Here is a 72,089-nt window from a genome sequence, read left to right as displayed (position 1 = left end):
TTCCATTTTTAGGCACAGGTAAATGAGGAGTTTGGACTTCGTAATTGCTAAGGTCCCTGCCCACTGTAATGCATTGTTTCTAAATAAAGATATTGAGTCAAATGAGTCCTGAACAAGAATAAAGGAACTCCTCTAACATGATCACTGACTCTGGCTAAATCATGTTAATGCTGAATATTTTTTATATGCTATATGTAGCTTTTCGCCACCCCACCTTAGTTCTGGGGGAACAGGTTGAGGTACCAGTCCCAACCCAGTTTCCTTTGAATCCACAGATAAAAGACACGCATGTGCACACACAAACACACAGTTGTTCCTTTTCAACTTGCCTTTGGACACAACCGCTGGGCACTACTATCTCCTGCCTGGAAAAGTGTGCCCTTAACAATGTTCTTATCTCTGATCCTCTTGCCCTACACTTTAGAGGCTTTGACTACCTGCCTGTAGGAGGGCCTGTGTTGACATTCCTCCCAAGACCTCACATGGCTGCTTGGTTCTCTCTCCAAACCATGATGGGGAACTCTCCTCTCCTCCCCTGCATCTGTCTGCTTTTCCTGCAGGAACCCAGAAGTCCTGCCTATTCCTTCTACCCAGTATTGGCCCATGGCTTTGTTACTGACAGATCAAGAACCAATTGGGGAACAGGACCTCAGCCTCAGACCAGGCCCCTACATTTATATATTAAAACAACCACAAAAAAATGAATAATGTTAAATTCTAGCCACAGGCAATTAGCTCATAGTCACTAGTAGTAACATGTAAGGAGAAATGCAAGATGGCATCATGGAGTTGCCACACAACTGGAAATCCAGTTATTATTTGTGTTTGCTTTTCTATTCTTACTGCTTTCTCTGCAAAAGAGACCTCTTCCTAACGCAGTCAGCATCTGAAGCTCCATCTGTTTGTAATTAAATTAACTAGCTGTTGAGTCCCTTTTGAATATCCTTCCTTTCCCTTGGGAACTTCTGACTTAGAAAACTGCAGATCCCCAACGTTGAGATTTAAATCTCAGGATCTCTTGCAGCTAGGGCACAGGCCTGCACGAAACCCAACACTGCTTATACTTGACACACTTGACCAAGAGTTTCAGGAAATCTTAGTGGCTGAATGCCCATTCAGTCCTGCTCTGAAGTAATTAAATGGAGGGCATTTAAATTTAATAAACTGTCATTTTTACTACCCCTTGCAACAGTAGAGTCAGGCTTAAAGTACAATTTATATATTAAGTTTATACTGTCAAAAAAAATTTGTAATTACAAGTGTTACAGGTCTGAGGGGAAAGGTATCCTGGCAGTCAGCAGCTAAGGAATTCCACAAAGTCACGTGACAGAGCAAACATCACACAAGAGACTTACTGAGGAAAACACTGGAGAGTGGTGGTTGTCTCTGCTCAGGAGAGAAACAGCAGAGAACTCGAATGGAGGAAAACTTTATTTATGTAGGATCCCTAGCAGACAGAACTTCCCAGGGTAGCCTGAGATTAGTGGGATTTTGTGGCCTGATCTTGACGGGAGCTCAGGAATTAGTGGGATTCAGTACCCTGACTTTAGGCTCTTTACTCTGTAGGGTGGAGCTTGGGTGGTTTGTTCTGTAGGTGGAGCCTGGCAGTTGGAGGTCCTCAAGGGTGGGGCCTGGCCACTTGCTTGCATCGAGGGGCTTACAGTGACAATAAAAAGACATAATATTACTTATATTCTCCCATGCATTGTTTTTATCCAGTATGTTTCAAAATGTTGGTTATTTTCTAAAGCCAACACCATGGTGTTGGTTTTAGCAATAGAATCTTGAGGTGAAAAAAGCCCTAGTAGTCACTAATTCATTAATTTTACAAATTATTAAATAGAATCATAGAGTGAATGTCTCAGGAACTTTACTAAGACTTGGGGCGACTAGTTACTATCTGAACTTAGAACATGAATTCCTGCTTACTTTAGCAACTGTTTTGCCAGAGATTAATAAAGAAGATATTCAGCCTATAGATGCTAACCTAAGTCTTAAACCACACAAGAATCCCAGTCATTTATCATGAAGACCCACCCCACAAAAGTAATGATATTCAGACATGGTCAGTGTATAGCTATATGTTTTACATGCTTAGGTATGGGTGGTAAAATTAAGTCCCTGAAATATCTCTTCTAGGATATCATCAAAAATGTCCACGTGCCTTGCTTTTCATAGATTGGTGAGCACTGTACGAGAGTTACTGATTCAGGTCCAGTCTGGGCATATGCATTTGAATGTCTAACAGATTAACTAATGTCTAGGACTGTCTTATTTCCAAGCTACTCATCTATCTCACCCCCCCAGCCCCGCCCAGGCTCTGTTTTCTGTTTTCATTGTTTTAATTTACTCATTTTCAATACTTTTGGAATTCCTATTTCCAATTTCTATTATTACTGGTAAATTTATAGCATTGAGCCCAAACATGACAAAGAGTTGAGACCTCACTGGAACAATGGAATTTAGGTGTAGTTTCTAGCTGCAAAAAGGATGAATCAGGGAGTCTGAAGTTTGACCACCAAACATCCCTTTTTTAGATAAAAAGAATCTGTATGATGCCTTATAAAATGAGAAGAAAAGATGTCAGTATGGGCATATGATTACATTTTAGAATTTCATGGCAATACATTAATGGGTAGAAGTCACATACAAATATGCTCAATACATTTCTCTAACAAATACCTAAAAAGGGTTATTTTGGTAAATGGTTTTGGAGTTGCTGTCCATGGTCTTTTTTGGCCCAGTTGGTATGGACCTGAATAGTAGAGACATTGAAGCAGGACCATATTACAAACAATGCTGTTCATCTTATGGTGACAGGAGGAAGTGGGGGATCCCTTCTAGTAATCTCCCTAGAATCCTTCTAATATGATACAAGGAAGAAACACAATACAGATGTTATAAGACCCAAGAAACGGCATCTGTCACAGAAAAGAAGCAAAGGAATCCCAGAGAAGAAGTAAGAATATCCACAGCAGCCATGCAAACACAGTTAGGATTGGTATGGGATGCTGGAGGACAAATGGAGTCTAGATATTAGTACTGAAAAATAATTTGGAAATGGATTTTTACTGCTTCAAAAATATGGAAATGAAAAAAGGAAATGTGAAAGTATGATGGGGGGACAACAAAATTTATTAGAATATAATCGCTGCAAGGCTTAAATTCTTTTTTTTTTTTTTTTTTTTTTTTTTGCTGGTTTTTTTTTTTCCATTTTTTATTAGGTATTTAGCTCATTTACATTTCCAATGCTATACCAAAAGTCCCCCTTACCCACCCACCCCCACTCCCCTACCCACCCACTCCCCCCCTTTGGCCCTGGCGTTCCCCTGTATCGGGGCACACAAAGTCTGCGTGTCCAATGGGCCTCTCTTTCCAGTGATGGCCGACTAGGCCATCTTTTGATACATATGCAGCTAGAGTCAAGAGCTCAGGGGTACTGGTTAGTTCATAATGTTGTTCCACCTATAGGGTTGCAGATCCCTTTAGCTCCTTGGCTACTTTCTCTAGCTCCTCCATTGGGAGCCCTGTGATCCATCCATTAGCTGACTGTGAGCATCCACTTCTGTGTTTGCTAGGCCCCGGCATAGTCTCACAAGAGACAGCTACATCTGGGTCCTTTCAGTAAAATCTTGCTAGTGTATGCAATGGTGTCAGCATTTGGAAGCTGATTATGGGGTGGATCCCTGGATATGGCAGACTCTACATGGTCCATCCTTTCATCTCAGCTCCATACTTTGTTTCTGTAACTCCTTCCATGGGTGTTTTGTTCCCACTTCTAAGGAGGGGCATAGTGTCCACACTTCAGTCTTCATTTTTCTTGAGTTTCATGTGTTTAGGAAATTGTATCTTATATCGTGGGTATCCTAGGTTTTGGGCTAGTATCCACTTATCAGTGAGTACATATTGTGTGAGTTCCTTTGTGATTGTGTTACCTCACTCAGGATGATGCTCTCCAGGTCCATCCATTTGGCTAGGAATTTCATAAATTCATTCTTTTTAATAGCTGAGTAGTACTCCATTGTGTAGATGTACCACATTTTCTGTATCCATTCCTCTGTTGAGGGGCATCTGGGTTCTTTCCAGTTTCTGGCTATTATAAATAAGGCTGCTATGAACATAGTGCATGTGTCCTTCTTACCAGTTGGGGCTTCTTCTGGATATATGCCCAGGAGAGGTATTGCTGGATCCTCCGGTAGTACTATGTCCAATTTTCTGAGGAACCGCCAGACTGATTTCCAGAGTGGTTGTACAAGCCTGCAATCCCACCAACAATGGAGGAGTGTTCCTCTTTCTCCACATCCTCGCCAGCATCTGCTGTCACCTGAATTTTTGATCTTAGCCATTCTCACTGGTGTGAGGTGGAATCTCAGGGTTGTTTTGATTTGCATTTCCCTGATGATTAAGGATGTTGAACATTTTTTCAGGTGCTTCTCTGCCATTCGGTATTCCTCAGGTGAGAATTCTTTGTTCAGTTCTGAGCCCCATTTTTTAAGGGGGTTATTTGATTTTCTGAGGTCCACCTTCTTGAGTTCTTTATATATGTTGGATATTAGTCCCCTATCTGATTTAGGATAGGTAAAGATCCTTTCCCAGTCTGTTGGTGGTCTTTTTGTCTTATAGACAGTGTCTTTTGCCTTGCAGAAACTTTGGAGTTTCATTAGGTCCCATTTGTCAATTCTCGATCTTACAGCACAAGCCATTGCTGTTCTGTTCAGGAATTTTTCCCCTGTGCCCATATCTTCAAGGCTTTTCCCCACTTTCTCCTCTATAAGTTTCAGTGTCTCTGGTTTTATGTGAAGTTCCTTGATCCACTTAGATTTGACCTTAGTACAAGGAGATAAGTATGGATCGATTCGCATTCTTCTACATGATAACAACCAGTTGTGCCAGCACCAATTGTTGAAAATGCTGTCTTTCTTCCACTGGATGGTTTTGGCTCCCTTGTCGAAGATCAAGTGACCATAGGTGTGTGGGTTCATTTCTGGGTCTTCAATTCTATTCCATTGGTCCACTTGTCTGTCTCTATACCAGTACCATGCAGTTTTTATCACAATTGCTCTGTAGTAAAGCTTTAGGTCAGGCATGGTGATTCCACCAGAGGTTCTTTTATCCTTGAGAAGAGTTTTTGCTATCCTCGGTTTTTTGTTATTCCAGATGAATTTGCAAATTGCTCCTTCTAATTCGTTGAAGAATTGAGTTGGAATTTTAATGGGGATTGCATTGAATCTGTAGATTGCTTTTGGCAAGATAGCCATTTTTACAATGTTGGTCCTGCCAATCCATGAGCATGGGAGATCTTTCCATCTTCTGAGATCTTCTTTAATTTCTTTCTTCAGGGACTTGAAGTTTTTATCATACAGATCTTTCACTTCCTTTGTTAGAGTCACGCCGAGATATTTTATATTATTTGTGGCTATTGAGAAGGGTGTTGTTTCCCTAATTTCTTTCTCAGCCTGTTTATTCTTTGTGTAGAGAAAGGCCATTGACTTGTTTGAGTTAATTTTATATCCAGCTACTTCACCGAAGCTGTTTATCAGGTTTAGGAGTTCTCTGTTGGAATTTTTAGGGTCACTTATATATACTATCATATCATCTGCAAAAAGTGATATTTTGACTTCCTCTTTTCCAATTTGTATCCCCTTGATCTCCTTTTGTTGTCGAATTGCTCTGGCTAATACTTCAAGTACTATGTTGAAAAGGTAGGGAGAAAGTGGGCAGCCTTGTCTAGTCCCTGATTTTAGTGGGATTGCTTCCAGCTTCTCTCCATTTACTTTGATGTTGGCTACTGGTTTGCTGTAGATTGCTTTTATCATGTTTAGGTATTGGCCTTGAATTCCTGATCTTTCCAGAACTTTTATCATGAATGGGTGTTGGATCTTGTCAAATGCTTTTTCTGCATCTAACGAGATGATCATGTGGTTTTTGTCTTTGAGTTTGTTTATATAATGGATTACATTGATGGATTTTCGTATATTAAACCATCCCTGCATCCCTGGAATAAAACCTACTTGGTCAGGATGGATGATTGCTTTAATGTGTTCTTGGATTCGGTTAGCGAGAATTTTATTAAGGATTTTTGCATCGATGTTCATAAGAGAAATTGGTCTGAAGTTCTCTATCTTTGTTGGATCTTTCTGTGGTTTAGGTATCAGAGTAATAGTGGCTTCATAAAATGAGTTGGGTAGAATACCTTCTACTTCTATCTTGTGAAAAAGTTTGTGCAGAACTGGAGTTAGATCTTCTTTGAAGGTCTGATAGAACTCTGCACTAAACCCGTCTGGTCCTGGGCTTTTTTTGGCTGGGAGACTATTAATAACTGCTTCTATTTCTTTAGGGGATATGGGACTGTTTAGAAGGTCAACTTGATCCTGATTCAACTTTGGTACCTGGTATCTGTCCAGAAATTTGTCCATTTCGTCCAGGTTTTCCAGTTTTGTTGAGTATAGCCTTTTGTAGAAGGATCTGATGGTGTTTTGGATTTCTTCAGGGTCTGTTGTTATGTCTCCCTTTTCATTTCTGATTTTGTTAATTAGGATTTTGTCCCTGTGCCCTTTAGTGAGTCTAGCTAAGGGTTTATCTATCTTGTTGATTTTCTCAAAGAACCAACTCCTCGTTTGGTTAATTCTTTGAATAGTTCTTCTTGTTTCCACTTGGTTGATTTCACCCCTGAGTTTGATTATTTCCTGCCGTCTACTCCTCTTGGGTGAATTTGCTTCCTTTTTTTCTAGAGCTTTTAGATGTGTTGTCAAGCTGCTAGTATGTGCTCTCTCCCGTTTTTTCTTGAAGGCACTCATAGCTATGAGTTTCCCTCTTAGAAATGCTTTCATTGTGTCCCAAAGGTTTGGGTACGTTGTGGCTTCATTTTCATTAAACTCTAAAAAGTCTTTAATTTCTTTCTTTATTCCTTCCTTGACCAAGGTATCATTGAGAAGAGTGTTGTTCAGTTTCCATGTGAATGTTGGCTTTCTGTTATTTATTTTGTTATTGAAGATCAGCCTTAGTGCATGGTGATCTGATAGGATACATGGGACAATTTCAATATTTTTGAATCTGTTGAGGCCTGATTTGTGACCTATTATGTGGTCAATTTTGGAGAAGGTACCATGAGGTGCTGAGAAGAAGGTATATCCTTTTGTTTTAGGATAAAATGTTCTGTAGATATCTGTCAGATCCATTTGTTTCATCACTTCTGTTAGTTTCAGTGTGTCCCTGTTTAGTTTCTGTTTCCATGATCTGTCCATTGGTGAAAGTGGTGTGTTGAAGTCTCCCACTATTATTGTGTGAGGCGCAATGTGTGCTTTGAGCTTTACTAAAGTTTCTTTAGTGAATGTGGCTGCTCTTGTATTTGGAGCATAGATATTCAGAATTGAGAGTTCCTCTTGGAGGATTTTACCTTTGATGAGAATGAAGTGTCCCTCCTTGTCTTTTTTGATGACTTTGGGTTGGAAGTCAATCTTATCAGATATTAGGATGGCTACTCCTGCTTGTTTCTTCATACCATTTGCTTGGAAAATTGTTTTCCAGCCTTTCATTCTGAGGTAGTGTCTATCTTTTTCTCTGAGATGAGTTTCCTGTAAGCAGCAAAATGTTGGGTCTTGTTTGTGTAGCCAGTTTGTTAGTCTATGTCTTTTTATTGGCGAGTTGAGACCATTGATGTTAAGAGATATTAAGGAAAAGTAATTGTTGCTTCCTGTTATTTTAGTTGTTAAAGGTGGCATTCTGTTCTTGTGGCTGTCTTCTTTTAGGTTTGTTGAGGGATTACCTTCTTGTTTTTTCTAGGGCGTTGTTCCCATTCTTGTATTGGTTTTTTTCTGTTATTATCCTTTGAAGGGCTGGATTCGTGGAGAGATAATGCGTGAATTTGGTTTTGTCGTGGAATACTTTGGTTTCTCCCTCTATGATAATTGAGAGTTTGGCTGGGTATAGTAGCCTGGGCTGCAGTTTGTGTTCTCTTAGTGTCTGTATAACATCTGTCCAGGCTCTTCTGGCTTTCATAGTCTCTGGTGAAAAATCTGGTGTAATTCTGATAGGCTTGCCTTTATATGTTACTTGACCTTTTTCCCTTACTGCTTTTAGTATTCTATCTTTATTTAGTGCATTTGATGTTCTGATTATTATGTGTCGGGAGGAATTTCTTTTCTGGTCCAGTCTATTTGGAGTTCTGTAGGCTTCTTGTATGTTCATATGCATCTCATTCTTTAGATTTGGGAAGTTTTCTTCAATAATTTTGTTGAAGATGTTTGCTGGACCTTTGAGTTGAAAATCTTCATTCTCATCCACTCCTATTATCCGTACGTTTGGTCTTCTTATTGTGTCCTGGATTTCCTGGATATTTTGAGTTAGGATCTTTTTGCATTTTCCATTTTCTTTGATTGTTGTGCCGATGTTCTCTATGGAATCTTCTGCACCTGAGATTCTCTCTTCCATCTCTTGTATTCTGTTGCTGATGCTCAAATCTATGGTTCCAGATTTCTTTCCTAGGGTTTCTATCTCTAGTGTTGCCTCGCTTTGAGTTTTCTTTATTGTGTCTACTTCCCTTTTTAGGTCTAGTATGGTTTTGTTCATTTCCATCACCTGTTTGTATGTTTTTTCCTCTTTTTCTGTAAGGACTTCTATCTGTTTGATTGTGTTTTCCTGTTTTTCTTTAAGGACTTGTAACTCTTTAGCAGTGTTCTCCTGTATTTCTTTAAGTGATTTATTAAAGTCCTTCTTGATGTCCTCTACCATCATCATGAGATATGCTTTTAAATCTAGGTCTAGGTTCTCAGGTGTGTTGGGGTTCCCTGGACTGGGCGAAGTGGGTGTGCTGGGTTCTGGTGATGGTGAGTGGTCTTGGTTCCTGTTAGTAAGATTCCTCCGTTTACCTTTCGCCATCTGGTAATCTCTGGAGTTAGTAGTTATAGTTGACTCTGTTTAGAGATTGTTCTTCTGGTGATTCTGTTACCGTCTATCAGCAGACCTGGGAGACAGATTCTCTCCTCTGAGTTTCAGTGCTCAGAGCACTCTCTGCTGGCAAGCTCTCTTACAGGGAAGGTGCGCAGATATCTTGTATTTGGACCTCCTCCTGGCCGAAGAAGAAGGCCCAAAACAGGACCTTTCTCAGACACTGTGTTGCTTTGGCAGTTCCCAGGTGGTACAGACTCTCACCTAAGCAGACTAAATTCCTAAGTTCCTTGGAGTCCCGGGACCAAGATGGCGACCGCTGCTGCTGTGGCTTAGGCCGCCTCCCCAGCCGGGTGGGCACCTGTCCTCCGGTCCGGAAGGTGGCAGGCTGTCCCCGGCCCACACAGGGTGCTGCCTCAGCGCCTCTGTGCTTCTGCCTGTTCCAGAAGCTGTCAGGTTCTCTGGCGCACCCTCTCACCTGTTCAGACTAATTTCCTAAGTTCGGCGGGTCCCGGACCAAGATGGCGACCGCTGCTGCTGTGGCTTAGGTCGCCTCCCCAGCCGGGCGGGCACCTGTCCTCCGGTCCGGAAGGTGGCAGGCTGTCCCCGGCCCACACAGGGTGCTGCCTCAGCCCCTCTGTGCTTCTGCCTGTTCCAGAGGCTGTCAGGTTCTCTGGCGCACCCTCTCACCTGTTCAGACTAATTTCCTAAGTTCGGCGGGTCCCGGACCAAGATGGCGACCAAGGCTTAAATTCTTAGAAAATAACATTATTCTCTGTGTTGATGCTTACAAACACAACTTCTAGCAAAACTCTAGTGGAAGAAAATAAATGGTGAAATTATAGTGTCTGGAAGGTAAAACCTCATCCTTTTTAATAGTAAGTTCATAGATAATTCTTTACATTGATTAATCAATGAACATCATGCTGAAATACTCTTAAGAATTGCATCTATCTATAAATAACAGCTGCATCACAAAGCTCAAAGCAGATGTCCCCGAGGACCATGCTGGGAATTGGGAAGGAAGCACAGGGTTTCTTTCGGGTTTCAAAGAAATATGTAAAATCTTAATTTACTGGCATTTACTGTTTATGGAAATAAAAATAGATTTTTTCAAAGGTCTTCAGTGTTATTTATCCCTCCTCACACCATAGCACTCCCTCCTCTACCCTGCCCTCAGGTCCCCTTATCCCAATATAACACTTTGTGTTCAATATTTGCTTTTAATACTTCATACAGGAGTCTTCCGTCTCCTCCCCCAGAATTCTTTCCCCGTGGTGGTTTCTTTTGTAACCTCTATTGGTAATTCATATGAAACGCACAGTATCTGTGGTGAAGATTCAAGGTTAACATCCAGAGAGTAGAGAAAACACGATGTATGTCTTTCTGTGTCTGGGCTACCTTGAAATGATTGTTTCCAACTTCATCTATTTGCCTAGTTGTTTAGTAATCTCATTTTTTAGTAGCCGACTCACACCTCATTGTGTAAATGTATACATTTTCATTAACCATTCATCCATTGATGTGCATCTAGGCTCTTTCCATTTCCTGGATACTGTGAATAGAGAAGCAGTATGTGCGGGTATTGCAGCCCATGAGTGCCATGGTTGGATCATGTGATGCTTTAGTGTTAGCTTTCAAGGAACCTCCACGTTGATTTCCATAGTGGCTGTACAAGTTTGCACTCCTACCAGCTGTAAGCGTTCTCCTTTCTCCACATCCATACCAGTATTTATTGCTTTGTTTTGTTTTCATTAGCCATTCTGACCAGGATAAGATGAAATCTCAAATTAGTTTTAATTTGCCCTACTGGCTAAGAATATTGATCATTAAAAAAAGTTTTGCAATCATTCCTCCTATATCTTTTGAGAATACTTTAATTCTGTGCCTCATTTTAAAAAAATACGTTTTTATGTTTATTTATTTTGGTTGTTTATATATTCCAGATACTAAGCTCTGTCAGATGGACAGCTGGCAAAATACTTTCCCCACTTTTTACTTGAATGATGATGTACAGAAAGATTTTAGTTTCATGAGGTCGGTTATTACTTGTTGATTTTACTGCCTATGATATCAGGTTCCTACTTAGAGTATACTTTCCTGTGCCAATGAGTTCAAATGTATTCTCTACCTATTCCTTTATTAGAGTCAGGTATAAAAATCTTATGATAAGGTCTTTGGCCTACTGGAGTTGTGTTTTGTGTAGAGAGATGCAGATCAAGATTCATTTTTCTACATGTACTTATCAAGTTTGACCAGCACAACCAGTCAAGATGTGTTATGCTTCAACTTGTTGAAGATGCTGTTCTTTCTCCAATGTGTATCGTTGGCTTCTTTGTCAAAAATCAGGTGACTCTAGGTGTGTGGATGTAGGTCTTCAATTCTAGTCCATTAATTAATGAGTCTGTTTTTATGCCAGCACCATGCTGTTTTTGTTTCTAGAGATCTGTAGTATTACTCGAAATCCTTGAGGGTGTATGGTGGTTTGAATATGCTTGGTCCATGCTGTGGCACTAATAGGCCTTGGTGGAGGAAGTGTTTCACTTTGGGCTGACCTTGGAGATCCTTGGAGATCCTCCTCCTAGATACCTGCAAGACAGTCTTCTCCTGGCTGCCTTCTGATCAAGATGTAGAACTCTCAGCTCCCTCTCCAGAACAATGCCTTCCTGGATGCTGCTATGTGCCAACCTTGATGATATTGGACTGAACCTCTGGACTTGTAAGCCAACCCTAATTAAATGTTGTCCTTCCTAAGACAACATTGCCTTGACCTGGGTGTCTCTTTATAGCATTAAAACCCTAATTAAGATAGAGTAGTACCTCTAGGTATTGCATTGCTGTTTAGGATTGCCTTTGTTATCCCAAGTCCTCTGAATTTCCACATGAAATTTATGATTGTTTCTTCAATTTCTGTAAAGAACTGCACTGGAATTTTGTTGGGGATAGTATTGAATCTGTAGATTGCTTTTGGTAGAATGGCCATTTTCATAGTATATATCCTGTCAACACGTGAGAATGGGAGTTCTTTTCATTCCCTAGTATCTTTGGTATCTTCTTCAATTGATTCTTCAGGGTCTTAAATTTTTTACTGTACATATCTTTCACTGTCTTTGTTAGATTTATTTCAAGATTTTCTTTTTTGAGGGTACTGTGAATGGTATTGTCTTAGACAGTGTTCTGTTGCTGTGAAGAGATTCCAGGACTAAGGCAAATCTGATAAACGAAAGCATTTAGTTGGGGATTGTTTACAATTTCAGAAGTTGGTCCATTATCATCATGGAAGGTAGCATGGCAGCATGCAAACAGACATGGTGCTGGAGAAGTAGCTGAGAGTTCTACTGCCAGATCTGTAGGCAGTAGGAAGAGGCAACACTGGGCCTGGCTTGGGCTTTTGAAACCTCAAAGCCTTCCCCCAGTGATATACTTTGTCCATAGAGGCCATACCTACTCCAAGAAGGCCACACCTCCTAACTCTTCTCAAGTAGTTCTACTCCCTGATGACTAAGTATCCAAATATATGAGCCTATGGGGGCCATTCTTACCCAAACAGCCACACCCTTATAACAGCAATAATGCCCCTTACAGACACCAGATAGTAGCAAAAAGTGCCAGGAAAACAGTTACTTCTTTTGAAATTGTTGGCCATTGTGATCCCACAGACACTCAACATTATGGGCTATTGACATTGTTCTTTGTTATTCTCTAGAACTTGACAGTAGGAGCCTGCTGCTGAAGATACCATATATTTGAGTAATAAGTCATGGAGAGATCAAGCTGTTACTGACCTGATTCATTACTACTGGTTAGCTTTCATAGCTCTATGCAAGCTACTACAGGAGAAAAATAAACAATACTCTCCAGGTGTCAATCTCGTGAGCTATAATGACTGGCTTGGCAAGAACTTCCCATTAGATAGTGTAATAATGGCACCAAATCATGGGAGTAACTAACCACTTTGTGACTGGATTTAAAGTCCACTACATGAGATGAATTCCATACCTGATACCTTCACTGGACCAGGAGCTTATAGCTACTACATAAGCCATAGGCATTAAGGGTAAATCTTCTATTATTATTATTTTGCTAGGTAGATATAATATTAGACAATTCCTAATGACTTATATTTACACTTAGATACTTTATCTCTCAACCCTCATTGGAGAAGCTTCTACTTATGGTAGATGGTGATTAACATGGAGATCTCCAACTTGTCAAAGTGCCAGAAATAAGAAACTCCAGAACACTCATCCCCCACCTCTTCTTAATGCTGGCATCACTATGCTAGAAGGGATGGGAGGAGTGTAATAGCCAGAGATAGCAGATGACAAGAAAGCTGTATATTTGGACAGCAGGACATCTGCATGTATGAACTTACAGCAGTTAATGCAGCACGCACAGAATCTATGTAAGCTTAAGCCATGCCAAATCCCAGCATGAAGCTGAGTGTTAGGCATAAAATCCTACTCCTAACCATTGAGCTGTCAGCAACTGTTAGCTGCTGGGAGAATTTAAGAATGTAGTTCTTGGTAAGTTGATTATGCATGGGTGGAAAAACCACACATCTAAGAATATTTGGGCAGCAAAATTTGGTATTGGTGGGATTAAAAAAAAAACTTTAAAAAGGACACAAAGTTGGGTGGGTATGAAAGGGAGGTAGAAATATATGGACAAAGTTGGGGGAGGGGTGAATATTAATCAAAATACATGGTATGAAAGTGTCAAGTAATAAAAAACATTAAAAATACAAAGTAATTTTAAGTTAAATGTAGAGGAGACCATCTCATTTAATAAAAAGCAATGTATCAGTGAAGCTATGTAGAGATATGGCATCTTTACATTATCTATGAACCCATTTGCTTACTCACCAATAAACTGATCTGGAGTACATTATAATGAAGAACTAATTCTCATTATAATGTCTCTGCTCTCTCATTTGGAATAACTAAAGTAATAGCTACTGAATATTCAGTGAAGTTAAAGACCAGCAGCTGGAACAGATAAACACTATCCTGAGAGCCATAGCATGCCTAGTACCACCAATTACTTCTTGAGTGTGAGTACGTATTAGGTATCTGGGGACTAGACCTGAGAGTTGCAATAGCTATCATAGGTAATTCACTAACATTGAATAAGAATTCAATTTCCCACTAAAATCAATGAGGAGTGTGAATGGGTTGCAGATAACCTATCAACTCTTTACACAGAACCCAGAAAACGACTTGTACTTAAAATGAATGGAAACAGGAGAAAAGAAGTTTGTCAGCTTTATTTTTGATAACAAATAAAACACTCCACATTTAACTAGAAAAATATTTACTAGAACAAATCCTCAAGTTCCCAATTTACACAGTGCTTACATAAAAATGTGCACATATTTTATAATGTGGACAGTTTACACCCATGAAACTTAGATGCTGCAGTGAAAGAAGCGGTATTCATCCCTGCAGCATCCAGAACCTCTTGCTTTGTCTCTATAAATCAGTTCTCCCACAGCTGGGCATCATCAGTACCAGCAATTTTGGCTCCAATGGCTGACTGCCATGGAACTCTGTGTGATGCTATTACCAATTCTCCCATAGAGAAGGGTGTCACTATATTTTAATTTACTAACATTAACCAGGGAAGTAATACATTTCAGAGGACCTGTACATCCACAATGACAACTGTAAAGAAATAAAATGGGAAGTGTGGTCATGGTAGTATGGGTGACACCTGAAAATATCCCCTCACTTCCATAAATACGTTACTATAAGGTTTTCTGTCAAAATGAAGCACTCACCTTAAAGAATAATAGCAAAGAAAGCAGTGGAAAATAAATGTCTAGGAGAGAGTTTAGTATAGGGAAAGGAAACCACATGAGAAGTGAAATCTAAGACTTACTTTTGTATTTGTTCTATCTCTAGACTTTTAATACAGCAGCTGTACTTTAGATGAAGATAAAAAAAACCCCTACCTGTTTTAGCCTAGTGAACTTCAAAACATCCAGCTGAAGGAGACTCAAATGCTTATTTCCTGGACTATATCCAATCTCTCAAACTGGGCAAAAAGAATTTGAGATAAGAAAAGGACTTGCCAAAGAAAACAGTGAATGCTGTCTTGTGCTCTGCAGGAGGAGTTATGCTATCAAGAATAAAAGTCAGGGGGACTGGCTAGGCTTCTTGAAACAAATATTGCTAAGCCTTCTTGATACCAGGATGAATGAATAAAGCAGAATCCTTCGTGTACAATAGAGAGGAACTTCCCCAACACTTTGTTCTTCACGCGTTCAAATGCATAAGGAAGTCTTATTTCCAACGAAATGTTCACACTTACATTTTCTTGCTTTATGACTATCAAGGTATTGGGGAAAGCCCTGAGGTGGGGGTGGGGAGGCTAGAAATAAGAACTCAAGCTGAAGTTTTGTGGACAAGGCACTATATTTAAGATTTGTGGAAGACATAAATAAATAAATTGGGATTAAGGAAAAAGCATTATGATAATGACATTTTTTAATCTTCAAGTCTAAAGAAAACAGACAGCAGTGAGTGAAAGCTGTACTGAGGTAAGGCCTCGAGATTTCTTGAGGAGGAAAAGAGCAGACAATTCAAAGAAGCACAGGCTAGTAGACTGGAACCCAATCGGTCTCTCCTAAGAGGTCTGGAAACACATACCAGGCCACAGTTTTTTGGTTTTTTTTGTTTCTCTCATATCTATTTTCAAAGCAGTTTGGTGGTCAGTGAGAGCTGGTATTTTTAGTTTAAAAAATGTTCATTCTAATTTTGTGTACATTTTAAAATGAAAATAAAATTACATCACTTTCCCCCTGCCCTCCCTCCAGCCCCACCCAGGCATCCTTCCTCCAACCCCTCCTATGCCACCTCCCTACACACATTCTTAAAATAGTTTTAATTGCTTTTTTGGGCTTTGTTGTTTGTGGTGTGTGTGTGTGTGTGTGTGTGTGCGCGCGCGTGCGCGCGCGTGCTCTTGCATGCACTCTCGTGCACTCACATGAGAGAGAGAGAGAGAGAGAGAGAGAGAGAGAGAGAGAGAGAGAAATGAGAGAGAAATGAGAGAGAATAGAATCCAGGACCTTGTGCACATTAAGCAGTCATTCTCTGGTCTAGGTCCTATCTAGCTTCTTGGATTTTACTAATTAACAGGCCTGTCTACAATTATAATATTAGCAGTTTGGTTACTTTAGCAAAATGGACTAAAACAATCTGGCAAAATCTGTAGCCTGATCACTAAGAAAAAGAATATGTTCTAAACTCATGGACATAGATTTGAGAATTGTGTAAGGCTGTGAATTAAAGGTTTTTGAAAAATCAGGCTTATATAAAATAGATGTAAAAATACATGCTTCAATACTTGATCCTCTAAGACAAAGATATACATAGCAGACCACTAGCAAAGATGGTGAAAAGGGAGACAGGCCGTGGGTACTCACTGTGTATCAGGTACACTAGCACATGGTTTTCTCTCTACATTTTTAAAGTAGGTCTAACTGTCCCAAGTTCCACTATACTACCTCCATGAAACAGTGATTTTATTTTACAGATGAGGAACCTGAGACAGAGAAGCAATTCCCGGATGTATTTAAACAACCGTCTAACTGGAACTTCAACCTTGAACCAACCGCAGCCTATGTTTTTGGATAAGGAAGTGTTCGAGTTTGAAAATGTCAGGGCTGAAACATTTCTCAAGAACTTGTGATGATCTTGGCTGTCACCATGCTTTCAGTTGATAAGAGGTGCATTTTTAACAAATCATAAACTGACTCATCTTCCAGGTTTCTTAGCCCCACGGTTCAAACATTTCTTGTACTTCAAATGGTGCCTTTCACAAACCTACTATTTTAAAAAGTTTTGCCACTTTTAAAGATTATCTTTTCCGTTAACATTAACATAATTTGAGATATCCATATACTATGTGAGAACTCCTAAGAGTATATTCGCACATCCTCTGTTGTAGGCTTGCTCTTCATCACCCAATTTCATTATGTGCATTATAGGCAGCTTTACAGCTTTGTTTTCAGTTCGTCGGTAATAGTTTATCAATGTATTGAGAGCTATCAGAAATTTACCAGAGTTTGTCATAAAAGTTGAATATGCAACTGTTTAATTAGAACTAGGTAATTAGCAAACATCGTTAGTACAACTTATGTGATACGTTGTATGATTAATGTTAATAGTAGGATGTACATTTTATAGAATTCGCTGTAATCTGGTTTATCATCTCTATATTCCAATTTTTTTAAATTAAAGCTTTTTAGTTTTCAACCAATGATTTTATACTAACCTTTAATATTATGAAACACAGTAATGAATTCTCATTATTTACTTCTGCTGGGAATATTGCTCAGCTGGCTGAGTATGCACCAGGCCCTAGGTCCCTGCACCTAGAATACAGAGCCATGAAATTAACTCGTAAGGAAAAAAGAGGTAAGGTGTATTCCTACACGACATTCCCAAACGCGTGCATTCATCCTGAATTAAAGAGACAAGGTGCTTCCAACTTGAGATAGAGAAAGATTGAGAGGGGTAGTTTCCAATTCACAAGGCAAGGAAAAAACTACACACACCTATCCCACGAGATCCGCCAGGCGGGTGGTGGACGCCTTTTGCGATTCTGTTTTTGACATCTCTGAAGATGTCTATCCTGATCTTAGCAATGTCCCTCCACGCCCCGTTGGCGGCCGGGACTAAGATCCAGAAACCCGAGGCACCTGCGGCTCTGACCGAAACTACGCCGGCCGACCTTTCTCTCCAGCTAAACTAGATCTCCCTGACAGGCGGCCTGAGAGTCTCGCTTCGATGCCTAACAAACACTGGCTACGCGGACCCGACGCTCCGCAAAGGTGGGCGCTGCTGCAAGGGGGCGTCCGGCTCGGCAGTCAGTGTAGGAGACCCGCCAGCCCTGCCTCGCTCTGAGTCTGCGCACGCGCGCGGTGGTCATTGGTGGGGGCGACTAGCCTGCAACAAGACCTCAACCGGGATGAGCCTTGCCGCTTCCGGAAGGGGCGGGGCCTGGGTAGGACACGCCCCGGCACGCAGCAACCGAGGGGGTGTCCCGCCTTGCCGAGTTTCCGGCGCTCTCCCCCGCGTCCCGCGTCCCGTGGTCTCGCCCGCCCCCGCTGCCATGTTGGATTGTGCGGCTGCCGCCGCCGCCGCTGCCGCCGCCGCCGCCAGAGGACTGGAGGAGTAGGGAGTTTAGCGCAGCCGCCGGAGTGCTAGGACAACGACCATCCAGCCGGAGCTGAGCAGGGCGGGAGCCCGGAGCTTCCCTGTCGGCGCGCGGCCCGAGGGCGCCCGCCGTCATCTCCTTCCCTCGGCCTCCGCGCGCCGGAGGAGCGACGACGGGATGCTGCGGCTGTGACCGCCGGCTCGCGCCCCTGTCACCCAGAGTGGGACCCGAGTGCTCGCCCGCCGCCAGAAGTGACGACCCTGGACGCTCCACCCCACCGGCGACACCATGAGCTCGGGCCAGCAGCCCCCGCGGAGGGTCACCAACGTGGGCTCCCTGCTGCTCACCCCGCAAGAGAACGAGTCTCTCTTCTCCTTCCTCGGCAAGAAATGTGTGGTCAGTAGCCGAGACCCCCCTGTCGCCACCCCCCAACGTCTACTGGCGGGTTCGGGCTGGGGGGGAACGGGACTCAAGGGTAGGAGGGAGAAGGGGGGCAGGCTCGGCACGGCTGGGGTGCTGCTGCGGGCCAGGCCTCCAGCCTCCCGGGCCCTGGGGCTCCCCTCACCCAGCTCTCCGGGTGCAGGCCTGCCCGGCCCGGAGCCACCTCCCCCAGCTGCTGGAGAACAAGGGAGTGTCACCTCCATAGGCCTGCCCAGTAGCCCAGGTCCGCCGGGCCGGGCCGGGTCCGTGCCCTTGCTGCAGGTTCAAACTTTACTCTAGACCACAAGGGGATTTTGTTCGTGCATCAGCAGCTTAAGATCTCAGGACAGGATCCCAGCATTGGCCCTTGCTTCACTTCCCACTTCTGGATCTGGGTTATCTTCTTTAACAATGCTAGAGGTTTTAGGAATGAATAGATGGGGAAAGAAGCGAATTGGATTTTCGGTCCGCCTTAAGGATTCCGGGAGAGAATAAAGTGCAGTGCAGGTTCATGGACACTTAGGATCAGAGCAAGGGCAGGAAATGCGCCTGCTCCCAATTGCAAAAAACAAAAACAAAAAAACAAAAACGGGGTTTATTTCTCCAGCAGAAACTAGGCCTAGTTTCTGCTCTCCGCCCCACTGTGGGTTTTTCTTTTCCTCCCTGGCGTTGTGGGGTGGGGTGTAGGGTGCTGTTCGCTCCCAAGCCATGCGTAGGGAAGCGACAGTTTCTAATAGCTCACGGCCTTTGGGATCAAAAGTGGTTCTGAGTTTGGTGCTGTGAGGAGGCCCATTCCAACCCCAGATGGCGGATTGGGAGCAAGCAGTTCTGTGGGAAGGGGAATGGGTGTTATTGACGGAAGCATTCATTACGTTGGCTGCAGGCCTTTCTGGGGTGGGGAGGTTCTCTGGGTGAAGGCCTTATCTTGATCTTCCTGAGGTGACTGAGTTGAAAGGGGGATTGTTGGAATGCTAGCCGGCTCCCTTTCTGCCGTGTTTGCTAGCTCTCACAGAGCCTGTGCCTCTGGAACCCAGGAAACACCCAGAGAAGTTTCAGCCGAGCTGAACCATTTCATATCCTCCCTTGGCAATGTTGGAGATGTCAGAATCAGACTACACCTGCTGAAGAAGTTAAGAGGAGACAGTTTCTGGAAAGTTACCAGATTAATTGTTAACTTCATGATCTGACTGTTCATATCGACTTTGGGAAACCAAATCATTCCATCGGACTTAAGATGTATTTCTTGTTCTAAAATTTAGACTTTAAAGAACACTGCGTTCACTGACTAAAGTAGAAAACAGTGGTTCAAAAAAAGAAGAAAAAGAGTTTGGGAGAAAATTTACTTTAAAGATGAACCAAGTCTGTCCTCTATAGTTCTTTAAACAAATGAGAAAATGGAGCTCTTGGCCCCAAGTCACATAGTAATTTAGGAATGTAACTGGAACTATATGCCCAGTTACTTTGTACTTTCCACTACATCATGTTGTTTGGTGAGGATTTTGTTCCCCTTATTGATTTGTCTCTCAAAGTGGTGTTAAAGGAATAACTACTTCATTTTTTACATAAAATTAATAGAAATAAAATGTAAATTTCTTAAAGCAGCATTAATTTTTGCATAATTTTCAGTTTAGGGAAATCTTTTTATTTTATTTTTATTTTAATATGAGCTGCCTGCAAGCAGGGTAGAGGTCATCTTTGCTGGTCTAGTACCTTTAGTGTACAGTCTATCAAACATTAAGTAGCTCACTGTGTTCACATACCAGGCCCGTGAACTTCAGGCATGGCAGACATTCATTTGTGTTCTAGTATATGCGTTGCTCAGAGCTTACTGTAGTGTTTACCCAGGGTTTCAAGGAAATGACAGATGTGGGAGTATATTTCGATAGACAAAGATAACACGGCTCACTGTAAGCATAAGTGGGTTACTGAAATGGTTACAAGTAGTCAGTGCTCAATTTCTTTACATCATATATTATTAATCAACTTTACCTTTTGAATTGCAGTAACTTAAAACCACATTGTTGTTGCTTTCTTGTGAAAATTACTGTAAAATATGAAGCCTTTGGCTTAATAGAGAGCAATGTAAAATTGGTGTTATGGAATAATCCTAATAGGCTTTGCTCAGAGGGTTTTTTTGTTTGTTTTGTTTTGTTTGTTTGTTTGTTTTGTAGTTTAAAGCAACAGTGAAATAAATGCATTCTCATAAATCAAGCAGCAAATTTACAGGTCAGAACAAATATAATAAGCAGATACATTGAGAGCTCTATCTACAAAGTTAAGAAATGAAACCATTATATGGTGCCAGATTTTAAGTAAGTTCTTCATTCCTTCTTTCATCGAACAAACCTGCATTGGGTAATTGGATGTTGAGGTCAAAAATCAAAATTGATGCTTGCCCTCAGGGAACTTGGTGTTTGAAGAGGGAAACAACACGTAAACTGATGAGTCAGTCAGTCAGTCAGTCCTTTACAAGACCGACAAGATAGCTTTGTAGTCTAGTCAGGCAGTGTGGGTTTAAGCTCCGGGTCAATTTGAACAAGCCTCTTTACTTTCCTGCTCTGTCTTTGCTTTTCCTACCTGTAAAGTTAGAATGCTGTCTCATGTAGTGGTCATGCTGGTAGGGAGTATATCTAAATCTCTGAAAACTTCTTAGAAACAGATGGAGAACTATTGGGTGATGGGAGAGTAAAGGGAAAGTTTGATAGAGTGGGCAACATCTGAGCAAGATTAACAGGTGCTAACTAGGTTGATAAATGACAAGAAAGGACTTGGAAAATAAGAGTTTGCTAGGGAACAGGGATTCTGCCTGTATTTCCACATTCATGTATATATTGGAATCACTGTAGAAATATTAGACATGTGTGGGTAGGTTCAATTTCTTGATAATTAGGTTTCCTAGGTCTGAGGTAGAGCTTGATTTTTTTTTTTTTTAAATCCAGGTTAGTGGGAAGATTTGAATGTATACTACAATTTGAGAGTAGAAGTTTATTTCTGTGGGTAATTCTAGAATTGTCCCATTGGAAACATTGGATGCCACATTGACAATCATAGGCTTTCTTTTGCTGGAGTTTGAGTTTTGTGAGTTAAAGTTAAAACAAGTTCTTTGACTGCAGCAGTTCTTTGTCTTAAGATGTCAAGGCACATTCCATAACTAAGAGACAGGTACAGTTGAGGAAGCATTGTTAGTGGTGAGCCACATACAGGTCAGGGCTCACTTTGACAGGATACTTGGGTAAGGTGAAGGCAGTGTAGAAATGAACTATGGATTGTGAGAGGGATGACATAGGACATCCCGAAGGTGTTTGTAGATGCCCCTGTAAAATAATAATGAGCCTGAACTAAAGCAGTTTATAGGTAGAGAATTCAAAGGACTCTTAGAATGATTAAGTCCCACTTAGATGTAGAGGGTGAGGCAAGGGAACTGCAGCAAAGGCCGACATTAAAGGAGAGCAGAGAAGTATGTAGGCACATACATTTCTCATCTTCTGGAAATAATTCGTTTTATGGAAGAAATGACTCTTAGAAATCTGTTGCTATGGTATAGTTTCAATAAGTAGACTTTATGGAAATTAGGATTTCATTTAAAGTGAAATGTAATAAGTGAGTATGTGTTATAACTGGCATGGAGTTAATAGTTGTAGTGGTATCACTCCCTGGAAGGATAGTCTCATACACTTCAAGAGCAAGATTCACTTACCTTATGTTAAGGGACTGCTGACTTTCAGGTGGAGTAATAGCTAACTTGTGTAAGGCACGTGCGCATTCACCCTTCTTCATCCATGTGGAGTTTCATATATGTAGTTCCCAGTAAGGAGCGTGGAAAGTAAAACCTGTGGCCACTTGTGTCTAGCCCCCTTTCTGAATGGTTTGAGACTGGTGAGGATTGGCCTTCTTTTCCCCTGCCATACTCACCTGTTTGCTTGGTTTATTTCCTTGTTTTGTTTTTAACTATTAGTGATTGCTAGATTCTTTTCTTAATCAGGAAGAGTTTTGCCTTAATTTCTTTTACTTCCTCAGCCCCTGTTTTTATTACTCATCTTCATTAGTTAAATTGTGTTTCCTCACTTTGTATGCAGTTCTAGGAGATGGACCTAACATCTTGGTATTTTTCTATAATTTTCACATTGCATAATTTTTTTTTTTTTTTTTTTTTTTTTTTTTTTTTGGTTTTTCGAGACAGGGTTTCTCTGTGTAGTCCTGGCTGTCCTGGAACTCGCTCTGTAGACCAGGCTGGCCTTGAACTCAGAAACCCGCCTGCCTCTGCCTCCAAGTGCTGGGATCAAAGGCGTGCGCCACCACGCCCGGCCACATACTTCTTGATTGAATAATTATAATTGGTCATTAGATTCAGTCTTAGGAGCCTAGTCAGCATTTCTCACTGCTTGATCAAGTTGTGAAAAACTTCATATTCTTGACAGATACTATTACCTGAGTTCAGTTTCTTCATTAAGCAAAGTGGTTTCATTCCCCTGCTAAGCTAATATCTTCTTGATGATGGCCTGCAATAATTAAGGGAAGGGTGGTAGAATAAAGTAGGATATGCCTTTCACTTTGAGCAATGAGGAAAGAAAGCTAAAATTCACTGGATTAGGAATATACAACCATGAAAAGTGCCCTCCTCTGTGGTGGGAAGAAGATAAGGACCAAATTATGACAGAAGGGAAGATTAGAGCCTACTTTGTTCTGTAGAGTGGGCACATTTCCCAACTGTCGCATCTAGATCTATAGAACGGTCTTACTAAGGGGTTTTAAAGAATTTCAGTTAGAATGGGTGCCACCTATGAAGTACTTTAGGGATTTGTAGAAGCATGTGAAGAGAATTGTTACTGAAATTACTCAGTGTTCATTCCCATTGATGGCAAAAACATTTTAGATCAGTTGTAGCGATTTTGTTAAGTCAGTCAAGTATGAATCCTATAAAGAAGAACCTTTCAGCAGACCTCTTTAAGGAGGCTCATCCTTGTTCTTCTTAAGCCCGTCCCTGCCCCTTTGCTCTGCCACTGGTTTGTTCCTCTGTTATGGACAGTGTTGAGTATTTTACTTAAAATACACCATTCCAAAAGTTATCCTTCAGCTTTAAAATACTACTTACAATGAATACAAACTTGTTGAGTGGAGAAATAAAATGAAGTCTGCTGGAATAATACAGATGACCTAGGACCTTCCTTATTACCTGTGTTAGAAAATGTTGGCTGACGTTCTGAAGAGTGAGTTGCCTCCTGTGGTGCCGCTGAACAGCTTCTATCGTGTAGTCAATATTGTATGTTCAGAAACAGAATACGTATGTATTTATTGAGACAAGGTCAATAAATATAGTGCAGACTAGTCTCAAACTTAGGATGTAGGTGCGAGTGAACTTTAATTCCTGGTCTTGTGCCTCTAACTCCAGAGTTAGGGACTGCAGATGTGTAACTGTGACAGCCTAACTGTTAGGGTGTAAGGCATGGTATATTTCAAGTTATAAAACCTGGGAAGAGTAAGATTCAAATGAAATACATGTTGATAATATTTCATTTTTTTTCTGTCCATATTCCACAGTTTTTTAAATAAATGATTTTAATGGAAGCATAGTGCTTGCTTTTTCAATTTTAGGTAGAAAAAATAATTTTAAAAGAGCTTTGTTACATAATATTTTGTAGCTCTAAAAGTTGCAGCTTTCTTCCCATATTTAACAACCTAGTATTATATTTACTATAAAGATTCTGGAAGCAACACAAGTCAGTGCATTCTTATTTACCTTTATAAGGTGTGCACTGTTATTTGTAAATATAACTTTTTACTGGTTTACAAATAACCTAAAATAGTAATTCTTTAACTGGTATTAGTTATTAAATAGAAGCTGTTTGGTATCTTCGACTGTATTCATAAATGGTGCATAACAAGAATAAACCTTGTTTATCGCATCACTATCAATAACTTAGAGAACCAGATGATTCCATCATTTTAATGGTAATAAATGGTAGTAAAAAATAAATGGCACTCTAACCTCACTTTTTAATTTTCTGTATAAATATGTGATACGGTGATAACTGGCCTAACATAAGGAAGGTTCTGGCTTTCAGGTTGGCCGGAAATAGGAAAACTCCCTTTAGAAAGTAGAGTCAAGTGAAAAATATGTAGTAAGTTTATAGTTTAATTCTCATTACCATTTCAGTATTCTGGACTCTAGGGTTCCTTTGTGGTAGGAATGTGTTTAGACTTTCAGTTTGTCATTGAAGATTGCTAAAGGAATCACATCTGTAGAAGGAACGCTCATGAAAGACTTGCTAGATTGAAGCAAAGGGGACGTGGTAAGGGAGTCCAGGAATGCATGATACTGTGTTGGGGTTATCACAAAGCTGTATGCTTGGGAACAGTATCAAAGTCTTTATTTACAAAGTTAAACATTCATCTTAGGTTTGAAAAAGCTGGGATTATTTACAGACAAAATACTTACCAGACCTGTAGTTCCAAATTTTAAAAGTAAAAAAATCAAATCTTTATATACTATTGATGATTGAATATTGAAAGGTCTCACGGTTACCGAGGGGAACAGTGTAGTCCTTGTGTGACTTGGCCAGCACTGGAGCAGGATGACATACTACTTTTCCGGCTGCTGTGACAAAATGCCTGACAAAAGCAACTCGCAAAACAAAACGTTTATTTTGGCTCACAGTGTGAGGGTGTGGCTCATCACCGAGCATGGCAGCGGTCAGAGCTGTGCTAGCAGGCCAGTGAGGCAGAGGGAGTGAGCATAGGCTGCCCAGAGGTTACTTCTTGCCTCACTTTCTCCTTTTGTGATGTTTATTCAGTTCATGACCCCCTCGCCCATGGTTGTTACTGCCCATTTAGGATGGTTTTGCCTTCTTCCATTAAAGCTGTCTGGAAATGCCCTCACAGGCACTCCCAGAATCTCTCCTAAGTCATTCCAAACCCAGTGAAGGGACACAGAAGATAAGTGATCACAAGTGTTTTCCATAAGCAATTGAAGGACTAGCGAGATGCTTAATTTACCAAAAAATAAAACCAAAGAGTATTTTATATATTACACAGATCCTTTTTATGCTAGAGGTATGTTTCCTTGTCCATTTATACCTATTTCATTCTTTTATTCTTTCATTTAATGCCATTCTGCTACATTGTATGAAGGTATAGTTATATGGAATTTATTGGTCTCTATTAATAAATAGATGCTATATTTAGCCAGGTACCATAAAACCAGGTAGCTTATAGAACAGTGTATTCTCTCATTGTTTTAGATTGAAATCTCAAATCAAAGGACCAGCAGAATTTGTTTCTTCTGGAGAAACGGAGCGTGAATCTATTTCATACCCGTCTTCCAACTTCTAGTAGCTACTAGCAATCCTTAAGGTTCCTTGACTCCATCCAGTGTTTGCCTTTACAAATAACATGGCATGTTGTACTCATTCTGTCTTCTCCACTTACAAGAACACCAGTCATACTGCGTTAGGGCCAGCCTTAATGACTTAAAGGCCCGCCTTTCCAAATAGGATTGCCTTCACAGGTGTGAGGGTTAGTATTTCAATGTAACTTTCAAGAGGACACAATTCAGCTTGATATCAATATGTTTTTTGACTTTCAAAGGAAAGTTTTTGTAATATGATAAACATCCAAATGTGCCCTTTCCAGTATTTATATAGAATAAATTATAAGAACTAAAGCTAGGACACAAGCATTACCACGTGGGCAGATAACTGCTAATCAGTCCTGTCCTCCACACAATTGTTAGAAACTACCTTTTCATCAGTGGCCGGCATTTTAAAAATGTCTTACTGGTGAAAGAATCTCATTGTTTGTTTTGTAGATTTAGTGAAACTGAACAGCTTTCATATCTGTTGAGCACACATAGTCTTCTTAGGCCATTTATTTCCTCTTAGTAATTTGGAAGAACTGTTGATTGGTATTGAATAATAGTTCATATCATAGTATTTTGGTAATTTGTGGTTTACCTTTTGCTAACATTATCATTATGCAAATGGTCACTGAATAAATACTAAATTTTCCTGTGGGTGTTACTGCAGTCTTATATCTTTTCCCCCCTCTGTTTCAAAAGCTTTATTTTCATTTGATTCAAGGTTTGGGAGGTGAGGGGCTCCAGAGCATTTACAGAGTTGTTTAGTGGTAGGAGAGACTCAGATGTCAGCTGACTGCTATAGAGCACAGGAGCCTCTGGTAGGCTTCCAGGACTTCTGGTAGTACTTAAACTTCCCCAGGGACAGCTGGGGCCTAGCCACTCCCATCTTCTTGGAAGTGCCCCTTACAGAAGTTGTAGAAATGAGAGACCCTTAGGTCAGAACCCAGGGCAAGAAGATCCAGAAAGCCCTGGTTCAGGTTCTCCAGCGCCCTAGTTCTGCCCCCAGTCAGTCTTGAGAAGGCTTCTGCACTTCCTCAGCAGCCCAGCCACCAGCTGTTCTGTTCTTGTATTGACAACCCTGAAGCTCTTTCTCAGGCGGTTAGGAAGAGATGGCGGCAGCCCAGAGAGGCAGCTGTAGGTTGCCTGAAGGTACAGAAGAACCAGCAGTTACTGTGGCCTCTGATCATCAGTGATGCACAGTGTGGGACATAACCTCACCTATGATGGGGACTGGTTCTGGGGCTGGCAAGAAGGTGCTGCTGGAGAGAGTGGAAGGCAGCTGAAAGTGTAAAAGGAGGGAGTCCCCGTGTCTGTTCTGTAGAAACACTGTTGAAGCAAGACGCGGATCTATCTAGGGCCTTGGATGACCTGCCTTGTTATATCAATATTTTTTATTTAATATATTTACTAATTTATGTTTTACCTTTTGAAAATGGTACTTCAAATTTTTGGGTTTTCAGGTGAACTTAAAGCTAGTTTTATATTCTCTTCTGTTTCTTTCATTTGCTTGCTACTTGTCTTCAGTGAGTATAGTTTTACAATGATGATATAGCTTGATTTATACCAAATTGATAATTAAAATTCAGATTTCCTTTGCAGTTTTGTTATTTTCTTAGGCACTAGACATTTCTTTAAGTACAAAAAATATCGCTCAGATATACTTGTTTAAATAATATTTAAGCGTGCATGTGTGTATACAGACACTGCACTGCCTAGAGTTAACAGCATTCTTCCTGCTTTCCCCCTGTATGGATTAGGCTCCTCATGAAGATCTTTCTTCTCGGTGGCTTGACTCCCATCCTTTTTTATGCATATCTACACATCTCTATGTATATCTGCATTCTAAAAGCAGTTGTATGAAAAACAGATATATCTATCCCATGCTTTTTAAGAGTTTTTTTTTTTTTTTAATTTGGAGTCTTAAATGGATGAAAAGCAGACTACAATAACCGATTAACAGGTACCATGGCTATCTACAGACAGACAGCCCATCCTGATTGCTCTGTATCTCCCCTCATCCTTTCCTACATTATTTTAAAGGCGCTGACTCTTCACCATTATATGTCTATCATCCAGTCATTCTAAGTAAAAGATTGATCACTATTATTATCTTTTGAAACAATTGGCTTCTAGTTTCATTGATTTTAGTTTTATTGATTGATACTACTGTTTTGTTTTCTATTTTATTGACTTCTATTCTGGTCCTGTTGTTTCCTTGTGCTTAATTTGCATCTTCTAGGTTTTCTTATCGTAGCAATTATTGAACTAATTGATGCCTGTACTGTTATTTTTAAAAAGTGATTTTGGGGCAGAAAGCTGGCTTATCAGTTAAGAGTATTTACTACTCTTGCAGAAGATTTGGGTTCAATTCCCAGCACCCATATGGCAGCTTACAACTGCCTGTGTTTCTAGTTCTAGAGGATCCAGTGCCCTCTTCTGACCTTGAGCTTCTAAAAGCACATGATATCCAAGCATACATTCACAGCCAAGTACACATAAGATAAAAACAAGTATTTTTTTTAAGTAAAAAATGATTGCTACATGTTTTCTTCTAAGTACTATATCATGGGTTCTCACTCATGTTATAGTATATCAGATTGGACCAATAGTGTTCAAGTCTGCTTTACCCTTGCTAATTTAAAGCTGCTTTATGTAATTTTTTTATTGCCTCAAATATTTTAGAACTCTTAGGTGTGTAAGTATTTACACTTGTTATGTCATGTTGAATTGACCCTTTTGCCGTTGTGAAGTAACCTCTATGCTTCAGAATACTTTTATCAAAAATCAGCTTTGTCTGAAAATACTACCACTGCAGCTTCCTTTTAGCATGGAGTTATAGTCCCTTTTCATTCTTCCTTCCTTAGTCTCAGTGTCTTTATTTCTGGTATGTGTTTCTTGTAGGCATGATAGTAGTTATCCTTAATATCTGGAAAAGTGAGGGTTTTTTTTCCCCCACACAAAATATGTCTTTCTGACTGCTTTTCAGATTTTTCTGTTACTAGTTATATTTTTGAGAAATCTATTAATGATGTTCCTTTGTATAGTTTAATGTTTTTGTGCTGATTTTTGTTTATTTCTTGGGCATATAATTTACACTAGTTTGTGACTTTAGAAAAATGTCAGACATTGTTTTTAATGCTACCCTGCCCTCATAAACGTCAGTCACATGTGCTAAGGTGTCCTGTACATGACTGCTGGGCTCTTTCTTTTTTCCTCTCACTTAGTATATAGTACTTATTACTATGTCTCTAATATTTCATCTGGCCCTGAACTCAAAGAGATTCTCCTGCCTCTGCCTCTCTGCCTCAGCACCTCTGCCTCTCAAGTGCTGGGATTAAAGGCTTTTGCCACCACAACTGGCTAATATATCTAGTTTAGTATATGGAATAAAATATGATGTCCTTGTATACTAAGGCCAATTTTTCTGACTGGCTTTGGTCTCTAGTGGAGCTATGTTCTTGCCTTTTTTTTTTTTTTTTTTTTCCTGGTATGCTTGGGACTTTTTAATGAATGCCAAGTATTCTAAAGTTTAACTAATTTTATATTTTTGATGTTTTAAAATATTTTATGTTGGTACACATTCACATATACTGAGTGCATGTGCTGTCACCCCCATATAATTTGCTGCTGTCTTAATTACTGTTCTTTTACTATGAAGAGACACCATGACCGAGGCAACTTAAAAAAGAAAGTATTTAATTGGGGCTTGCTTACAGTTTCAGAGGATGGATCTGTGGCCATCATGGTGAGGAACATGACAGCAGTAGCTGAAAGGCCACATCTTACCAACAAGTTGAAGGCAGAGAGAGGGGGAGAGATGGGTTGGCCTTTGGAATCTCAAACTCCCCCTCCCCCAACCCCCCAGTGCAGTACCTCCAACAAGGCCTTTCCAGAGCAGTTCCACCAACTGGGGTCCAAGTGTTCAAATACATGAGCCTCTGGAGGCCATTCTCATTCACATTGCCACAACACTATTTTTACTTATTTAAAAAGCTATAATCAATTTTCTGAGGAAGATCCAGCAATACTTCTCCTGGGCATATATACCCAGAAGAAGTTCCAACTGGTAATAAAAACACATGCTCCACTATGTTCATAGCAGCCTTATTCATAGTAGCCAGAAGCTGGAAAGAACCCAGATGCCCCTCAACAGAAGAATGGATACAGAAAATGTGGTACATTTACACAATGGAATACTACTCAGCTATTAAAAACAATGAATTTATGAAATTCTTGGGCAAATGGATGTATCTGGAGGCTATCATCCTTAGTGAGGTAACCCAATCACAAAAGAAGCCACTTGATATGCACTCACTGATAAGTGGATATTAGCCCAGAAACTTAGATACAATTTGCAAAACACATGAAACTCAAGAAGAGGGAAGACCAATGGGTGGATACTTTGTTCCTCCCTAGAATAGAGAACAAAACACCCATGGAAGGAGTTACAGAGACAAAGTTTGGAGCTGAGAAGAAAGGATGGACCATCTAGAGACTGCCATACCTGGGGATCTATCCCATAATCAGCCTCCAAACGCAGACACCATTGCATACACTAGCAAGATTTTGCTGAAAGGACCCTGATAGCTGTCTCTTTTGAGGCTATGCCGGTGCCTGGCAAACAGAAGTAGATGCTCACAGTCAGCTATTGGATGGATCACAGGGCTCCCATTGGAGGAGCTAGAGAAAGTACCCAAGGAGCTAAAGGGGTCTGCAACCCTATAGGTGGAACAACAATATGAACTAACCAGTACCCCCAGAGCTCGAGTCTCTACCTGCATATGTAGCAGAAGATGGACTAGTCAGCCGTCACTGGGAAGAGAGGCCCCTTGGTATTGCAAACTTTATATGCCCCAGTACAGGTGAATGCCAGGGCCTAGAAGCGGGAGGAGGAGGGTATAGGGAACTTTCGGGATAGCATTTGAAATTTGAAATGTATATAAAGAAAATATCTAATAAATTTTTTTTAAAAAGCTATAATCATTGTTTAAAAGCTGTCACCATTGAATATGTTTCTTTTACTAATCAAATTATTTTCTTTTGTTGTATAAATTAATAATATATTACATTTTCTATTTAGCATTCTTTGTATATATTTGAATATTTTTCTGACTTGGTTCATTTTCTTTTTTAAAAATAAAAGTCACGTTATTGAAAATAATTTACAAGTATAACATGTAGTGGTATTAATGTAGATACTCAAACAAGCTCTTGCCCAGACCCAAAGTCTCTATATCTTATTGTTAGTTCCTTTTCTTGTGTCTGTGATTTTAAGCGATTTCCATAAGGAAAGATTTATTTAGGCTCACTACATTACGGATATAGTCCAAGGCTGGAGAGACGGCTCAGTGGTTAAGAGCGCTGACTGCTTGCTCTTCCAAAGGTCCTGAGTGTGCCACAGTGGGTGTGGAGGTCAGAGGACAGTTTGAGGGAGTCGGTTTACGCTTTGTACCATGAGTCCCAGGGATGGAATTGAGGTCCTCACGCTTGGCAGCTGGAGCCTTTAACCCACTCAGCCAGCTAGGCAGCCCTTTGTGGAGAGCCTAAACCCCAGCAAGTTGACAACCAAAATTAATGATCACAGTGGTCTTAATTATTTTCCTATTCTGAAGAACTTTTGGCATTTCTCATAAGTCAAACTTAGTGGTAGCAAATTTCCTTAATTTCTATTTGAAAAACTACCTTTGATGAACAGTTTGCTGGATACAGAATTCTAAGTTGAGGAAGTTTTTCCTAACATTTTAATTACTTTATGATTCTGAATGTTTGCCTGATTTCTGAGGACAGTTCATTATAATTCTTGTCTTTATCCTAGAATGGGAGAATATTCTTCAGTGAACTCATCTTCAATGTGTACTTCAAATTGAAGCACATTTAGTGAGTCCTTAACTTTTGAAACTATCTAATAATAACTATGTTTTTCCTTTTTTTTTTTTTTTAAGAAAGATGCAGAGAAGTTTATGAGGCTTTTTCTCACTTTGGTTAATTGTATTCTGACTGTAATTTTATTGTGGCCCAAAGCTCTGCTCGTACTAAGTACCTGGCTAGTGTCAATTGAGTTTGGCTGTTAGGAGCTCACTATTGCAGTATGTGGAGATAGCAGTAACTTCATGCATGTACTCACGTACATTCTTACCAGAGGACTCGTGTTTGTGTAGCATTTTATCCTGGTTTTGGTAGTGTTCCATAAGCTCTCTCAGCCCAACCTGTTCCTTTCTAAAAACAAGCTTCTTCACAGAGTGCTAGGAAACAGCTTAAAGTAATCCAGACAGTTATGCAATGCACAGCTGGGAGATTCTGGAAAGGCTCTGATAGCAGTCAGGTGACTTATTTTAAAATTACTTCTTTCTCCTTGGAGACAATGTTCATCATTAAAGATTTACTGTTGTGATGGCTCTATAGTGCCTGATCGCCACTAACCATGTAGCTTTAGACAGTTGAAAGGTTAATTCAAACTGAGATGCTCAGTATGATGAAGTATGCTCTGGATTTCAAGACTGAGTATAGAAAGAATGCATCATAGCACACCATGACACCTGATTAATGCTGATATGCAGGAACTTTGCTTATTTAAATAACGTTTGCTAAAAGTCATTTCACTACTTAAACATTTGAAGTCTCATTTATCTGCCATTTACTGGGCAGATGCAGAGTAAAGTCAACATCAAAGCACTAGCAACCTGTGGATCTTATGCAGAAGTAGTGCTTATAGTTTTGTTCAGACCTTAAGAGGCGTTGTTTTATATGAATTACAAAATAAAAGACACCCATGCATACTTACTCTCAGATGACACCCTGTAGGCACACTCACCCTTTCTTTTATGGACTGTTCCGTGTCAGTGAGCGCATCATTACCAAAGGACATAATTAATAGTGGATTTAATGCTTCCTTAGGGAAATATTAAGTCCATACATTCCAACACAGTATTGTGTTATAGGAAAGTGGCTTTTTTGATTTGGTTTGGTTTTCTTGTTTTTTTCGTGTTTTGTGTGGAGGTAGGGGTGGGGCTGATAGAAGTGGGAGATAAGAGAAGTAAGAAATAAGAGAAACAGGATCGATCCCTGAGGCAAACTGGCTAGCTAGACTAGTCAGTAAGCTCAACTCTGTCTCATTAAATACAGAAGAGAGGGATTGAAGAAAGCAGCACCCAATGTCAACTTTCAGTGTCCGTGTGCACACATGCAAATGTGTATACTGCATGCACATATGCAAAAGGTTAAAGTATAATGTATATGATGTAAAATATGCAGACGAGAAGTGATACACTATGTAAGTTACCTTCAAAATAAGCTTAAGAATATCTAATGCTTAAAATAAAGTGTTTCTATCCAATTGTTTTCTTTCTTTGTCATTAAGGCTTTGTTTTAGCGTATTTTAAGATTCATCTATGTTACTACCTAGGTTTTCATTCTTTACTCACTAGTAGTCCATTGATCTATGGCATGTTTGCTTATTCTCTTATATTTTTGGTTGTGAGCCTAGCCTTTAACGGCTGAGCCATCTCTCCAGCCCATGTTTGCTTATTCTCATGGTTTTGAGTGGAGTTGCTTACAGTGTTTACAGAAGAGGCTGCCATAATTGTTTCATGACTTTATGTACATCTTTGTTTCTAATGAGTACCTGGAAGAATTCAGTTACCAAAGGGCGGATGTATATTTCTCTTTATAAAGAACTGTCAGCCAGTGGCCCTGCCAGTTTTGACCTTCTAGTTCAGCTGCTCTCTCCTCAACATTTGCTGTGGTCTGTGATTTGGTTGCTGGGAGTGAATATGGAACGGTCTCCCAAGTGAATTCTTACTTATTCCCCCTTGAGGACTGCTGATGTCTATGGCTATTTACCATTTGGGCATTTTGTTCTTTATAGACTTTTCTGCAGTTTGTAATGCTTTATAGCTATTTTTAAATGTATTTGGACATATGGCAGCACTTAGAAATGTGTTTCTGACTCCTATCTAACATTGTCTTTTCTAACACATCCAGTGATATCTTTTGGTTGGCTACTCATTTTAATTATCATAAAGACTACATTTTCTTTTAAAAAATTTTTTTTTGATTTCTAAGATGTCTTGACCTATGCTGAATTAAGTGTAGTGAGTCTAAGTTTTTCTGTTTAGTTTTTTTATTCACCACCTTTTTGTTTTCACACAGAGTGAGTGCAGCAAAAGAGTCCTGTGCAGTGACTGTAGGAGTCTTTCATTGCAGACAGACTTTGTCCAGTGTGCTAATTGAGTACAGCGATTTGTAAAGGTTTACTTCAGTGACTTGGAGCACTTTCTTGGAGCCCTTTTTCTTGCTTAATGGACTTTATTTGTTCTCTTATTTTGTGTTTTTAAAATTTTTTTGTTAGTATAATATTGATTTGATTATTGCATACTTATTCTAAATCTTAAAATCAGTTGTGGTGAGACATACTATTTTTTTCTGTGCCCTATTGTTGAGCCAGCTGTCTTCCTGGGTAGGTGAACTGTGTGTGGTTATGATTAATATTTCTGTGTTGGTACAGAAATGTTTTTGTTTGCTTGTTTCTTGTTTATCGTGAGGTAGTTTGGTTTTCGGGCCCACGCCCTTTAGTTGGTACTTTTATCTAGGACTGAGCAGATTAGTAAACATGCTTTAATTTCCTCTTGTAGTAAACCCGTTTCTTCTAGGGCTAATGATTTAGAAATACAAGTAAGTTTCTCAGCACAGCTTGATACAAGTTCCATTCTAAATAGTTATTAATAGTTTTATTTGGAATTCTGTAGAGAAAACAATCTTAGGATACATCAGAGAGGTAGTTTCATTTCTGTTTTAGAAACACTACAGTAAATTGAGCACAGTGCATCATAAGTGTAAAATGGATGTAAATCTCACTTTCTGCATTTACACACTCCGTTCCTGGATATGTTTCCTCGGTGGCAGTGCGCTTGCTTAGCCTGAGACGCTGGGTTCTCTGCCTAGCACCACAGCGGGGACATGGTTGGGGGCTGGGGTGGTGTTAACATGTTTTCCATTTAACTCCTTTCCTTCCTTTACACCATTTACCAAATACAAAACCTGTTGTAATTTTTAACCTGAACTTGTATACTAATACATATCATACAAGAGAAATTCATGAAGCAGAGTAAACTGGAGGCAGAGTATCTCTGAAGGAGCGATTATAATATCTCTGGCAAAGAGAAGTGTAAATCTGATTTTGTTGCTACAGTGCTGTACTGCTTCGGGGAGAATTGCAGTCTCCTCAGGCCCTTTTAGAAAGTAGCAGGACAGTAAATACTTTCTGTGTTGGTACAGAATCGGGCTGAGCATTGTGGGCTCCATCATGGGGCAGTTTGAATATCAAATCTACTCCCTTGTATGACAACGAGCATATTAGTAAACATGTTTTAATTTCCTCTTGTATGAAGCTTGCTTGTTCTAGGCCTGCTAGCTAAATACAAAATGCAAGTCAAGCAGCATATATAAAAGGTAGAGCAGCACTTTGTTTATCATTGATTTCTTTCAAGAGTTGAGAAGAAAAAGAATGTGTGTACTTTAGAATATCTTTAAGAACTGTAGTCTTAGGTAAGGTATTTAAAAAACAAAATGAAACTGACTTTGACTGACTTGATCAAAAAGGAATTTATTGGCTACCACAAGATCTCATGGGATCCAAAATAAAGCAGCAGTGAATCTTGAGCAGCAGTAGGGTCAGTGGATCAGCTCTTGGTCAGCTTCCCTACGTTGCTTGTCATAACCCATTGCTGCTCGAATCAAGAAGTTACTGGGAGCTGATCTGAGTTGAAAGAAAGAAAAGAAGGGAAGAAAGCAAGCCCTTATAAGCCTGAATATGCTGCTTAGTCAGGGCCATTAAAGGTTGTCTTATGTGGTTATTTGCTATCAGATTAGCATTGCTTTTCTATGTCCTTCCTCTTTGATCGTTTATGTGGAAGTCCAACAAGTTAAACATGGTTGTACATATATGTAGGTACCTGTCTGTGGCTATATTTAAGGGCTTGGCTAATAGAGAGTTATAAAGCAGAATGACAAACAGAATTCGAATCCAAAGTCAGTTACTTTTACTTTTACCTGTTCTGGTTAGGCCTTTACCTCTGGGAGACAAAGCTTGCTTATAACTGTAGCTTCTGTGGCAACATAGCATGGTATTAAGCAATCCTTACTTTTAATTTCAAAGCATGAGGCTCAAATGCTAATTTTTCCTAGATTGCAGTTTGTCAGAAAGATGATCTTTTGCAAGACTAATACCATGCTGTGACTTGAACAGGTCATTTAAGTTTTAAAAATCCAAACATATACCTGATTTTAAAGCAAAAATAGCTATGTAAAAATTAACAAGTTTCTTATCTACTTGTCTGCATTTCCCAGCTGTTCCTCTCCTCTTTAAACACAAAAGGACTAGGAAGGTGGCCCTGGGAACTAGTTTCACCTTCATGCTTGCTTAGGGCAAATGCATAGAACTTTGTTTCATCCTCTGCACATTTGTTATATACTCTTGCCTTTTCATTTCACATCTTGTTTGGTTCACATAACCTTCATTATTACTTAAGAAGAATCTTTCCTTCCTTCCTTTCTTTAAAGCCACGTATAATACCCTGTTGTACAGTTAAACTGGTTTATTTAATGGAATAAGCAAATATTTTTCTTAGTTATAGTGAAATTTTTAGTTGCATATAATTTGGATAATTTTCAGGTTGAAAGATTTAAATTAGTGTAGAATTTTTCAATCCTTAATGATTTTGCTAAAAGTATTTCTTTCTTTAACATGAGTTACCCTTTATTTATCCTTCCTTAAGTAGACCAAATACTTCATTGAACTGATTTTAACACCTACATGATAAGACTACATTGTATATGTAAACACTTGGATACTTTACATTTTATGCACTATTTACTTAGCCCAATGTCCTTTTTTATTGTAGGACACAAACTGTTATTCTGGTGTTTCCTAGATTTTTTTTTTAACCATGATAACTTGCCTCTTAGGATTCTTATAGGCTAGTTACAACCCCTTCCCCCTTTAAAAAAAATACTGTATATTATTTTGCTTCTGTAACACATTTCTCATCCCTCAGAAGCTTCTAACTGCGGTGTTTTGTAAAATGAATTCGTTTGTTTGGGAGCATGTAGTAGCTTTTTGTCGCGTCTATTTCTTGGTATTTCCTATCCACTAAAGAAGAGTTAGCTTAACTCCAACCCTGATCCTTTATAAGAAACCAGTCCCCTGGAAAAGAAGACTCACTAGCTCCCATTTTCTCTCCTTCCCTCCCTCCTTACTAAAAGAGGTTTAGTCAGCACATTGCAATTACTCAACAGTAGGGGCATAAGCATAGAGGAATTGCCTCTGAGAGAGGGTGGATTATGGGGACTTTTACTTAAGAACTATTGTCTTTTGACTAGGACAGCCCACCATGCAACTCCTGAACACAGACTCTGCCATGGAAAGGAGAGCAGTCTTGATAGGTGGGCATTTGTTTGGGGGCAGAGGCTGCACTCAGTTCTATCATTCAGGTACTCAGAGTTGGTGGCAAAGCAGCATGGAAAAACTCGTACTGTAGAAACTTCCTGGTAGGGCTTGTTCTGTTTTGTTGAGTTACGGCTTTCGTTCTACGTTCCTCCAACAGAGAAAATAGTTCAATTTGGGGAAGTTGATTGGAGGCATTTTCCTCATTAGAACTGAGCAGGAGCAACACAGGGAGGACCACCCCTACCTATCATTTGTTAACTCTGGCAAGGCCTCTGTGGGGAACCATAAAAAGAGAACTATACTTTAGTAGAATGCCTTCTTAGCTAGCCCAGAAAGCTAAAAGTATCTGGGAAGTCCCATGGTAGGGCTTAATAGCCTTGTCAAAGCATCATATTGAGATGGAACTGTTGAACCCAGTGTGATGTCAGTGCTGGGCAAATCATTGAGTGAACAAGATCAGTCTCAGGAGGACTGCCCAGAAGAAAAAGTACAGTGTTCCAGCCTGTGTGTCAGCGTCCTAGAAACCTTCCTGGAAGTGGTAGAAGATTAAGAGGAAAGACACAAGAAACTGAAGCTGAGATCTGGTGGGCCATGCATTTAGATAGAGATGTATCAACCTCTTAGATATTCAGTACATTTACGTGAATGAGGAAGCAGTTAGATAATCTTAGAGGGGTTCTCTGTATGGGAATAGCCTGGGGGGGGGGGCATGATCCTGCTGTCAGTAGGACCAAGAATGTGGTTTCATCACACACTTGATTTTAGCTAAAAGTCAACAGTTGGTCAGCATCTATATTAGGACCAGGGAAGGCCTTGCCATTCCCCTAAGCCAGACCCAGTCTTTATCATTCCCATCTGAAGTATTGATGTCCCTGACATGACAGTGTTCATGTCATGGATGCTCATTCTGGGGTAAACTTAGTCCCCACACTATAGGGTGTTGTTATCCTAGTTAGTTTTGTCAATATGTCATAGCCTAGAATTATGGGATTGGCCTGTGAACATGTCTGCAGGGGAATTTGTTTTTTTGTTTGTTTGTTTTTTCTTTTATAATTGATGTCTGAGGACCCAGTCTACCGTGGATAGTGTCATCTCTGGCCAGTGGTCTTGGGCTATATAAGAAAGCTAGCATGGACCTGTGACCAAGCAAACAGTATTCCTCCATGGTTTCTGCTCACAGTCTTGCTGGAGATTTTTGACTTCTCAGTGATGTGGACTGTGTCCATGTGAAAGCCAAACAAAATCCCATTTCTGCCATTCAGATTTCACCAGAGAATTGCCTTGGCCAGAGATCTGGGCTAGTGATTTTATTAGCAAATTTTCTGTTGCTGTGATAAAACATGACCAGAAGCAACTTAAAGGAGAAATGGTTTATTTCGTCTTTTGCTTCCAGAGGGATAAGAGCCTGCCATGGCGGGAAGACATGGTAGAGAGCAACAAGCATGGTGGTTGGAACAGGAAGCTGAGAGCGCACAGCCTTAACTACTACCTGTATGAAGCAGAGCTCAAACTAACCATCCACACCTTCCTGAACAGTGCCACCAAACTAGGGGCCTTAAGTAGTGAAGTACCTAAGCTGGGAGGAAGGGGAGAGGACACATGCAAACCACTGCTCCAGGGCAGGAGTGCCTGGGACATGAGAGGACCCTGACCACTGATACAGTCTTTTCTATCTTAAGCCCCGTAAGAATGGGGCTGCAACGGACGATTCTTATTATGACTGGAAACTATTTCCCTTACCATTTTGCTCACACTCTATACTGATCAGACATATGGAACTTCATTTTAATAAGGGTGTCTTAGGGCTTTATTGCTATGAAGAGACCCCTTGATTCCAGCAGCTCTTATAAAGGAAAACATTTAGTTGGTGCTGGCTTACAGTTTCAGAGGTTTAGTCCATTAATGTCATGGCAGGCAGATGTGGTGCTGGAGAAGGAGCGGAGAGTTCTACATCTAGATCTGAAGGCAGCAGGAAGTGAACTGGCTTGAGTTTCTAAGACCTCAAAGCCATGCATACTCCAACAAGGCCACATCTCCTAATAGTACCACTTCCTATGGACACAAAGGGCTACCAGATTGATAGAAGATTCATACATAAGGTTAGATGAGGAATGACTAAAATAGTTTGAGCTGAGGAAGAGATGACCTAGTAAGTAAACTTACTGAAGATACATCTTGGAGAAGTCAACATGCTAATCGCCCCTCTCCAATAAAAAGCAATCTGTAAATAAGGGAGACCTGCTTGTTGGTAGTTCTGCTATTAGTTACAGCAACTATACCTGTCACCGAGCAGATACTAATGGAAACGAGAGTAGAAAATACATTGTCTGTGGGTGAGAATTGCTGAGAAAACAGCTAAAGACTCAGTATTTTCTACATAACTGCTAAATAGCAAAGTACTCTTATTGCTGGAACATAAAGGTATTTTTGAGTTTTGAACCTCCAATAGAAATCATACATTTTAAACAAATACTGTAAAATCACTTATTAACTATGCCCTCTGAAAGATTCTTACGCCAGTAGGGGAGAATCCCTTCCAACAAGCACCTGTGCTCCTGCCTGGCTTTATCTAATTGATTTTGGAATTGCTGGCTGCTGTTTCCCTAAGTGGGTGAGGTTACTTGGCATTAAGAGTTATTTCATGAAGTGTGATTTGAAAACTGCATTTAGTTGTTAATTTTCCCTAGATACAAAATTCTCTTTTTCTGATTGCATCGTTTTTTGTTTTAAGCCAATGTAAGTAAGTTTCGTGTCTTTTATATAGTTTAGAGGGACTCCCCCCAAGAAAAGGTATCAGCACTAAATATAAATTTAGCATTTATTTAACAAAATTCAGAAAGACTCTTTTACAATACATACTGTTCTTTAGTGGAAATGGGCTGTGTGCTTGAAAACATGTATGAGGGGGTGACAGAAGCACTTTGACTCTGGCATCCTGCAATAATCAGATCTTCCAAACAGCCACCATATCTGCCTCCCACCTTGTCCCAAGGGAGAAGCAATAGTAGTTACCTCCACTACCCTCTTCCAGTCCAAACTTGAGGATTTCCCGTAATCCGACAAACTGCAAGAGGATGTTTCTACCTGGCCTTAGATCAGTCAGTTCCCAGATAAGAGACAGCATTGGAGCTGAGCAGATATCAACCCTCTATGGCTATTTTGTCTACTTCCCTGTAAACTACCCTTAAATATGACTTGCCATGTTCCATCTGGGCCATTCCTGCTTCTGTTTGCCAGCCCTTGTGGGCATGTTTTCGTGATCCACCCTGTGGTGTCCTCTTCTCTCCACCTCTCTTTTCCGCTCCTGGTCTTTGCCTCAGAAAGCCTGGGAACCAGAGCCCCACCCACCTCTCTTCTGCCCAGCTCTAGGCTGTAGCATCCTGATTCAACCAATAGTTTTAAACTAAGGAGCAAGGTCACTTGGTGTACCTGAAAATCTCCTTGGCCCTAGTGGCAGCCAGTCTTTGGGGGGCAGTATTTAGCATTGCAACACAGCAAAAGACCAAACCTTAACAGTGCCCCTCCTACCTGTGTCTAAGGTGACTCTAGTGGGAAACTCAGAAGACTACAGCAAGCCTTGCCATTGGTTTGTAGTTAATAGTGACTGTCATTGTGGGTGCAAATAATTGTAAAAATCTTCAAGGTGATTTGCAGTTTCTTATGAATTTGCATTTTCAGCACCTCCTGAGACTTGAGTAAGGGTCGTAACTTTTGAGTGATCTTTCTCTATATAACATACTGCAATCAATGAGGGGTTTTGTCTATAAAGTTTCTTTAGAAATGTCTTCTCCCCTCCAATCTGTTCTGATAATAGTAGTAAAGCCTAAAGTAAGTTGAAAGTACATGTCTGTTCCAACCAAAATAGAGGGAAAAAGCTAGAACTATTTGTTAGAGGTGATAGGTTCTTTAATATAAGCAGTCTTAAGTGTCCCTTCCCTTTGCTGCAAACAAGCCACCTACTTCTTTATGACTTGAAACAGTACCAGTTGATTTCTCACCATTTGGCAAGTGAGTTCATTATTGGTGGCACCTATAATTTTTCTTTGATCCCAGGTTTTTAGAACAACTCTGCCTTCCAGGAAACTAGATCACAATATGCAAATACTTTCCAAACATTCATTTATTTGCTGATGTACTTTTGGTCAAAAAAATTTCATGGACAGTTCCAGAGTGAACAGAAAGAAGACAGGTGGGAGCATGCGTGCCTGGCGAGGCACCAGGAGCCAGTCTCCAATAAAGATTATCAAACTATGGCTGTTTATCTGTTTCAACTGAGTTAAACTGACTTTGGTGTTATGTTAGCAGTACTGTTAAGTTTTCCCCTTCTATGTTTCCTTCACTCCCCAGTCCCTCAGTGCCCCAAAGTGCCCAAGCGCCTAACCTCTCTGTCGCCCCCCACCCCACCCATCTGTTTTCATCTTTTAGGTTAAATAGTACTTTAGGAAATCCTTTCTTTTATATTTGGGTTTTTGAGTTTTTCTTGCATAACCACATTACCCCTCGGTAACAGTTACAGTGTTCTTAGACTACATGTTCACAAGGATTAAGTCTGTCCAGTTTATTTCTATTTTCAGCTCCATTTGGAGTCCTGCCTTCTCCTATACCATCCTGCCTGTGTAGTAGTTACCTAATAAACACTTGGTAAATCAATATTCTTCCATAGTAGTTTCTGCATAGCTGGTATGCGGTGGTGGAGTGCTTGCAGACCATTTTGCTCATTGTGACTGGTCCCAAGTTAATGGCTGGTTTCGTCTGGCTCCATTGTCTTCTCTTGGGATCCTGTTCATCAGTTTTGCTTTTCCTCTTCCCACAGCAGCTTCAGATTTACTTTTGTTGCTGTTGTTTGTTTTTATGTTTTAACTTTCCCGATTCTGTTTTGAGGTTGATGCTAAACAAAAAGTAGTGTTTATTTTAAAACTTCTTCACTGAGATAAATCACTTTATAAGAATTCAACCAAATATTTTGTATATGCTCACTTTTCTGCTTCTTTTTATATTCTTTTGAGTAGAATTTCATTCCCGGTAATCATGAGTTTAGTTTACTTCATGTGTAGATGCGGAGCATAGTATCAAAATCAGAATGTGCTATTTTTAATTAAATATTTGTATGTTCCATAGAATATGGCTAGACTATAAGTATGGGTTTGCAAATGTATTTCAGGTGCTGTGGGAAATTACAGTCTTTTACTGGGTAAGACATCCGTGTGGAAAGTTATTCCGCCTTGGAGTAAGACCTAGCGGTTACACAGGAAAGTTGCAGAGAAACAGAAGAAAGAGCAGTGGTTGCAGCCTGCAAAGCCAACCCAGGAAGTTGATAGTGCTTTACTGAAGGGCAGTGAGAAGAAAATGTCTTCCCTTCCCAGGTCTACCTCTTTGCTTCTGACATGAAAGTTCTCAGCAGGAAGGCTTTGCTGAGTTACTCAGTACTGAGCTATCTGGGATGCATAAGATTTGATGGCTCTGATTCTGAATACATGACTGCAGTGCATTTGTCTCCTGTTTAACAGAGTCATAACCTTTATTAGACTATTAAGACATGGATATCTACCCCAAAGTACTTGTCCCTAGGTTGTTTTTCATTAGTAACCTTGATTGTGAAAGATAAAAGCAGTAGAGTTGATTATCTTCAGTTACCTACCTTAAAGGCATGGAAGGAATCTTTGTATAGATTTAACTACCACACTGTTAATCTAATGTTAACCTGATACTTGGTTCATTTTATTGCCTGGAATTTATATATTAAATATTACACGCACGAGCTATTTTTGCATATACTGTGGTTATTAGGAATTATTCAGGAAAGGCTTTATAAAATACTAAATTGATAGCAAAATTTTTAAACATGTTTCTGAAAATTGCTTATTATTGGGTTTTCCGTAGAATGTGTGTGTGGCAAGGAGAGAGGTGGGAGAACTATGTGGAAAATTATAGCATAGTTGCATATTATAGCATCATTGCATATGCAAATATTTTAATTTTTGTCAATATTTAAACTTATGTTTTTATTGTCTTTGTATTTGCATTTACATCCCGATAATGTTCTACAGTCTTCATATTGATGCTTTATGAACAGGCTTCTGAAGATAAAGAGTTTCAGCCTCTAGAAAGAAGATTCTTTTTTAATTTTCTGAAACTGTTAGGTATTAGTAAATAGAGAGATTGTTAGATGTCTTTATCTGGTGATTTCATTGTTTTTTGGTTTTTGTTTTTCTCTTCAGAAATTATCTGGGCAGCACTACATCAGAGGCCTGTAATCTCTACATTTTCACTAGTATACAAAATCTAGTGGGTTTTTTGTTTGTTTGTTTGTTTTGTTTGTTTGTTTGTTTGTACCCCCCCACCAGTGGTATTCGATGCTTTCTTTGTTGAAGTTTTGTTTGCTGAGGGTTCAAGTGGTTCTCAACCTTCCTAATGTTGTAACCCTTTAATACAATTTTCATGTTGTGATGACCCCAACCATAAAATTATTTAGTTTCTACTTCATAACTGTAATTTTGCTATTATAATGAAATAATATCTGATATGCAGGATATCTAAAAAGTAACCCCAAGAGGGTCATGATCCACAGGTTGAGAGCTGCTGGTGTAGAGGCAGGCAATACAGGCAATACAGTCTCCATAGGCTAATGTGTACTCATATTCTTCAATATCACCATGTAAACCGGTGTCCCAGTTAACATATTGTTCATGTTCCTAAACTGTCTTTGTAATTTTTAATAATGTTCTTGTGGAAATCTCCCAGTTCTCTGCATGAAGCTTCGGTGAAATTTTTTTAATTAAAAACACAACATTGAGCATGGCAACCCAGAATGTCTGTAAAGACTTCTGGGTCTTAGTTGTCTACGGATCTTACATTCCTGATTTTGACATAAATAAAAATTTATTTATATAATAGCTAAAAAGAATACTTTTCCCAGAAGGAAGTCCCCAGATGTAATTAGATGATAGCAATATACCATACCTCCAAATCTTAATATAGTCTGCTGCTTATACAGTGCCCGTATTTTATTGAACTTATACATCATAATTACTTAATCAGTTCCAACTTTTGATTATTTAGATTGTATATGTTTAAAATCCCAGGATTCATGAAATGGAAGGGAACTGGTTGGGAAGAAAGGAATCATTTGGGAGTAGGGAGGACAAGAAAGGTTTGTGAGAGGTACATATTATCAAAGTACATTTTGTTGTGCCTTATGAAATGTTACAATGGAACCCACTATCATGTATAATATATGCTAACTGAAACTGGGAAATGACTCATGAAATAATTTACTTTAATGCTTACATTTAAAAAATAATGGTTTTCATAGCTAGTTCCTTGTATTTTGGTTTAGGAATGAGATTAATGGTATAGAAGCTATAATTGTTATTTTCAGATTTGTTAGTGCTGTCTCTATATGTGAGTGCCACTTTAAGAGAAATAAGTAGCTACCTTTAAAATTTTAACATAAAAAAAAGGCCTATTGTTTTATAGAAGTCACCTTTTCCTGATAGGATTGTCCCACCATTTAAATGTTTGTGTCCTCAAAATGCAGTGTAATTAAGGGGATGTGAGAATATAAAATCTGAAGTGCAGTTTATCTATATGACTCGTGAGTGACTTTAGTGTTGTGTTTCTTGAGTGTAATGAGAGGTTAAAATGGCAGTGACAATGATGACTACATGGACTTGGTATTTGTAAGTGCCTATTTCTAGATACAGTTTAAGAATCAATGAATTCGACTTTTCAATAAATTGGTATGGGTATTAAATTAGTTATAACTTCAAAAGGAAGTGACTTAAGATAATGAGTGTTCATTGTGTTCTCTTTCAGGAAGCTAGTGCGGTTGGGTGGTCCTGGCTTAGTGCTTCCGAGGGTGCAGTCAGGATGTCCGCGGGGGCTATGAATGCTGTTTTGAAGGTAATGGCTGCTCACTTGCTATTTTGCAGACTATGTCTTCAGCAGTGGTGCAGTTGTATGCAGCAGATCGGAACTGTATGTGGGCAAAGAAGTGCAGTGGTGTCGCTTGTCTGGTTAAGGACAATCCTCAGAGATCTTATTTTTTAAGAATATTTGACATTAAGGTAAGTTTTGTTTTGATTTCATTTTAACATTTTTGGTGGTTAAGTTGTCAGCCTTGGTTATAATTTAGTCTACATGTTCTGATTGTCTTGTGTGTGTTTTAATTGACATATTAGAAAAGTGAGGATTGTTGTTGATACCTCAATAGGGATATTGGAACCGAGTTGGAGCCTAGATAAGAATATTGAGATATTCTCTTATCTATGACTGTTTTCTGTCCTTTAGCCATCTAATGTTCAGTGTGCTACTCTAGGCATTGCTCCCAAACATCAATCGTATCAGTGTTTCCTTTGAGTCAGGTCAGAAAAGAACATGGAGAATATGAGCAAGTATCTGTGACCTTGACAAGTTTGGGTTATGCTAGTCTAAAAGCTGAGTTTTTTGTTTTGTTTTTTGTTGTTGTTGTTTTGGGTTTTTTTGTTGTTGTTGTTGTTGTTATTTTGGTTTGTTTGTTTTGGTTTGTTTGTCTTTTTCGAGACAGGGTTTCTCTGTGTAGCCCTGGCTGTCCTGAACTCACTTTGTAGACCAGGCTGGCCTCAAACTCAGAAATCCACCTGCCTCTGCCTCCCAAGTGCTGGGATTAAAGGCGTGCACCACCACACCCAAGTTTTTTGTTTTGTTGGTTTTAGGTTGTTTTGTGGTGCTTTTTTGTTTTTTGTTTTTTGGCTTTGTGAGACAGGGTGTCTCTGTGTGGCCCTGGCTGTCTTGAAACTCCCTTTGTAGACCAGGCTGGCCTTGAATTTGCAGAAATCAGCCTACCAATTCCTCCAGAGTTCTGGGATTAAAGGTGTGCACCACTACTTGGCTATGATGATTTCTTAATTTCTTTCTTGACTTCCTTTCCTCCCTCCCTCCCTCCCTCCCTCCCTCCCTCCCTCCCTCCCTCCCTCCCTCCCTCCCTTCCTCTCTTCCTCTCTTTCTCTCTTTCTTATTTTTTACTTTCTACATGCATCTCACTGCCCACCTCCCAGTTGCCCTCTCCCACAATCCTTCTCCTCTGAATAGGTGCCCCCTCCCTCCAGGTATCCCCTCACCCTGACACTTGAAGCAAAGTTAGGCTAGGTTTCTTTAAGGATAGGTTGACCATATCTTTTCAAGTGAAATGATCACATAGTCTTAAAAGGAAAAAAAATCCTGAAACAAACCATTAGTTTTGCATAACTTTTATTACACATTGTTACTATAGTTGGTTTGTTTTATTACTGTTCTTACTATACTTCACATATAAATTAAACTTTTGTAAATGTGTTTGTACAGGGAAAGCTATCCATAGGTTCCAGATGTCAGTGGAATGTGTACCTTAGAATGTATATCTCCACTGATGAGAGTAGACTGCACTAGTGATGTGTTTTATCTTCTCCCTGGGTCATATAGAATAGTACTTTTTATGTAGGCCTTTTTGTCTTGGACTTTCCTTATAGCCTCTTATTCATTTTGCTCATTATAAGTTAGTTGTTTCAGGGGAACACAAATATTTTAGCTTTGTAGATACTGTTACTTATAAAAGTGATCATTTTGCTAAAGGAAAGTCTATAAGCATATCTTCCTGTAGTTAAGCCTCCACAGTTTGTATTTAGATGTGGCAGTGAGTGTAATAGGACAGAAAGTAAATATGTCAATCAAGGCTGGCAGTGAGCCTGGACACTGCCACTGTGTGGTAGCTCCCTGGATCCCAGCTTGTTAGCTGTTATAAAGCATTGCATTGCATTGCAATTTAAGTTATGCTACTTTAGTTAATGCTGCTTAAAATCTGTGAGTCCCAGGACAGCTGAGAGATGTGGAATACGCCCATCACCAACACGGACTGACTTGACAGACAGACATTTTTAGGAAAGAAAGAGTATGTGCATAGTTTGAAAGAGAACCTGCAAGTAGCTTTGTATTTCTTATCAGTGATAGGAAGCACTCTTTCAAAACAGAATAACTATACAACTGCACTAAAAAGAAGAAATGCCCACTGTAGTGGTCATAAATACATTTATAGCAGGTTTTATTTATTTTTTCTTTCTGTCTTTTAATAAGTTAAACTTTATCCACTTATTAGAGCTTATCAAAGAACTTCCAAGAAGATTGAATCTTCATTATTTAGGGACTGTTCATTTACAAAGTAGGACACTGTGTCATAGTCACGGTTGTGGGCTGCATGCTCTTCTTTTTCCAGTGATGCACAGGCATTGCCTGCTGCCTTCTGTGGTTTCTTCTTTTTGGCCTCAAGTGGGGCAGGACTTGCAGCCTCTAAACCCAGCACTCTCCTCAAAAAGCAGCAATCGATGTGTATACATGATCAAAGCGCCTAAGTGCAGGCCAGCCTGAACTGTTGATTTTTCATATTTTAAATTTGTGATGTAGTTGGAGTCTTGGATTTCAAATGGGCAGTTATTACATTTTTCTCACTATTTAATTCTGGTTGGAGATCACCATTGCTTAGTAATTATAAATAACCACCTTTGGCATGAAGAATTAATATATTTCTTACACTGTGTCTGTAGATATGATAGTATGTAGATCTCTTATCTCTTATTTAACTTTGGTGTGTTTTAATCACCTGTGTTGCTGCTCCATGATTGATGGTATTTGTACTAGTGTTTCCTTAGGCCATTCTGCAGAAATCTAGAATTCAAAGATTATTATTGAAGAGCTCAGAGAAGGTGTATTGGATTATTCTGCATCTGTAAATCGAGGAAAAGAGTATCGAGTATTACTGTAATGTTTGGTAGACTATAGCCTAAAACTTAGCTAATGGAGCTACACAGTGGAGCATCTTACTTGCTTAGGGTAATATTGGTAATCTAGTGAGCCTAGTTATACACTCACCTAAGGGGTGTACTTGGAAATGCTTGCTCTATTGAATGAGACCACTTATAAACAGGTTACTGTATTGTGTATGTGTATGACAAATAAAGTCTTTGTTTATAGAAACAGTTCTTTAAAGAGTTGTCTGCTTTTAGTCCAAGGAGATTTTTAGTACATTTTAACTTTTCTTCTTTTCTAGGATGGGAAATTACTGTGGGAACAAGAGCTATACAATAACTTTGTATATAATAGTCCTAGAGGATATTTTCATACCTTTGCTGGAGATGTAAGTCCTGATTTCTTTTTGTTTTGATAGTTTTTATATTGGCTACTGTCTTAGTTACTTTTCTGTCGCTGTGAAGAAATACCATGGGCAGGCAACTTGTAGAGGAAAGGGTTGATTTGGAACTACAGTTTCACAGGGTGAATTCATGACCGTCATGCCAGTAATCACAGCTACGGGCAGGGAGGCTCAGGAGCAGTAGCTGAGAGCTTCCACCTATCCACAGGCATGAGGCAAAAAGAGCTAACTGGGAATGATTCCTGGTTTTGAGAGCCCACCCACAGTGTCCCCAACACTCCAGCTAGGCCACACTTCATTAGTCCTTCCCAACTTGGGGTCAGGCATTTAAAGCAGTGAGCCATTTTCATTCAGACCTCCACAGTTGCCTTGTTGTTTATAAAGTTCTGTTGAAATCATACTTGATTTCCCCCCCCCCCCTGAAAACAAAGTATTTAGTTGTTAAGTTTCTGCCAAGTAAGGAACCTTTTCTGATAGTCTTTTCTGAGCGTTTTCCCTAAAAGTTACTTAAAATGTAACTTTCCTCCTTTAGAAGTGGACTTCTGTGAACTGTCATTATTTTTGTTATCTAAAGCTAAGTCCATGCACTTTGTTGTTTGTTCTTTTTGATGGAAATACTTCAGACTTGTCAAGTAGCTCTTAATTTTGCCAATGAAGAAGAAGCAAAAAAGTTCCGAAAAGCAGTTACAGACCTGTTGGGCCGACGACAAAGGAAATCTGGTAAATACCTCCTTGCTTTTCCTTTTTCATTCTATACATAACATGGCCCAGACTGCTCAGGACCAGCCTCGGCTTGAAGAGGGCTTCCTGAGAGAAAGAAGGGGTGTCTTGAGAGTGGTGCAAAGAAAGATTCAAAGTCAAGTCCTGGGCCCAAGCTGGCGGCCTAGGTTGTGCAGAGATGGCTTCTATTGCTTTCTGTTAGCTCATCTCATGCAGTCCAAAAGCCCAGTTTTTTACTTACGTATCAATTCAGTTATTTAGTCCAAGTTTCCTTTTGATTATCCTATGAATCAGTATCCCATGACCTCTCTAGCCCTTTGATTCTTAGGAGACAGCAAGCATACATATTTTTCTTAACATTGCAGAGGAATTCAGAGATAGACCCTGTCCTGAAATTACCATTTCCAACATGACTGAGCTTAACATTATCCCAGACTGACCTCAAACTTAGGAATCTGCCTGCATTTGTACCTTTGTACGTTTCTGACAAGCTGGCTCATAGCATACATAGCCTTTGTTTCTTTTGATTCATGAAGCCTCTCATAATTCATATTGTAATTTTATTTCTTGCATAGTTGAAAAATTACATATTTTCAAACTTATGTATTTAGAATTCTTTCCCATAGCCTTAAGAACTGTCCTGAAGGTCCCAGCCTGTACCATTTTGCTGAGACATAGCCGCACCCTCAACTCCTGGACTCATGCTGTTTCTAACCACCATGCAGTCATTAACGCTAACAGGGAGGACATTCCTCGGAGGAAAAGAGCCCTCCACTGCTAGTACTGGTTCCAGAAAATCTGTACGTGATTACACAAGCAAGCCTTAAGCCCACAGCAGCCATCAACACTCGTGGGGACTCACACCTGGGCCCTGTTCCAGGGGCAGAAGCTGTCTCACTCTGTCCCCACCAAGGCCACACTGGGTTCGGCATGTTACTGTATAGACTGTGGGAATCTGGCTTTTTTGCCCATATGCATAGAGTCAATGGCTAGTGTTTGTTGTGAAACAGTTAAAGTATTGCAGCAAAGTTCATATAGCCTGAGATATTTATTGTCTAGCTTTCTCTACAACAAGGTTCCATATTACCTACCTCAAGAGAAATATTTTTATTTTGCTAAACTTTTTTGCAAATAAAATTCTATGTTCACTGACTCTTTGAATTATTAATAGCATTTAAAAACCAAGTTTAAGTATTTTTTTGGTTTGTAAATGAATACTTTTTATTGCAATTCTAGTCTTTTTTATATTATTACAAGAAAAAATTAATAATTATTAATATTGCCAAATAACCAGTGTTCAAATCCAATGTATTTACAGTATGTTTTTTAAACCTTTTTATTGTTAAGAATTTCACATCATGTACCCCAATCCCACACATCTCCCTGTCTGTCCATATCTGCTCTCTACCCTTGCAGCCTTCCCCCAGATGAAAACAGACTAAAAATAAAATGAAACAAAACCAAACAGACTCTCAGCACGGAAGCTGCAGCATGTTGCACAGATACCCTTTGCCCCACAGCTTGACTTGCGAATGTTGATTGCAGTGAGTCATTGGTCTGCTTGGAGGCCTCGGGCTTCTGCTATGCTCTGAATACTAGATCCTCACTGGGACTCCTCCCGCTCTTCCTCTCTCAGTCTCTCATTTTCTCCCTCTCCCTCTCCCCCTCCCCCATCCCCTCCCCTGATGCCCACAGTGTGTGTGTGCTCAAGTAGGTCTGGTGTGTAGAGGCATGAAAGTGGTGTCATGTGATCTTGTGTTTCATCCTTGATTGCTGTTCTATATTGAGTCAGGGTCTCTGGTTGAAGCTAGAGGCAGCCAATTGTGGCTCATGCAGCTAGCCTGCTTATTCTGGGCTTCCCTGCCTGCCACCTGCAAAGCCCTCCATGAGTTCTGGAATCCTAACTCTGGGCCTCACACTTGCCAGGCAAGCACCATTGTCCACTGTGGCATCTCTCTGAGTCTTGAGAGTTGTTTCTAGTGACAATTTGTGATGGTTATCTAGTGGATTTTTGTGAGATCCATTAGAATAAGTGACATTTTTGAAGTGAAAAGGAATTGAAAACAGTTGTTTAAAGTAATTTATTTGAAACAGTTAAGTTTACGATAACTTTTATGTAGTGTAGGAATTCCCCCCTGCATATAGTGGCTGTCTATACTTTTAGGTAAAGTGTTTCAGTTGCACAGAGAACATGGCCTTAAGAATACAGCCGAGATGGTCACTGTTGGCTGGCTCTTCATACTCTGTCAAACCCTGTCTCCTCCTTTTTTATTCAATTTTTTTTTACCTTAGCCACATGACTAGCTAGTAACAGATTGACCTGATATCTTCCCGTCACTATAGACCATCTGTAACCTTTTCTCTCTCCAAGGCTGTCTCTTTAGTGTTACTGGGTCCATGTTTTTGTAGTTCTGAAATTCAGTTATAGATTTAATTTTCCTGAGTTCTATGTCGTTTTCAGTAGGGATGTGAACACTGCGCTCCTCATTGTAGGGTGAGTGCTCCTATGCTGCTAAGACATCCCACATTCTACATATTAATTAACACTGTCTGTTAACATTGCTAGCAGGTGTCTCACAGGAGCCTCAGATTCTTTTTCAGCCAAACTTTGCTGATTTTTTTCACTTAAATGACTTCCAACCGAGGATATATGTCTTCAGAAATTGCTCTAAAAACTTTTATTTATCTCAGTGGATTTTATATTTAAGGGATAACTTTGCATGCAGAGATTAATGTCACTATGAAAACTATAGATTGATAGTGTAGAAATTGCTTCCTTTAAATGATCATAGTGTTGCTACATCTGATTACAAGATGGAATGTTACATCTATGTATTCCATTGGTAGGATTTTTAATTTAACCACCAATTTTAAGCGTTACAATGTGGTTTGTTATTTATAAGCTGATAGTTTTAATGCACTAGTCACTAATATTTCTCTTATAATTTCAGAAAAGTCTATATTAGAAAAATATGTGAAAATTATATTTGTTTAAAATTCTTTAAACCAGCCAATCATGGCTGTGCATGCCTATAATCTAAGCACTTGGGAGGCAGATGTAGGAGAGTTCTATGACTTTGTTGGTCAGCCTGACCAACGTAGACATTTCTCGGTCAGACAGTGCTAACTAACCCTGAAAACCGGCCTCCAACAAACAAAAAATTGTTGAAGTTTGCTTTGGGAGAAGTGTCATTGTCTCTTGCATTATTCAGTGATTTCATTTTAGACCTGTGTGTGTGTGTGCGTGTGTGTGTGTGTGTGTGTGTGTGTGTGTGTGTGTGTACCCCTCAAATGCCCCTTAATTTTACCTGTCTCTCCCCATATTCCCTCCCACTACCCTTCCCATCCCCACTGGATCCTCCCAGAAAACCCTACCCATCCATTCATAAATATTTATTCTATTTTCCTTTTCTAATAAGATCTCTCTGTTCACGTGTTAGTCCCTTACTCAGGAGCTACCCTCTGGTTCTTTGTATAAACCGTGGCTTGGTTGTCATTAACAGCTACTCTCACAGAGCATTAGTTTCTTAGGCTGCTGTCTATCTCTGCACACAGTACTTTGAGTGTAGATTCTATCATGTCACTGTCCTCCCACCTCAGGACTACTCCAGGTCACAGCCTTCCATGTGACAAATCCCTGATAAACTTGTTAACCAGCTCCTTTCCCTGTGTCCTCGACTCCGGTCTTTATGGCATCCCTCATACATACTGAATAAGTTTTTTTCTTTTATTTGGATGTCTTCATACTTATCTTTTTCAGAAAGATCCCTTAATCATCTACACATTACCTCAAGAGTAAGAGTTTAAATGAAGTATATTATAAAGATTTTACTTTTGTTAGATATATATGTCTGCTTTTAATGCTGGTTTTATTTTTAATTCTAACAGAAAAAAGACGAGATGCTCCAAATGGTAAGTTTTTGATGATTATTCACAAATTTTTTTAAATTACAATTTAATTCTTATAGAAATATGTTTATGTATTAATACTTAATGGTTATGATAAAAAATAGACTAATTTGTTCTTATTTTCAATTGTGGAATGATAGGCAAAACTTAGAAATGTACTGTTCTTAATTTGTTTCCTAACATGAAGCAAAGGTGTAGTGTGAAGGTGGGTATTATTATTCTCTATGTACTCTCAAGTTTGTTGTTTAGAATCGGCATGTGCTTGAGTCTTTCTGAAAGGTATTCTGTTTTATTTGGTGTATATGTTCATTTCTTTTCAAGATTTTAAAACACTTTCTTTGTAACATAATTTTAATATTTGTCATGTGTTACATGACACACTTTTTAAAATGAGAATTTAAGCATGAAAATGTGTTTAGTGCTAACTGTACTTGCATACAACCCCTCTTGAGTTTGGTAATGAACTCTTTAATGTGATGAATAAATTCTGCTTTCCTCCTACTCCATGTGTTTTTTTCTGGAGAGAGGACCCATCGCTTTTATCACATTTGAATGTGAGCCTTGTAAATTCCGATTGCTTCAAGAACCTTAATCATAAGAGGGCATGTAGTTGCTGATTTTTAAATGCATCCCAAATCTTCCCTCAGAACTTAAAAAGATTATTCAGGGAAATTTGTATAATACAAAGTTTTTAATGTAGAATGACTGTTGGTAATTATTGAGGTCTGTGCTCTTTACACAAAAATGGATTGCTTTTCAATTTTGAGCTTAAGTCTATTTTCCAGATACAAAAGATGAACCACAGACAGATGTATTATTATTTAGCCTTTTAATTTTTTAATGAGTAATTGCCTTCAATATTGTTTATTCTGTACCAAAGTTTGATATATTTGTCTTTTGCGTGAAAATATTACTAATAATAACTTACAGGGCTATTGGGGGATATAAAAGATAATCAAAATGCTTAGCATAATGATCAATAAACGTTAAATTATTGTCATTTACCACCTGCCAGGCATTGTTCAATAATCTTTTGAAGTAGCTCCTGTTTTACTCCTGGGTAATAGATGAAAAAAATAGGCATATATAAATAAATTGTTTCACTATTAAGATTGGGGGAAAGTTCTTCCCCAAGTGGCCTGACTCATGAGTAGGCCATAGTCACTGTTATGTTAGATGACTAAAGGAGAGCCCAGCTTAGAAGAGAATGAGTAACACATCTCAAGATAGGAATCTGGTATGTGGCAGAGGCGAAAGAAACAGCTGAGCCCTGAACTGTTCATCTATGAGCCTTTAATGCAGTTTAGAAGTTTCTCTTAGTAGATGTCAGTATTGTAATGTTGGGATGTTCCTGTGTTGTGTTTGGTATGCACATATTGAGTACTAGTTGTAAAGGCCTTGGGGGGGGGGCATCTAATTTTGAAAAAATAACTTGAAATATTAATAGATGCGTGAATCATATAATTAAAAAATTTGGAAACATATTTCAATATGCCCAACATTTATTTGTAAATAGGCACCTAGTTGCTGTGATACAGTTTGAATATTCCTACTGAGTTACTCACAATTTTCACGTCTTTCTTAGATTGTTCTTGGGTAGGTGAGTTGGTGGTTGTTTTTGAGACTGTCTGTTTACACAGCCCTGACTTTTCTAGAATTTACTTGTAGATCAGGTTGGCCATGAACTCACAGTGAACCACTTGCCTCTGCCTCTGCCTCCTGAGTGTTGCCATTAAAGGCTGCTTAAGTTTTTAGTTTTATAGTTTTAGCCTTTGGTGTAGTAGTACTAACTTATTTTTATTAAATAAATGAGGAAGGTTTTTTGTTTCTATTTTTTCATAGTACTGTTAAAGGGCAAAATCATGCTGCTAGTATTGCCAATATATTCGTCCTTTTCAACTTATAAAGATATATAGTATACCAACATATCACATATATAGTAGTGAGTGATGAGGTGCATTGTGGGAGTTTTCTTTTTGGCTTTTTTAGTCCAGCAAGTTTTGCTCTCTCCATTGTAGAGAGCAATAGCTTTGATATTTTAGCTTTACTGCGTTTTGAAGTGTCACCACTAGGTGGCAGTGGATACCTTACCAATGGTTTGCTCTGTTAGCTTATCAAATCTTTTTAAAAAAACACTTTATGGGCTGGGGAGATAGCTCAGTGGGTAAGAGCATAAACTGCTCTTCCGAAGGTCCCAAGTTCAAATCCCAGCAACCACCCATAATGAGATCTGATGCCCTCTTTTGGAGCGAGCGGAGCCAATCGGAGCAAGTCCTAAATTCAATTCCTAACAACCACATGAAGGCTTACAGCCATCTGTACAGCTACAGTGTACTCATATACATAAAATAAATAAATAAATCTCTAAAAAAAGATTCAAACCAATGCAAAAGTCTCAGCTTTGATTCCTATCACTAGTAGTGATATTTTGAAACATTTTGAAAATTGTCATTAATGTAATGAACTCAAAGGAAACTTGGCCTGAGAGAAGAACTTGTCAGAGAATTGTATATTAAAGAATGTGTTGACAAAGTTCAGGAGATGATAAGAATTTTTAAGTTGAATGTGTTGTAGAATGCATCATTCAGTTTCACTCCTAGAGATATTACTAACATTCTCTAAAGTCCTTAGGTGCTCTTACCATTCGATCTTTGCAGTTCTCAGTGTTAGAATTTCTTGCACTTTAAATATTTTTATATAATTAAAGGCTTTGTGCCTTCAGATAGCCAACTTTCATATATACTCTTGGGAAAAGATTAGAGGACTTAAGTCTGGCAATTTGGGGGGGAGTGTTAGCAAAAAAATTTTATAGCTTTTTAAATAAATTATAGGTAAATAGGTTGAAATATAGCTTTTCTGCTATATATATCATTTTATCAGAATTACAATAAAAAACAACAAAGGATCACTTTAGTTAAGTTTTATATATAGATCAGTGTACTTTATAAGATTTAATATTAAGTTGTAAGTAAGCAGCCATAGGTTAAGTAAGTTATAAGTTATGATTCCATAAAATTATTTTCATAAATTATATGCCTCTCATACCATTTTGACTCTCTTTGTAGGTCCCAATCTACCCATGGCTACAGTTGACATAAAAAATCCAGAAATCACAACAAATAGATTTTATGGTTCACAAGTCAACAACATCTCCCACACCAAAGAAAAGAAGAAAGGAAAAGCTAAAAAGAAGAGATTAACCAAGGCAGATATTGGAACACCAAGTAATTTCCAGTAAGACTCATCTTTTGTGTTCTCATCATTTAAAAAAAAAAAGTAAAAAAACTGATCTTGCTATACTGCCTAGGCTGGCCTTGTGTTTGGGATCCTCGGCCTCAGCTTTCAGAGCAGTATGTGGGATTACAGGTGTGCACTACTGCACCCAGCTTGATCTTCATTCTTTTTGTGTACTCTGGACTGCTCTGAATTTTTAGCTTCTTATACAATTTTGGTTTAAGAGGTTCTTGTTGTTTGGAGCTAAGATGAAAGGATGGGCTATCCGGAGACTACCCCACGTGGGGATCCATCCCATAATCAGCCACCAAACCCAGACACTATTGCATATGCCAGAAAGATTTTGCTGAAGGGACTCTGTTATAGCTGTCTCGTATGAGGCTATGCCAGTACCTGGCAAATACAGAAGTGGATGCTCACAGTCATCTATAAGATGGAACACAGGGCCCCCAATGGAGGAGCTAGAGAAAGCACCCAAGGAGCTAAAGGGGTCTGCAACCCTGTAGGTGGAACAACAATATGAACTAATCAGTAACCCCAGAGCTTGTGTCTCTAGCTGCATATGTAGCAGAAGATGGCCTAGTAGGCCATCACTGGGAAGAGAGAACCCTTGGTATTGCAAACTTTATATGCCCCAGTACAGGGGAATAACAGGGCCAAGAAGTGGGAGTGGGTGGGTAGGGGAGCAGGGTAGTAGAGGGAGAGTATAGGCAACTTTCAGGATAGCATTTGAAATGTATATAAAGAAAATATCTAATAAAAAAACGAGGTTCTTTGTTTTCTGTTGTTGTGGTAGAAGAGTCAACATAAAAACAACTTACAGGAGTAAGTTTATTTTGGTTTCTTTTCTAGAGAGGAGGTCAGCCATCGTGATGGAGAAGCTTGGCTATAGGAGTATGAGAGCCGCCTGGCATTGGGATGCAGAGAGAACAGGAAGTGGGGGTGGGCTATAAAACAGTCTGTCACCAGAGATACATGCTCCTAGCAAGGCTCTACCTCATAAAGGTTCTGCCACCTTCCCAATGACACCACCAGCTAGGAACAGAGTGTTCCAATACATGAACCTATGGGGAACATATATCCAAAATATGGGAACCATGTATATGTTCATCTGTTTTGGGAATTTGGTGGGGTTTTTGTGTTATTGTTGTTGTTTCTATTTTGCACAGAGAGAATGAATGGATTAGGAAAAAGTAAGAACTCCAAAGGAGCTGGCTTCCAGGGAAGAACACCCATGTGTAGTCCTTTCTAATGGTTGGAGACATCTTGAGACAGTTGTATCTTCTGGGTCACCCAAGCTGGCCTAGAATTCCAAGTCTGTAGGCATATGTATACAACAAGCCAGTCTTGTGTCATAAATCTGACAGTTTACTTTTCTATCTGAAAAAATTAGATGTAATTATTTTTTTATTTAATTCTTGAAAATAAAGGGATTTTTTTTCCACTTTGATGTATAATCAGCAGGAGGATACCTGTAAGACTTGTCTAGAAGCAAAAGAAATTGAGCTGTATGCAGCACATCTCAAGTATCTTTATGCATTATTTCACAAGCCCTTGTCTGCATTTGTTTTCTAATTTTATCTGTTTTCCATGTTAGGCACATTGGGCATGTTGGATGGGATCCAAATACAGGTTTTGATGTAAGTATCTTTTTAAGCTATATTTCCTATTGCTCAAAATATATAGGAATGCTATGGCTTATCTTGGACTTTTTTATTTACAGTTTTTAAAATATTGCTTATTAGAATTTGAATGTGCTATATGCTGCTGAGGTTTGAATTCATAGTATTGTTCTGTCATAGTTGCTAAGTCCTTTAAGGGAAAATTTTTGTATTCCTTCATTTTCTGCTTTGAATGCATAGAGAAAAAAGTGATTTTTCTTTTTTTTTTTTTAAGTAATGATCTCAGAAGAATATCAAATTTTGGAAAAATAAGTACAAATTCTTAGTATCTAGTTATAAAATAACCCAGTTTGTTTCTAAACTGAGATTAAACTTTGAGGTACTACCAAGGACCTCTGGGCACAGCAAAGAGGTGGAATAGATGAACACAAGAACTGGTATTGAGTGGGTTAATAAAAATATGAATAGAATGCCCTCTTTGACAGCGTGGAAGAGAGATGAAATACAATAGAAAATCTCTCATGTTTATCTTTCATAATAGAAAATTTAGTGTTAGCATTTAAATCACATAACCATTTTAAAAGTCTGAGTTTAATTTCAGAAGGACACAGGTAAATTATAAGTTTTGCCATGATTGTTTTGAACACAATTGCCTACTTAGAAGTTGTTTTATCTGTTGTAGCTAAATAATTTGGATCCAGAATTAAAGAATCTTTTTGATATGTGTGGGATCTCTGAGGCCCAGCTTAAAGACAGAGAAACATCAAAAGTTATTTATGACTTTATTGAAAAAACAGGAGGTGTAGAAGCTGTTAAAAACGAACTCCGAAGACAAGGTAACTTTGGATCTATTTTGACTGTTTTTCCTTTTAAATTTTCTAAGATTAGCATCATGGTGAACAACTATGCACCCCTCCTTGAGCAGAATCTTTGAATGTATGGATGACAAATTCAGTCCAGTGTCACTACATCTTTGCTTACTTTGGTATGACAAAAGCCTTGAGCCAGGCAAGGGACGACGATGACCTCTACCCAGCACCTGGGAGGAGGAGCAGGCATATTTCTGTGACTTTGAGGCCAGCCTGCTCTACATGGAGGGCTACCTAGATAACTGCATCATGAGACCTTGTCTTCAAACAGACCAAAGCATGATGTGATTATTAATGTAAAGGTTACCGTGTGATCTCTTATAAAACATTTCAGAATATAAATTATTTAAACTCTTTCTATTTTGAAATACAGATTTTCTTTTTTTCTTTTTTATATTTCAAGAACCTATTATACATTAAAAATGATTTTATCTTGTTTATATTTTATTTGTAATTATGTGTTTCTATATTGTGGGGGTAGGGAGTGGTTTTGCCTATACGTGCAATACTTGCAGAAGGAAGAAGAGGACATTGAATCCCTGAGAACCAGCATTTCATCAGTCAGTTGAAAGCTGTCCAACATTTTTTTCCTAAGAACAAAAAGATAAATTAATGATTTATTTTTTTTAGAGCGAGCACATACATAAATTAGTATTCAAAGGTATGAAAACAGAATAGAGAGATTAATAAAATTTGTCTTAACCTACTTAATTAGTAAATCTTTTTTCATTTATTTTATAAAATCATAAAATTAGATTTATAAAGACACGCAAATTTGTGATTTCCATCATATCCCTGTGTGTAGCTCCTTAAGTATTAAGTCCATTAACTTATAACAATCTGTTCTTCAGGTCCACCACAGTGGAGTGGTATGTATGTGGAACAGTGTGTGGACCACTACGCTGAATTTTGCATGATTTGCTGTGTTTTTTGGAGTAGCTAGAATTTATATGTCCTGCCTTCAAAAACTAATGTTTTGAGCTTGAGCATAAAGGGTTTTGTTTTTGTTTTTTGTTTTTTTCTTTTAATGTTTGTATGTTTGTATTTTTTTGGTTTTTTGATTTTCAAGGACAAGGTTTCACTATCACTGCATATTCCTGCAAATTCCTATGTAGAACAGGTTGGCCTTGAACTTATAAGAGATCTGCCTGCCTCTGCCTCCTGAGTGCTGGAATTAAACGTGCCTGTCTCCATCACCCCACGTGTAAAGAATAATGTGTAGTAAAAAGAGATATATTTGTATAAATCAGCATAAATGTTGTCTATAACTTAGATTATTTTATTGAAGTTCTCTATTAGTAAACACCTCTTGCTCACAGCACTCACGTTTTTACTGGTACTAATTATAGTATTTTATAAATGTTTTACACATTCATTTTTCAATAACCTGTATAAAATATGTTTATATTGACTAGAATCAAGGAAGATGTGTAAAAGAAATTTGAATTCACAGATGTAATTGTCATCTCAGAGGCTTGCTGCTAAGCTCACCCTTTGTAGTTCTTTCTGAACTCTGGCTGCTGCTGGCTGAACTCAGCTGTTCTGGCCCAGACGCCTCTCTGAGCTGACTGATGAAACTGGCTGCTTTTGACTTTTCACTGAATTGCTCTGCTTGGCCGCCTACTTACTTTGGCAATACACTCTAATCTTCTGGCTCTTATTCTCTGGCTTGTTCTGTCTTCACCTGTGTCTAGTTTGTTCTCTTTGTAACTTCTCTGTAAAACTGACCTGGTAAAACTGCCACCGCACTAATCTGTCCTCCTCTCTGCCTCCCTTTCTCTTCCTCCCTTCCTCTCTCAAGAGAGGCTGCTCTCAAGTAGACTACTTTCTTGTGCTGTTCTCGTGAGAATTGGGATGGGCATGGCCTATCTCTGACTCATTCTGTCAAATTCTTTCTGATTGTCACTTTGTCTGCCCTTCAGACACTACTTTCAGACATGGCTGCTTCCTTCTATAAACTAGCCTGACTTTGATTGTTAGGGACTGAATGTGTGTACTAAGGGTGTGTCTGCATTCTAGCCAGATCACTTAGGCCTAGAAGGTCTTTGAATGTGATCCCTTGCCAGAGCAGCCTTGTGACTGGATTAAAATTTCTGTACAAGGATGGAGCAGTATTAGTGAGCACAGTATCACTTATCCATTTAAGCACTTGACAGTATTCCCATAAATTTATAGCTAGATAACATTTGTCTGTTATATTTTCATGAGATAACATGGCGTCAGTTCCTAAATGTTTTATGAATCCTGTAATACTATATGACTTTGTAGTATTTTCTGCTTATAAGCAGAAGAATTATACATAGGAAATTAGATAAGAATTAATACATGAGCTGGGCATGGTGGCGCACGCCTTTAATCCCAGCACTTGGGAGGCAGAGGCAGGTGGATTTCTGAGTTCGAGGACAGCCAGGGCTATACAGAGAAACCCTGTCTCGAAAAACCAAAAAAAAAAAAATTAATACATGAGAAATAAAATTATCTACTGGTATTATTAATAACACTGATGTTGGTCTGAAGTAATAGTTTTCAAATACGTCAGCCTTTTTATGTTCCATAAACTCAAAGGTATTTTTTTTCTATAAGATTCAGTATTCTTGTAGATTAACTAAGAGTATTTGTTTATATTTATGTATTACATATATTTATATGCATATATTAGAAGCATACTTTTTGTAACTTTCATGTCTTCTTCATTACTTTTTTTTTTAATTTGAAAAATACCAGTTCTTATTTTCTTTCTGGAGTTTGTGAACACCTAAAAGTCCCTCACACTGGTGGCTGCTTGGCCAGCATCTTGGTGCATCTACCTGCCTAACAGTGGTGTCTTTACTCTTCAATGTTAATTCTGTCACGTTTGTCCCTGTGATGGGGTTTGTTTGTAATAGATAGAATACAAATAATAAAAAGTAAGGATTGGTAATAGATTATTTATTTTTTAAAATGCAGTGAAGTTTTCTGTCACTTAAGACAACAGAAGTGCTGGGGCCTAGAGAGATGGCTTAGTAGGTAAGAGCACTGGCTGCTCATCTAGAAGACGTAGGCTTCATTCCCACTACCCTCACGACAGCTCACAGCTCTAACTCCAGTTCCAGGGAATCTGACACACTCTTCTGGCATGCATGGCACCCATGGCAGACAGCATTCATGCAGGCAGAACACTCATACATAAAACAATAAGTATATATTTTTTGAAAGAAAGAAAGAGGAGGGAGGGAGGAAGGGAGGGAGGAAGGAAGGAAGAGAGGGAAGGAATAAGGAAATAGAAGTGCTCATGCTGTGAGGGCTCCTTTCCTCTTGTAGAATTGTACTAAGGGAAATGCCAGTAACATAGGTTAAATAATGTTACTCAGTAATGTGTACACCTTACAGAGCTAAATATATTGTTATTATGGGTCCCAAGATCTCTGTAACCCAAAAAGTCAGTTTCTCTGATCAGATTTTAAATGAATGGAGAACTGATAAAATGCTTACTGTTACATTGATTTGTATATGTCATTGGTAAAATCATGTCTCTAGAAATACAACATTGAATCCTTAAAGGATTTATTCACTTCCAGTCTATGTTGATAGTACTATACCTTTGGATTTGTTTTCCTAATATATCTTACATCTTCACTTAAGTAGACAAAGAATAGAAATATAACTACTGGGGTAGTGATAATTTTTTATTAATAACTGCAGTATAATTTTATAGTTTATAAAAAATGTTTCTTAATAATTCAGATCTACATAAGTAATTGAACATTTAACCAAACAACCAACCTCTGGTGATACCAAGTCTAGAGCTGGTGACTAGGTTTTGGTAATATTAAACACTGTATTATAGTCAAAGGATATATGTAAATTAGATAATGAAACTGTGTCTTGAAAGAAAGGGTTATGTTTGGCTAATTTTGATTGATGTTAATAAATTCTAATAAATTTTGCCATACTATAAAATTTGTATTTAAAATTTATGTAGAATCTAAATATTTAATTCTAAAGAGAAGGTTGTCATTAATTACTATGAAAATGGCATTAATTGCTGTCAATGTAAGCTAATGCTTACAAGCAAAGTGTTTAATTACATAAAGTAATTTATGTAAAGTTTAATTACATACTGTATTTAATTACATAATTATATAAAGTTAAAAAAGTATATTTTCTTAAGTGTGCACGTGTGTGCATGTGTGTTCCTAGGGATCAACCCTAGGGCATGCTAAACAAAGTTTTACCAACTAGCCCTATCATTTTGTTGTACAATTGCATGCTGTGTGCAATGCCATGCACAGCTGTGCATATATGGGCTCCTGCAGAGTCTGGAAGAACATCAGAACCACTGGAGCTGCAGTTACAGGCAGTTGTGAGCTGTTAGCTGTAGGTGCTGGGGACTCAACTGGGCCCCTATGCAAGGCCAAGCACAGCTAATTACTGCCGAGCTCTCTCTCCAGCTGTGGATGGTGAAGGAAGTTACTTTATTAAATGTTTATGCTTTCATTGTTTTCTCTGCTCTTATTTCAGCACCACCACCACCTCCACCCTCGAGAGGAGGACCTCCCCCTCCTCCTCCCCCTCCTCATAGCTCAGGTCCTCCTCCCCCTCCTGCCCGAGGAAGGGGGGCTCCTCCTCCCCCACCTTCAAGAGCTCCTACTGCTGCACCTCCACCTCCACCTCCTTCTAGGCCTGGTGTTGTTGTTCCTCCGCCCCCTCCAAACAGGATGTACCCTCCTCCACCACCAGCGCTGCCCTCTTCAGCACCTTCAGGCCCTCCACCACCTCCACCTCCATCTATGGCAGGGTCCACAGCACCACCACCTCCTCCTCCACCTCCGCCCCCACCAGGGCCACCACCTCCCCCTGGCCTGCCTTCTGATGGTGACCATCAAGTTCCAGCTCCTTCAGGAAACAAAGCAGCTCTTTTGGATCAAATTAGAGAGGGTGCTCAGCTGAAAAAAGTGGAACAGAATAGCCGGCCCGTGTCCTGCTCAGGAAGGGATGCGCTTTTAGACCAGATACGACAGGGCATTCAATTGAAATCTGTAAGTAATGAGACCTTTTTATTTTGATTTGTTTGTTTCTTTGTTTGTTTTTGGTACTATGGGCTTTTACCACAACTCATTATAAGGTGTCTATATTACAGGCTTACTCTTTTACCTTTTATAATTTTTACAATGCTTGTCTGTATACAAAGAAAGGTACATATTTTAGATGAATATCTGTAGTTGTGTAATCCATACTTAACATAAACGTATAAAATATTAGTTACCATAGAAAGAGATACCTTATGCTTCCAACAGTCACTGATCTGATAGCTTTGGGTTAACTTTGTCTAATTCTAAATTTCATGTAGATGGAATCTTACGGTGTGTTTGCAATTCGTTGTTCTAGACTTTAAATAAAAGAAACTACCTACTAAACAGGGGAGTACATAATAACCCTGTCTGGAAGCAAGTGCAGTCAGTCATCTTGGTAACTCAACACCAGTAACTATGAAAAGGAAAGTATACACTAAATTTTTATACTTTGAAATTAAAAATAATAAATCAGACTCTACAGAAAATTGAAAGAGGTTCCAACTTTAAAATTCACAATAGTAATGGTGTATAAGTTTGGATTTTCTGACTTAGAGAAAATAAGATCATTTCATCATCTTTTAAAGGTTCAGAACACTTCCCATGTTATATTTCAGTTACAGATAAGCTGTCTTACCTTGCTGTATGTGTGCCACAGGAGGTCCTGATGCTCGTATGACAAGTCCTCTGCCCTCTGAGCCATCTCCCCAGACCCACACAGAATCTTTTCTAAATATTTATAATTGAGTTTAATAATTTTCTTCTCCAAGGTGTCTGATGGCCAAGAGTCCACACCACCAACACCCGCACCCACTTCAGGAATTGTGGGTGCGCTGATGGAAGTGATGCAGAAAAGGAGCAAAGCCATTCATTCCTCAGGTATGGTCACATGATCTCCACGGAGCGTGCGGGAGGGCTTTTATAGGATAGAAACAAACAGGCTCGTAATTTCTGTTTATTTATCATTTTCTTTGTGACCGTTTTGTCTACTAACTGTGTAGGTCTGAGTTTACAGCATATTTAATCATAGTGTTTGCTCAATGACTGGTCTGCCTAAAATTTAGTAGATACCAGGACACCATAGCCATATGTAAACTAGAAGAGAGACCATGTAAAAAGTGATGAATTAATTAATTTCCTATACTGGGAAATGCCAATGGAATCTTTGACAAGCAGCCACTAAGCGAGGCTTGAGATTTCTCAATGTCATTTCTGTAGTATTCTGAAAATAACCTCTATAATGACAAAGACAGTGTGGTAGTACAGACAGACACTCAGACCAATAGGAAGTGATAAGAATACAGTTAAACTGTGTTTCATTCATTCTGAACAACAACCAGGTAAACCTAGATAAAAAAGACCTTAATTTAAAACATGGAATGAGCCAGGCTGTGGTCACACATCTTTAATCCTAGCACTTAGAAGGAAGAGTCAGATGCATCTCTGTGTTTGAGGCCAGCCTGGTCTACAGTCTGTTCCAGGGCAGCTGGGGCTACACACAGAAACCCTGTTTTGAAAAAAAACAAACAAGCAAGCAAAACCATGGAATGCTGGAGAAGAGCGGGTCAGACTTCTTTTGCTTTTCTCTAACTTCTGTTACTTTTTAGGTTATGATACTAGGAAATTTGTCTTATAGGAAACAGAAGATACTCTGTTTTTATCTAACTCACATCCATAGTATCATACACGTGGTACTGGCTCTGTATTGTTTTAATATCATCTCTTACAAACTTGGCCTTCATAAGTTTTATGAGGTGTAGATATGAAAAATTGGATGCCATCAAAATCTGCATTCATTTAGAGGATGATGACTGAACACCTCTACAGTACTCCTGCTGTTCAGGATCCTCCGATACATAGCAGACCAAGTCTTCCCTGTGGTGGAGCTTGTATTCAAGTATGAAGACAGTCTAAGAAACCGAGGTAGCAGAATTATGAGGAAGAGGAAATGGAGGAGTCAGTGATTCTGGGGAGAATTACACAGGGTGGTCAGGAAATGCCTCTTTTGAGGGGTGGTTCTGAGTGGGATCTAAATGATAAGACAGAGAGGAAAGTAGTACTTCCAATGATGAAATATGGAGGAAAAAGTTCAGTGAGGGTAGGGGACAGAGGGAAGTGGTTGTAGCAGAAATGGTGAATGGAAGGCCGGGAGGAGGAGGGCAGGAGGGCTGGGCAAGTCATGCGTGATGCTTCAGAGAGAGCTGCGAGTGAGTCCAGATGGCAGGAGCCGGCCATGGAAGGCTTAAAAGTCTCCCTCCATCTGCTCTGAGTTGAATGTACTGGAGAGCAGCAATAACTGAGGGAAAAAACAATCCAACCTGATAGTGGGTGTGGACTGTGGTAAAAAGGAAGTGACTTGATGGAGGGAGAGGAAAAAAGAATTATTTAATAACTCATATGCCTATTCACCTGAAAGGATGGTGATGTCACTAAAATGGGGTAACTAGAGTCAAGGGAGAAAAGCAGATTGTGGGAAGAGGTCAAAATCTAAAATTCTAGGTTTGCAAATTACTGTGTGAACCCAATTCAGAAAACCTACACAAGTTTCATTTGACTCATTGAAAACACACTGGTTGAAATCTTTTTCCCGTAGGTAGTGAGGGGCTAAAACCCAAATGGTGAATCTCCCGTCTTCATCTTTGATCCCATCCATAGTCTGTAGATTGATTTTATTCCGTTAATTTTAAACCTTCTTAGTAACTAGATTCTAGAAATTAAATGTTTGTGTTAGGAGTCAGGTAGTTGGAAAAATGACTTGAGAATTATTTATGCGTGCTTAACTCCTGCTTTTGGGTTTATTTTTAGATGAAGATGAAGACGATGATGATGAAGAAGATTTTGAGGATGATGATGAGTGGGAAGACTGATCTATATATTATATATATATATTTTTAAGGTGAAATACTAAACACTACTTCCTGTCTATTGATCTGTAAAATTATCATGTAAATGTTCTACCAATTGGCTGTATATTTTTGTTGCCTTTTTTGCTTTTTTTTTTTAAATTAATCTGTGCAATACCTCATTTAATCTGTAAAGGTTTGTTATAATCCTATATAAAGCTACTCCTTGTTGCTGTGTGCAAGTTTACATCAGGATGCTCACGTGATTTGTGAATATTTTCATTCCATCAACAAGGGAGTTTAATTATGTGTGAGACTGACACAAACCTTAATGTAATTTAGTTAGAATGCCAGAAGGAGAACACTATTTTCATACCCTACTTTTTCTGTACCTAAATTTTCTTAATAAAATTTAGTATAGCACTACATTCTTTTTTAAGTGATGTAAACTTTAGTTTCTTTAGCCCCTTCATTTTGAATATGATGCCACATATGAATGTTGAAGCTGATACATTGCACAATTCTCTAGACACCACTCACTACACTAATGCAGTTTTTCAAATTCTAGTATTATGTGTTGCTTAAGATCACTACAGAGATGCTACTGAAGAGAGACGGTAGTACAGCTCTCTTGCAGTACTGCCTGCCGTTGGTAAGCAGTGGCATCCGAAGGCAGGAACCCTGATGAGCCCTCACGTGCCTGTCCTTGACCAAGGTGACTTTTATGCTGTGGCAACTGTGACAGGCTATTTTTTAGCAAAGAGTTAGACGTTTGTTATCATGCCCCAAAATAGTTTGAGGTAACATTTTTGGAGGTAGCTTCGTGCATCATAAACAACTTTCGTGCTCGTGTCTGACTCGAGCGGTATCAGAACAGGGCTGGGATGGAGTCTTCGTGTTTTGCACCCTGTGCATTGCTATATTCACAAGTACCAACTGTAGGAGTCAGAGGTGTTGGCAAAAGTATGCATGAATGCTAACCTTTGCACATACTCTGTTTTTACTTTGATGGCTTCTCCAGGTTTTTGTCAGGTACCACATGTAGAATTACATTTTTCTTAAAAGATTGATCATCCAAATGGCAAATTTCTTAGAGTCCATAACTGATTTGATAGATTTTTCTTTTTAAATAAAACTTCACAGCCTGCACAGTTGTTACGCATACTACATGGTATGTTACAATTAGGGTTTCCTTGCCTCTTTACAGTACACTAATCCGCCTAAAGGTGGCTGTTTGATATTTACCGTGATAATTACCTTACCTACCTACCTACTTTCAATACACTTTAGGTAGCCGATTATCTGATTTAAGTGCAGACACACTTTTCTCACATTGAGTTGTATGCAGAATGTAGCTTCAGATGTATTCATTATAGTTACAATATCCAACTAAAAAGTACGCTATCTAGAAGTATACCGACCAAAATCTAGTATTGACATGATCTTGACAGGCTGGACCTGTGAGATATGGTTTGAATTTTAACCAGTTTATCACATAACCTCTAGAGACCATGCATCTAGTTATTGTCAGGAATAATTTAAAAGGTTTAGTCGCCAAAAGCAGTTAAGTGGTGCAGTAAGATAGTTAAGTTATTCAAAGAGTGTTACCCTCCTTGCAAGAGTAACTGAAGCACATTGGAAAGATTCTCAATTTTGTGTTTCCTGTAAAAACAGTGCTCTCTGCTGCTAGGACCTTTTTTCTGCTTCCTGTCATTTTCATGTGGCTTGAGCTCTGAGACGTGCGGATGAGGCTGGACAACTACTACCCATACAATTAGGGGGTCAAAATAACTTTAAATAAATAGCATCGGACTTTCATATTTTTCTTTTTGACGTGGAGAAAACATTTTCATGCCTAAAAATGTCTTTGAGATAATGCCAATTCTGATGTCCCTTACCTTTTGGCCAAGAAGTTTGAGATTTTTTCAGCTAATTTGTTATTTGACCAGAAGTTGTCTGGGGAGACTGAGTTCTTTGAGTTGCATATAAATGGGGGTATATTATTTGCCAAAGGTAAAATTGAGTTTATTCTTTTTCATACAGAAATGGATTTTGCTTTTGTTTGCTTTTTATTTTTGTGTAAAATCTAAATTCCAGGAGCTATGGGGTTCATCCAGGCATGAAGGCTAATCCACTCTGAGTAAAGTGTCAGTTGCACAGCTCCGTCCTCTTCTGTCTTGCACTGTGGGTGGCACTATTTATTCCTGTGCGTCATCTGGAAGCCTCACGGATACATCCAGCTATGTGCTTGTCTGGTAGCCTTTGCGTTTAACAAACTAGCATGAGGCCTTTCATATCTAAATGCTGTGTGATAGACAATTTCAGCTAGCCACATATTGTATTATGAAATTCATAAAGATTTTCAATCATTCAATTTCATTTATCAACTGAAATTTTGTTTAGTATGTGAATTTTTTTTTGAAATGTATAGTAAATAAGATGTTGCACTGGTGGCAATTCATCATGGAACATAATAAAATTAATTTGACCCAAATAGTATAAAATAGTGTGTCTCATTTGTTATTAAGATGTTAAAATAAGTAGAAAATTTTAATTGTCTGGCCAAGAGTGCACAGAGTGCCAGGGAATGTTTGAGGTTCCAGCACTACATGTCCTGAGAGGGAAAGTGTGTCATTAAGTAAACCCGCTGAGTAAAAGAATTCTGGGAGACCTGGTGACAGTTTAGCACCTGCCGTGAAGTCATTGTGGTACAGAGCTTCTACATAGAACACTCACAGTTCAAGCTCACGCTGGTGGGACGCTTTCAAACCAAAGATGTTGAAGTCTTCCTGATGGACTGATACTAGGAATTTAATAAATCCCAAACAGTGGTTCGTGCGGGGCCTAGTTCTCAATAGGCAGTATTATGGCCATGTTGGCAGTGGTGGCCATTTAAGCCAGAAGCATAGTTTTTGGTAAGGGTGACATTTTGTCCCTTGACCCTGCCCAAGTTGGAGTCTGAAGGTGAAGCTGTGCAGCAGTCCAGAGTACAGACACTACTCCTTTCAAGAGCTTTGTTCTATAGAAATGTTTTTGTGGTACAAATGTGAACACTTAATGTATTAAACTGTTAAGAGAACTGTTGTAAGAGTAGTATGCCTTAGAATTATCCTGTCCTGTTACATGTGTCTAGACAAAGAGCCCTACAGTGACACCTTTAGAAACAGGATAACTATATCTTACTACAATATATCCATAAGGAACTGTCTAACAGGGAATCCTCTATAGAAAAGCTGAGTTGTACATTGCTTGACAAACATCTCCACTCTACGGTAGGGTTTTCTCTCGTTATCTCTTGTCATTTAATACAGGCTTTTAAAAAAAAAAAAAAAAGAAAGAAAGAAAAGTTGCTCGAGGTTGGAGAGACAACAGAGGTTAAGATCACTGGCTCTTCCAGAGGCCCCAGGTTCAGTACCCTGTACCCACATAGAGGCTCACAACTGTCTATAACTCCAGTTCTAAGGGATCCCACAAACTATTGGCCTCCTCGGGCACCAGACTATCACGTACACAGATACACATAACCAAAACAATGAACACATAAAAATATTTTTTAAGAGATTTAAATTGAGAAGACATTGGAGAAAGTTTTGGTAAGCAGCTCATTACAGATCGAGGGAGCACACTCTCTTGATTTGTATAGGTTTGTGGCTACAAATTCCACATCATCTGAGTGCTGATAGAAGCCACTAGCATCTGCCCATCTCTGCCCTGAAAAAGCTGGAAGCGTCCGCCTTTGCCTGGAACATGTGCTGGTGTTTTGGCTCGGTGGTGACAGTCATCCTACATTGCCCAGACATTTAGTCATCACAAAGTACTTAGGAGTTGAAATGAGGTTGGGCTTTTGAGTGTGATAATCCAAATCATTAGTTTCTTTGTGGGCCTTCTTAGTGGGCAATGTTTTTACTTAGACATAAGTATTCTATAAACTCTTAAACCTACCTGAAAGAAAAGTAGTTTGCAGAGTGAGTATCTGAATAATTTTTAATCAGCAGAGGCGCTGTCAAAGACTGGGAGTTCTTCCAAGGAGCCCAGGAACAACATGGACATTTAAACCCAATGTCCTAGTTTTACTGAGGGAAGGGACATTCTAATTCGATTGCATGCACTTCTAGTTTATTAGAGAAGGAACCGGGAAGTAACACATGCCTTCTATGTCATGTTAAAAGAAACCAATGGGGTCAAAGGGATTATACTGGGAAGTGTCTGCTGGGAAGCAATACTGATTATGTTTAGAGGTTTATGGAACCCCGTTAGCCAACAATAGTAGGCTTTTGGTTTAGGGCAGCATGTGGTACCTACTTGGGGTACTGTCCCCCACTTTACTCCATTTAAATTACTTTTATATATGTATAGTTTAGCAAGCTTCTCCAGAGGTAGGTTTCCAAATGGCTTTCTCTGAAGGCCTTTAATGTTGTTACCCCTCCCCATATTTTCTCTACACTCCCCTCCTACTTCCTCCCCATCCATCCTTCCTATTCCATTTCCCCCCTTTCTCCCTTTATAACATGATGACTAGTTAATTTAGTAGGGAAAAAATAGGCATGTCCTCATAACTTCCCAAGTGTCCGTATATTTTTTAAACCAAAGGCAAATGTGCTTGAATACACATTTGACTTACAGTAAGCAAGCCATTAGAAGTAGTCACTGTTATTGTATACTGAGAGTAAACACCAGAATAAACTCCCGGTCCATGAACTAACCTCCATAGTAGTGATTCTCAACCTTCCTTATGCTGTGACCCTTTAAATACAGTTTCCATGTTGTGATGACCCCCAACCATAAAATTACTGTGTTGCTACTTAACTATAATTTTGCTACTGTTAATGAATCATACATATTTGATATGCAACACCCATAAAAGGGTCATTTGCCACGCCAAAGGGTAGCAACCCACAGGTTGAGAGCCCGTGCTCTATAAGCTCACAGTAATACATCAAATTCATAAGATCATATTTAATACTAATCCCACAGGGGAACATTTTTGAGAGTGAGGGTGTTAAGTCTAGGTCTCCACATAGCTGTGGCTGCCCTACAACTATGTAGACTAGGCTGCCCTTGAATTCAGAGATCTTCAGCTTCTACCTCCGAAGTGCTGGGATTGAAGGCATGTACCACCACACCCAGACTACGGAGGAACCTTTTAAAATTGCTCTGACTCTTAGCCCGTTTTAGGAATTTAGTAAATTACCTTGACCCAGGATTGGAGGTGTGCTCATGACCAAAAAAGAACAACAGAAAGACACTCATTAGTGAAGTGAGAACCAGGTGATTGACACTAAATATTAGATATACATCAGTGTGTTAGTTTCACATTAGCAAAGATAATTCCTGGTGTACATTTTTCTCTTAGCATCCTTGAGGTAGCTTATCCTCTCTTCAGCTGTAATAATGAAACTAGCAGAGGTTAAATAGTAA

At 39.2% G+C, this 72,089-nt stretch overlaps 1 protein-coding gene across 2 annotated transcripts; it reads left to right on the top strand.

The window, feature by feature from the left end:
- Positions 1-17,984: 17,984 nt before the first annotated feature.
- Wasl (WASP like actin nucleation promoting factor) lies at positions 17,985-69,170 on the top strand. Of its 2 annotated transcripts, NM_028459.2 has the most exons (11): positions 17,985-18,444; positions 45,197-45,331; positions 48,322-48,408; positions 49,047-49,143; positions 53,032-53,055; positions 56,118-56,286; positions 57,884-57,926; positions 58,591-58,744; positions 63,278-63,795; positions 64,599-64,707; positions 66,634-69,170. In NM_028459.2, the coding sequence occupies exons 1-11, from the start codon at positions 18,337-18,339 to the stop codon at positions 66,693-66,695; spliced, it is 1,506 nt and encodes a 501-aa protein (NP_082735.2). In that variant the 5' UTR covers positions 17,985-18,336; the 3' UTR covers positions 66,696-69,170. The 2 variants fall into 2 exon arrangements, with proteins under 2 accessions (NP_082735.2, NP_001161217.1); NM_001167745.1 differs by lacking the exons at positions 53,032-53,055; positions 56,118-56,286; positions 57,884-57,926; ... (2 more) ...; positions 64,599-64,707; positions 66,634-69,170 and adding an exon at positions 49,770-50,294.
- Positions 69,171-72,089: the final 2,919 nt, after the last annotated feature.

The sequence above is a fragment of the Mus musculus genome, chromosome 6, assembly GCF_000001635.26.
Source record: "Mus musculus strain C57BL/6J chromosome 6, GRCm38.p6 C57BL/6J".
Classification (NCBI taxonomy): Eukaryota; Metazoa; Chordata; class Mammalia; order Rodentia; family Muridae; genus Mus; species Mus musculus.
This window is presented reverse-complemented; position numbering and strand designations above follow the sequence as displayed.

Bases quoted from the DNA above. Each gene is read 5' to 3' on its own strand.
- Wasl (NM_028459.2), top strand. From the start codon at position 18,337: ATGAGCTCGGGCCAGCAGCCCCCGCGGAGGGTCACCAACGTGGGCTCC. The intron at 45,332-48,321 runs GTAAGTTTTGTT...CTTCTTTTCTAG, and splicing joins TAAGAATATTTGACATTAAG to GATGGGAAATTACTGTGGGA. The intron at 64,708-66,633 runs GTATGGTCACAT...GTTTATTTTTAG, and splicing joins CAAAGCCATTCATTCCTCAG to ATGAAGATGAAGACGATGAT.